Raw genomic sequence first — 72,089 nt, forward strand, 5'->3', positions numbered from 1 at the left:
TTGGCATAGCCTGTGAGCACAAGACGGCATGCCAGGGTAAGATACAAGCGCAATTAAGGCTTTAACTGCCTCACTGTTGTGAGAGGCCTCTAAACAAATCATAGCCAACCCCCACCGGATCAGAGCTAGGGGCCTAAGGTAAAACAAAATGTATTAGAATAATAATTCCAATTTCCCTCTTGGACCTCTGCCATGTAAAGGGGGGTACATTAATATTCCCTTTTGTTTGGGGCTGTGGGTAGTAGCAATAACCCCCCTGACACGTTTCGGTCCATAGAATGGGCGGTGACCTTTGGAGCAATATGCACTGTCCGCTCCAACAGGGTTGGAATGACTAATAATGCCCTTGGTCTGTCATTAGAATGCTTACACAGCTCCTTCTGCTGTGTTGGCTGCTGCTGAACCTGTGCTGCCACCCTGTGGACAAACATTACGCAGCGTCAGGTCTGTAGGCCTTTACACACGACACAAGGTTATATGAGAGATATACTTTTGTATATAGTGTGTGGACACCCCTTCAAATTAGTGGATTCGGCTATTTCAGCCACACCCGTTGCTAACAGGTGTATAAAATCGAGCACACAGCCATGCAATCTGCATAGACAAACATTGGCAGTATAATGACCTTACTGAAGAGCTCAGGGACTTTGAACGTGGCACCGTCGTACGATGGAATGAGATGTTGGACAAGCAGGTGTTCACATACTTTTGGACATGTAGTGCATTTGTTTACCTGGTACCTCGTTCAGTAAGGCTACTTAGCTGGCTTACAACCTGGTAACGTGACCAATAGGCTATGGTTTAAGACGATATTGGAAGAAAGGAAACGTGCTGGATAGCTACTCCAGGAGATGTGTTTCAAAAGGTAGGATAGGCATAACCTTTTATGGTGCGGGGAGCACCAGTGCTATAAGTTGGGAGTATCAGTGCTATAGCCTGAGTACCCCAGTCTGTTTTTCTGACATTCTAGTCATTCTTGCCACTCATTATCATGCCAACGTCACGTTTGGCGTCAAAAGGAGCTGGAATGATAGTGTAGCGGAGTTAAGAACGTGCTGTAAACTCACTCCACAGCTAGCAGTGTAGCGGAGTTAAGAACGTGCTGTAAACTCACTCCACAGCTAGCAGTGTAGCGGAGTTAAGAACGTGTTGTAAACTCACCCCACAGCTAGCAGTGTAGCGGAGTTAAGAACGTGCTGTAAACTCACCCCACAGCTAGCAGTGTAGCGGAGTTAAGAACGTGCTGTAAACTCACTCCACAGCTAGCAGTGTAGCGGAGTTAAGAACGTGTTGTAAACTCACTCCACAGCTAGCAGTGTAGCGGAGTTAAGAACGTGCTGTAAACTCACTCCACAGCTAGCAGTGTAGCGGAGTTAAGAACGTGCTGTAAACTCACTCCACAGCTAGCAGTGTAGCGGAGTTAAGAACGTGCTGTAAACTCACTCCACAGCTAGCAGTGTAGCGGAGTTAAGAACGTGCTGTAAACTCACTCCACAGCTAGCAGTGTAGCGGAGTTAAGAACGTGCTCTAAACTCACCCCACAGCTAGCAGTGTAGCGGAGTTAAGAACGTGCTCTAAACTCACCCCACAGCTAGCAGTGTAGCGGAGTTAAGAACGTGCTGTAAACTCACTCCACAGCTAGCAGTGTAGCGGAGTTAAGAACGTGCTCTAAACTCACCCCACAGCTAGCAGTGTAGCGGAGTTAAGAACGTGCTGTAAACTCACTCCACAGCTAGCTTGAAATGTAAACTTTTTTCTATAGTTCAACTGGTTTGTACGTTGTCAAGGAGGGCAGTCACGTGTGTTTGTGATCAGCCTTCCCTGTGGCTCAGTAAGTAGAGCATGGTGTTTGCAACGCCAGGGTTGTGGGTTTGATTCCCACGGGGGCCAGTATGAAAAAAAATGTATGAAATGTATGCATTCACTACTTACTGTAAGTTGCTCTGGATAAGAGTGTCTGCTAAATGACTAAAATGTAAAATGAAATTAGCCCAGTTATTGGCCAGGGACAGTGGATGAAGCTATACTATTAGCAACACACTGACGTGGGTTTCAAAAGCACAAACAGACCAGGCTACTAAAGAAAAAGTTCATTTAGAGCCCTGCTTGTACTAACACACAGGCACACTGGCAGCACTAAACAAAATCCTGTTACTTCAGTGAATCTGTTTCGAAGACAGGTTACGCTACTCATACAACAGTACATTCTGAACAGATTCTGTAACATTGTCATTTCTAACTATGTAGGCTACTGAATGTGCTTTACAATACACTGATCAATAATTGATTGGTGTTCATTATAATGCTATAAAGATAAAGCTGTAGTTGTATGCTAAATGTTTACTTGTGTGAGAGACAGGAAGAGGGCAAGGAGAGAACCAGTCAGTGTTAGAGGAGATAGAGAGCTGTGCATGCAGGCCATAACAGTCACCAATCTGCAGCTGGCCCTGGGGTTTATTTTAGTAACATAGCACATTTCAATGTCACCCCCAGCCAATGAAAACCCAGCAGAAAATGTTATAGCATTGCACAATGGCTAGTGTTATTGATCCCTTAAAATAAATGTAGAAGGCCCATTTAGCTTGAAATCAACCTGGTTGCCTTATGAGAATGAGGAACAGATATCCTCTACACTTTTGACTCCAAGGTCAGTATGGATAAATGGTATTGCAATGCAGGGACAGCTATATTAAATGTAGCTATTAGGCCTACTACGCTGAGATTCCAGACATTGTATCATTTCAATGGAACTGGTGCTTAAATATGTGATGAGCGTTTACTTATTTGTCAATGATGAATCACTACTAGGAAGTGCCATGCAATTTACCCAACCCACTAACCTAACTAGCTAGCTGTTTGAAGGCAGGTATAGATTGCTAGCTATTTGAATACATTGGTATTTGATCGGGTTGCTGAGCTTTGAATTGGTCGAATGCAGCCATTACAAAACAATATCACGTAAAGTATCGATTTATAAGAAGTTCAAGTTCAGACCTAAAACTGGATAGCTCACGAGCTAGCAACCCAGCTCGAGCTTGCCGTATCTTGTTCTACTAGTTTATGCTTGTTCTTAGCGTGATGGGGACATCCCCCTGGTTCAAGACATCCAAAAACACCACTTCTATTGCATACCTAAGAAGCGGACCCATGTGTCACGATAAATGTCGACCTCCTTGCTTGGTTTTTCTTGAATTTGATCCATGCTTCGTCTTTAACCCCATGTGTAGATAGTCCCAACTAGAAGCTGCGAGTCAAGTCTTGCAATGCGCCACACCGAGGGAGTGTCTAAGACTGTATGGTGCTATTCAGAAAGGGAAAAAAGCCTACTGTTTTTGTCTGACTTCACATTTGTTATTGGTAAATTATTAGGCCTATTATTTTGAGAATAAACCAGTATAAATTTACAAATGTAATCTTCCATAGAGGGATAAAGTCCGAGTCCCGTGACAAAAGTTAAGAATTTCTAGATAGTCCCTGATGATAATTTACATAATTCATACGCCGGAAGTCAGCGGATATAGGAAGAGAGAGGCTCAACTCGGTGGAAAATCTGTCTCCCTCCAACAGATGGCGTTTTTTCGTTGTTTCACCCACCAACTTTGAGAAAAAAACTGGTTATATTGGAGTTGTCTCGAGATGGCTATGCATTATCATTGCATGAGGCTAGTAGCATAGCTTCGGCAGTTGACGTCAACAACCCTCTGGCGCCATGCAGCCCGCTATGCCTCTTTGTGGACAACGACTCCCATTGTTAGGGCGGAGAGACATGTATCTTGTCAGTTTATCCCTAATCTTTGTTTAGGCATAAAAAGGGTTTTGTAGCACTATATTGGATAACTCCAATATGGTATCCTTCCGCTCTGTAGGATACTCGGTAGTGCTTTGGCTGACCCCCTTAAATAGCTGCTGCCACACTACTCCCTTCTCTTCCTTTTCTCAGTTGATTCCAGAGAGGATTCGCTTGGTAAGAGCTCTATGTTAGAATGTATAAGTGCAGAAATATACCCACAGCTATTCAATAGCTTGGAGCATCTAGCTAGCTAGCCTCTTCGCCTGGGTGCTCCGCTGTCCCCCCACTCGGTTTGGCTTGTGTCATCTCATTTGGGTTTTGTCCTGTATTTAATTAGTTATGACAGCCTAACCCCGCAAGATCAGAAGTCTGTGTATGTTTCACTCTGCGGGCTTGAAGTTCTCATCAGAGAGTGAGTCATGTGTTTCTATGTGCACCACGCTTATCTCTCACAGGGCACAGCCATTTTGCCTAGACTCTTCTGTGTTCCACAGGGAACGAGCTATGCAGTAGCTATCTTAACAAGAGCAGACCATCGCAGGACTAGGCACACTCCTTACATCCTGCCAACACCCCCACGTATAGTAGAATAAACTAAAACCTGGCGTGAGTTACAGCCGACCCACACGTATAAGCAAAGATTGAGCTAACCTGTGTGTGAGTTTGTGTGCTCTGCCCCTCCCTATGATTAGGCAGTTCACACCCAGTTGACGTCTTCTCTCCTTCAGATAGTGTATGACACTAAGGCTGGTACTGTAGGTCTGTAGTATCTATTACAGTATTGCACAGTGTATACTATAGACACAGTAATATCACACTGTTGGCTTTACTTTCACAGATAAATTACATAACTATTATGGTGTTTCATTGTGAGTGATGCGGCATAACCCTGTCTACGAGGGATGCACACTCTGCCTTAATGACCTGTCTTGGGTTAGATCACGCATGGAGAGCAGTTAGAGAACCCAATAGTTGTTTGGCCTGTGCCACCTTTGGAGAACGCAAGCACTTAGCACGCCCGGAGGGCCACAATACAGTCCTCCCCATCTGATGACTGTATTCCCCCCTCGGGGGTCGTCGCGGCAGCACCCCTTTGGACGCTTTGAGGGCCCCCCCTCCAAACTCAGTACGGCTGAGGAGTCGATCCGCCTTGAACATCAGGCAGAAAGCTTGCAGGAGGATGTGGACGCTTTACGGGGGGGTGATGACGGGACAACGCCCTCTCTCTCCAAGCACCCCCAGTGGTGACGGAAGCAACACAGGAGCTTTTAGCAAGAGTGGTTACCGCCCTTGATATCAAGCTGTAAGAAGCACCATCTCAGCAGCTCCTTATCTCCATCTGCCCCAAGTTCGCTTTGGCTCTCCGTGAATACTGGAGCAACATGGGAGGGCGTTTCCATTGCGACAGCCAGACCAGGCTCTATACTCTCCTAATGGATGTAGAGTCCTTGGGGCGAAACCACTATCCGGTGATGGATGACATGGTGGCTGCCATGATCCTCCCTAACAAGGAGATCTTGGCAAGGTGCCTCGCCTCACACCAGGACCTTGAAGAGTAAGCAATGCAAAGCGATGCAAAGCACTTTCAGGACCCTCCTTAAGAAACTCGTCACCACCTCCTTGGAGGCAAGGGTTCAGTAAGGTGAAGTAGGATTTCAGCATCGTATTCGCGTTTACGAGGCGCGTTTACGAGTTTCTTAAGGAGGCCACAGAGGTGTCAAGGCTGCTCACTATGCTCCAGACTGCCATGGCATGTGCTCAAACGACTAAGTGGGTTCTACTCCACGAAAAAGGACGGCAGCTTTCGGCTGATCCTGGACCTGCGCGGCCTCAACAAATGTTTGAAGGAGCTCAAGTTCAAGATGCTCTCGCCAGCGTGGGTGTTTCAGGCAGTCTCAAGCAGCCAATGGTTCACCACCTTCGACCTGAAGGATGCGTATTTCCACGTTCCTGTTCATCGAGATCACTGGAAGTAGCCCCGGTTTGCCTTCAAAGGAGTGGCTTACGAATTCAAAGGCCTCCCGTTTGGCCTCTCACTGGCACCGCATATATTCACAAAGTGCATGGACACAGTTCTAGCACCTATCATGCATCTATCATGTCCCAGGGAATTCTAGTACTGAACAACCTGCACGACTGGCTGGTGTGTACTCAAGAGAGAAAGCTACAGCAGACACACAGCAGACATCAGCTTGGAGCACATTCAAAACCCAGGCCTCACCCTAAACAGGGAGAAGAGCAACCTAACTCCCTCACAGCCAGTGGTCTTCCTTAGGATGTTGATCAACTCAACTCTTATGAGGGCACGTCTCCCTCAGGTGAGATCGGAGAAGATACAGGCCTACCTTGACCATTTCCGGCTTAGACGAGCCATGTCCGTATTAGAGTGCCAGAAGTTACTCAGCCTACTCACGTCACCTTCTCTGTTGATTCCGCTGGGCCTTCTTCACCTCAGGCCACTCCAGCGATGGTTCAACTCTCACCATCTGGGACGGCCTTGTTGGGTGTTGCCTCAACTTCCCTGGAGGGGGATGGAGGGACACAGCAACCATGACTGCCCTGAGTTCTGTCCTACGGGATTTTGCATTCGGAAAGTATTCAGACCCCTTGGCTTTTTCCACATTTTGTTACGTTACATCATTATTCGAAAATTGATTAAATGAAACATTCTCCTCATCAATCTACACACAATACCCCATAATGACAAAGCCAAAACAGGTTTTTAGATTAAAAAATGAAATACCTTATTTACATAAATACTCAGACCGTTTGCTATGAGACTCGAAATTGAGCTCAGGTGCATCCTGTTTCCAACTTGATTGGAGTCCACCTGTGGTAAATTCAATTGTTTGGACATGATTTGGAAATGCACACACTGCCTATATAAGGTCCCACTGTTGACAGTGCATATCAGAGCAAAAACCAAGCCATGAGGTCAAAGGAATTGTCTGTAGAGCTCCGAGACAGGATTGTGTTGAGGCTCAGATCTGCGGAAGGGTACCAAAATATGTCTGCAGCATTGAAGGTCCCCAAGAACACAGTGGCCTCCATCATTCTTAAATGGAAAAAGTTTGGAACCACCAAGACTCTTCCTAGGGCCGCCCAGCCAAATTGAGCAATCGTGGGAGAAGGGCCTTGGTCAAGGTGGTGACCAAGAACCCGATGGTCACTCTGACAGAGCTCCAGAGTTCCTCTGTGAAGATGGGAGAACCTTCCAGAAGGACAACCATCTCTGCAGCACTCCACCAATCAGGCCTTTATGGTAGAGTGGCTAGACTGAAGACACTCCTCCAGTAAAAAGCACATGACAGCTCACTTGGAGTTTGCCAAAAGGCACCTAAAGGACTCTCAGACCATGAGAAACAAGATTCTTTGGTCTGATGAACTCTTTGGCCTGAATGCTAAGCGTCATATCTGGAGGAAACCTACACCATCCCTACAGTGAAACATGGTGGTGGTAGCATCATGCTGTGGGGATGTTTTTCAGCGGCAGGGACTGGTAGACTAGTCAGGATCAAGGGAAAGATGAAGGAAGCAAAGTACAGAAATATCCTTGATAAAAACCTGCTCCAGATCCTCAGACTGGGATGAAGGTTCAGATTAGTCATGCTGATTGCAGCCTCTCACTTTTTGTTGTTTGAAAATGAAATAATCTCCAAAATATCACAATTTTTAAAACAATCAATAGAAAGCAGGTTGCAATTTCAGTTTAATCCACCAGAAACGACAGAACAAATATTATGGTTAAACTGAAATATACTAATTGATAAAAAATGTACCGGTATAACCTTTGGAAATGGTTGCTCTAGCCAAAATTACAACCAACAGATTGCAGCATTACTGCAAAGATGGAGGAGGTAAGTGGAAAGAGGAGAACGTAAGGTACTGGTCTGTTGGCCCTGCATTAATTAAAGATCAAAATTGTGATAATTAAAAAAGTATACCAGTTTCATTTAAGGACCAAAAAAATTATAACGCACCATACAGGTTGCAAAATAGTTGGGGGGAGATTGTCGATGTACCAATTCCATGACACATGGTTAACTGATACACAAAATTACGCTGGATTCAAAACCTCGTTTTTCTATTTAAATTATTATACCGAATTCTTACAACCAAAAGAATGTTATATATACAGTTGAAGTCAGAAGTTTACATACACATTAGCCAAATACATTTAAACTCAGTTTTTCACAATTCCTGACATTTAATCCTAATAAGAATTCCTTGTCTTAGGTCAGTTAGGATCACCACTTTATTTTAAGAATGTGAAATATCAGAATAATAGTAGAGAGAATGATTTATTTCAGCTTTTATTTCTTTTATCACATTCCCAGTGGGTCAGAAGTTTACATATACTCAATTAGTATTTGGTAGCATTGCCTTTAAATTGTTTAACTTGGGTCAAATGTTTTGGGTAGCCTTCCACAAGCTTCCCACAGTAAGTTGGGTGAATTTTGACCCATTGCTCCTGACAGAGCTGGTGTAACTGAGTCAGGTCTGTAAGGCCTCCTTGCTCGCACACGCTTTTTCAGTTCTGCCCACACATTTTCTATGGGATTGAGGTCAGGGCTTTGTGATGGCTATTCCAGTACCTTGACTTTGTTGTCCTTAAGCCATTTTGCCACAACTTTGGAAGTATGCTTGGGGTCATTGTTCATTTGGAAGACCCATTTGCAACCAAGCTTTAACTTCCTGACTGATGTCTTGAGATGTTGCTTCAATATAGTCACATAATTTTCCTGCCTCATGATGCCATCTATTTTGTGAAGTGCACCAGACCCTCCTGCAGCAAAGCACCCCACAACATGATGCTGCCAGCCCCGGGCTTCACAGTTGGGTGGTGTTCTTCGGCTTGCAAGCCTCCCCCTTTTTCCTCCAAACATAATGATGGTTATTATGGCCAAACAGTTCTATTTTTGTTTCATCAGACCAGAGGACATTTCTCCAAAAAGTATGATCTTTGTCCCCATGTGCAGTTGCAAACCATAGTCTGTCTTTTTTATGGCGGTTTTGGAGCAGTGGTTTCTTTCTTGCTGAGAGGCCTTTCAGGCTATATCGATATATGATTTGTTTTACTGTGGATATAGATACTTTTGTACCTGTTTTCTCCAGCATCTTCTCAAGGTCCTTTGCTGTTGTTCTGGGATTGATTTGCACTTTTCGCACCAAAGTACGTTCATCTCTAGGAGACAGAACACGTCTCCTTCCTGAGCAGTATGACAGCTGCGTGGTCCCATGGTGTTAATACTTGTGTACTATTGTTTGTACAGATGAACGTGGTTCCTTCAGGCGTTTGGAAATTGCTCCCAAGGATGAACCAGACTTGTGGAGGTCTACAATTCTTTTTCTGAGGTCTTGGCTGATTTCTTTTGATTTTCCCATGTCAAGCAAAGAGGCACTGAGTTTGAAGGTAGGCCTTGAAATACATCCACGGGGAACACCTCCAATTGACTCAAATGAGGTCAATTAGCCTGTCAGAAGCTTCTAAAGCCATGACTTCATTTTCTGGAATTTGTGGAGTGGTTGAAAAACCAGTTTTAATGACTCCAACCTAAGTGTATGTAAACTTCCCACTTCAACTGTAGCTTGTTTTTTGTCGCAGTTTCAGGAATGGCTGAAACAATTAAACATTTACTTGGAGCTAACTCTGCAAATAGCACTGCTGGATGATTTAATAACTCATAGTCAATTGAGCAATAATATAATACTCTTAGCAAAGTTGTTTATCTTTCATCTACAATCTGTAGAAACTATGAGAATAGAAAGGTTCAGAACTTTTGTGAAACAGCACAGTGGAAAAAATATATATGGCAGCTAGAAATCAAAACTGGATGGTCTTCAGAGATAGATGGGAGTGGTTGAAAGTAGCTGAAGGCTGGGACTAAAAACAAACAAAAGATAACTAATGTGAAATATACTGTCTGTGAAATGTATGTTGTATGTATAAACTGTAAGTGGAAGCCTAAGAATTGTTGTCCATTAGTTTACTCCAATTAGGGGAGGGGTGGTAGGGTTAGGGGGAAAATAATAAAGATGGAAAATGTATTTAATTCGTTTTCTCCAATTAGGAAAGGGGTGGAATATATAATTTCATTTTAATATTAAATTGAAATTGAATTTAAAAACGGAATGCAATATTCACTCAATTCAGTATGAAATCATGAAATACCAGTTCAATTTATGAATTCAATGATTCAATTTGTGCATAAAAAAAATAAAATGACATTCAAAGTCAAAATACAAATTCTAAATTATGGAATTCAAATACAATTCTGTTGGCACTGAAATCGCTCTATAGACATGACATTATGTTGCGATGCAAAACCTTTCCAGTGGTTTTAGTTAATGTAGTTGATGCAAACTAGCCACTTCTGAAATGCACTCATTACAAATAACCACAGTGATCTCCATATTGCTAGCTACTATTATCTATTTTTTTATTAAAGAGGATAAAGTGGGCAGCAGGCATGTGCACAGGTTGGGCTCAACCAGAGAGAAAGAGGTGAAGCAAGAGATTTGACCTGCCCAAAATATGTCCACAAAACAAAGACAACAAAGTAAAGTCAATGAGAAAGTGTTGAATTTGGTCAACAAAACATTACATTTCTAATTTGCTATGTGAGTCTTATTTGATTGAATAGACGTTTCGTAATGGTTAGGTTGTTATAAATGCACTGATATAAGTGGAGCACCTGGCATTTCGGCAACTTTGTGGAAAAAACGACTTTATATCAGCCTTGTGCCTGTTGACGTAGAGATAGAAGACTCATCATGGATATAACCCGGTTTAACATGAACATTGCCATTGAGGGTTTCAACCATTTTAAAGGTGTCAACTGGGTGGGGATTCCTATGAGTTGGGAGCAATCAGCCAATGAAGAAGAGGAAAATGTACTACTTTAAAATGGAGATAGCTTCAATGACGCTGACCATGCTGTCACAGATGCTATATGGCACAGCTACAAATAAGAGTCCTCTATCTATTGCTATGGCCTGTTATTCACACGCGTATCTGCCCTCTCATTGGCTAGAATGGTCCCACCTGATCCCGCCTCCTGCCTACCTTACATCTTTGAGGACATGTATTTCCATTTTTAGTGGTCACTCAAATATCTTGTCAATATAATAGACAATATTTGACTACTTTGAGTTGACTATGCCTGTGTCTCTCACTGGGCAGGTTTCCATTGACCCAGGTTTATTCGACAAAAGCAATGTCACAAACAGATCATTGTGACCATGGCTCAAATCTCAAAGAAGTCTAAGAAACTGGACATTAATGTGGCTGCGGAAGAAACATTTTTGGGGCTTAAAGATTTTACATCTTATTTATTTATTTTTAACAAACAAACACTTGTTCTCAGTTGAGGCTGATGTTTATCTCAACAAGTAGCATCTCAAAATACAACGGAAATAGAACCACCAAATCACCTAGTCATTTTCGATAAAAACATATCAACAAAATAAACTGTCCAATCAATGATATGAACCATGGGTGCTATACTAAACAATCAGTGCTGAACACAACACAATCTTTCCCCCTCCTCTTTTAAACTAGGTATAAAAGAAGGTAATAAAGTCATGAAGATGAGCAGGGCGGGAGCACACCCTTACAGGCCGCAAGATGGGTGCTGCAGCGACAGCAACAGGTGCCTGTGGGGCTGGCACTTGTACTTTAGTTGGGTCCAAGGGAGTGTGTGCCACCGGTAGTGAACAACTCAAGGTGGCATCAATGGCAGAGTGGGGACATGCAGGATATGGCACCTTCCTCAGTTGGCTGGCATGCCAGCGAGAGCTGTCAGTCAGTTGAAATGTTGCTGGGTCCAGCTGATGTTGAACTTGACACAGTGTTGACAAGAAGGTGCGGAGCTTGTCTGCACGGTGTGGTCATTGTACCCTGACCCAATCCCTCACTTGGATTCACAGGAGGTTGGTGGCACCTTAATTGGGGAGAACGGGCTCGTGGTAATGACTGGAGCAGCTCTGTAGTGCAGCAGAGTTTGCGACAATGACTCAGTGAAGGAGCAACCCTGAGCTAGGTGAGCACTCAGTGCATTTTTCAGGGTTTGATTGAACCACCCCACCCCCATTAGCACTGGAGCTGGTAGTAGGCTGTTCTGATGTGCTTGATCCCCTTGCATTGGATGTAAGAGCTGAACTTGGCTGAGACCAGCTGAGGGCTAGAGTTGCAGGCAGTCCCCAGCAAGAAAAGAGCATATCCAGGAAATGTATGATGGCCGCTGATGTGACTGATGTGAACACATTGGTGTGACCTCAATGTAGGTCAAACGCAACCACCAGGAAGCATTGGTGATGTGGCACATTGTAGAGTTCACCGCAAATGTTCAGTTGAATATGTTCCAATGGATGGGAGTGCCAGGCCAGTGGCTGCAGTGTTGGTGGCAGCCTATCGTTCCACTGACAAGACATGGAGCACAGTCACGTACTAGCCCTTCAATATCATGATCGATGCCAGGCCACCACACCAAGTCCCGGCAGCACTGCTTCAGCTTCAAAATGCCAAGGTGGCCAACACTCGTACTCTGAGGCTGCTTGGTATGGCAGTGCAGTTTCCGCGAGCCAGCTGTGTCGTAGCAGCATGACAGCTCATGTTTGAACCTGGCATATGGTTGGAGTTCCGACGGGAGCTGTGCTGGCCAGCCATTGGCTACGTATTCCCCCACCGTCATGAAGATGAGGTCATTGGCTGATTCTTGGGTCAGCTCCTTGAGCGACACTGTCTTGGAGAGGTGAGTGTAGGAGCTGGATGAGGTCCTCCTCTGAGTCAACCTGGGCACAGGTGGAGTCTGGGAGAACAGAGCGAAGGAGGTCGGCCACCACATTGTCCCTGCCCGTCGTAAACTTCAGCTTAAAGTTATACTGCTGGAAGCGGTCTGACCAGGATGAAAGAATGTCTGTAGAGGTAAATGTGCCACCGCTCGAAGGCCCAGACACATGCTAGTGCCTCCCTCTCTCTAACGGAGTACTTCTGTTCCACATGAGGTTGGTGGCACCTTAATTGGGGAGGATGGGCTCGTGGTAATGGCTGGAGCGGAATTTGTGGAATGGTATTAAATACATCAAACACTTGGTTTCCATGTGTTTCATGCCATTCCATTTGCTCAGTTCCAGCCATTATTATGTGCCGTTCTCCCCTCAGCAGCCTCCACTGTTTTGTTCGGTGGGGCTACGATGTGCGAGGCATGAAAGTCACCGGGTTCTCAACACCGTCCTGAAGCTGAGAGAGGACCACTCAAACTGCAGTGGCTGACGCGTCACAGGTGACCAGAGTTAGGCTGGTCAGGTTAATGTGGGCCAGGACAGGTGAAGTGGTCAGCAGTTCTTTGAGAGAGTGGACAGCCTGTGCACAGTCGGATGTCCAGGCCTAGTACACCTCCTTCTTCAACAGCTGACACAGAGCGGAATGGCGGAGTACTGGGGCAGGAAGCGCATGTAGTAACTGGTCATTCCCAGAAATGAGGCAAGTTGTGTAGCAGATGTTGGTTCTGGGACACAATGTATGGCTTCCATGTTTGACTGCAGCGGCGAGAGCCCTCAGGCTGATACGCGGTACCTGACAAAGTCGATCTCTGGCACTAACAAGCACTTCTCAGTGTTGAGTGTGAGGATGTGTTGACTGAGAACTGCGGAAGCTGCTTGCAGACGTTGGTCATGGATGATGTCGTCCAAGTAGACAGGCACTCCAGAGACCCTGGCAAGGATTGTGGGCATTATCTTCTGGAAACAGCTGGGGGCCAAACTTTTTTTTTACCCCGATATGAGTGACGAAGGCTGTCAGGTTCCTACTCTCTGGGTCAACATAACTGATTGGCAGCTCTCAGATCCAAGCAGACCCACAGCTCTCCAGACTTCTTTTTAGTGATGACCAAGTTGGACACCCATGGGAGGCATCCACCGGCTTCATGAATCCATCCTCCAGCTGCTTGTGTAGATCCTTAGTGACCTCCTCGCGTAAAGCCAGCGGAATACGACGTAGAGGTTGAATGATTGGAGTCACCGTAGGGTCGAGGAGGGGCTTAGGTGTAAACGTGGTCAGGGCACCTATGCCGTTGAAGACGGTGGGCCATCGCTTTTGCCATGGGGAGGCGATGTGCAGGATTGTTGAGCCACTATTGTCCAACAGAGAACCCCAGGCTGGTTGAGACTATTAATGCTGAGGGACTATGGATGCTGTAGGGACTATGATGCTATAGGGACCATAGATACTATGGGTGCTATAGGGACTAATGATACTCAGGGACTATAGATACTGTAGAGTCTATGGCGACTAGAGACTATAGAGGAACTGCAGAAGATGCATATGTATGCATAGGAGGTAATGACAAGGGAATCGTTGAAGATGCATAAGGAGTAGTAAGGGAGATTACTGAGTGTGTTTGGGAATAGAACTAAATTAATGTGGATGTGAGAGTTGTGTGAGTGTGGAAAAGACGTGTTAAGCTGATTTGAATTTTTGATAATAAGAGTTTGAAAGGGTAACAGCTTATATGGTAAGGGCTGTTCATTGATGCCCCCGGACACTACCTCTCGGGCTGGCTGCGCTGTGATCGTTGCTGGTGGTGTGGAAGTTCATTTATAACCTTATCTAGAGGTAGGCAAATTGTATGTGTGAATGGAACCCTAGTGTGTGTGTGGGAAGATATGAAAAGAGAGATTAAATTGTATGTGTATATAATCAGTTACTAGAGATTTGATGAAGTAACAATGGAAAAAATCATAATAATATACAACTTGCACACCCACATAGGTAAGTGGTGTAAAACGTATTAAGAGAAATGAATAGTATAATACGTTACTAGGTTTGATAAAGTAATAGAATAGAATAAAACTTTCTTGTCCATCCAGGATGGACATTTTTCTTTGGCATCACCTTCCATTAAAATAATCACATACACATACATTCTCACATCATACACATTTAAACCAGTCAGTCCATCATATTGTATACACTAACAACATAGAGGACATAAATACAACGACCACTGTCCCAACTGCACTAGATAGATAAGTACATATACCGATACAATTTACTTTGCATTTAGTATTCCAACAGCACAGGGAACGAATGAATGTTTGAACACGTTCTTCTTGGCCATGGGCATTCTGCAGTGCCAGCCAGAGGGAAGCCTTTCGAACTGAGGGTGCAGAGGCTGGGAGGGGTTGCCAACAACAGCCAGTGCCTTCTTTTTGGTTGCCTTATGGAACAGAATGCTCAAATGTGCCTGTGGTCAACCAATTACTTTGCTGGCTGTGTTTACTATTCTGGTCAGTTTGCTTTTGTTCCTCACACTCAGATTACCATACCAGACTGCATGAACAATGTATGAATGTATAATGGGTTACTAAAGTTTAACTTGCTAGGTAGAGGCTTATTATGGCCATCTACAGGGGACTGATAGACATTGCCAGCCCAGTTTTAAAACATGTTGATCGCAGAAAGTTTATCGCTTCCCTTCTGAAATGGCCAATGTATTTTATAATTTTGGCACATTACATATGAATCTCAAAATAATAGACATGTAATAAGTGTAAAGCATAGAGTGAATATCCAACAGAAATTGGTAATAAATATATAGAGTAACATTGTTGGGATAGACTAAAATGAAAACAACGCCTTCCAATACAGAGAAAGTTATCATGTTTGTTTTGTTTTAAACCTTACAATAGGTGTGAAGGCAGAACATTGTTTGAGAGTGAGACGTGTGTATTAGCAGTAGTGATTGAGATGGTCTTCCTATTGGGAAGAAGGGAGTCCTAGTTGAAGGAAACAGATATGGAGACTAGTGAAAGTAACAAAGTGAATGGTAATATTAGTGGCTTTCAGAAAGCACTCTAATAATGCAATGTCTTAGCATTTTGAAGAGGTAAATGTTTCAATGCAAGATCACATGACGAACAGAGTGATTGAGCATTGGGACTGATATTAAATTAGAGGCCGCCATATGTGGTTTGGGTTAGAAATAAGCTTCCTGTGGATAAATAGATAGCTGCCAGTACTCACTGAACTCAAACAGTCTGTAAGGGACACAGTGGGAATATTTGGGACAGAGGTAAGAATAATTGAATAAGAGACGTTTTTGACAATTTCCAATTATTATTACTCAATTCTATAGTTTGGATAGTACCAGTGATTTAAGTAAGAAGGTAATGTCATCTAAAACAATAATCTGTTTCCATTACGTGGAACTGTGTCCAGAATTGAAGTAGATCAAAGTAAATGTTTTTAGTACTGAATATTGAACTGATAAGCCAGCACCAACATTTTTGAAGGTTCTAGCAGATTTGTTGAACAACAGGTTTCATATTTTGTCACAGGGACATATGTCAATGCAACAAGTCAAAATTATAAGGTTACAAAACAGGGGCTCTGGGATTGTTTACTTTACTTTGCCTATTCCGCTTAACGGGACACTGTATCATCTGATGTGTCTGAAGTATAATTCTGGATACGCATGGTTTTATCAAGACTTCCTGCCCAAGATGCAGTAAACTCGATTAAGATTAAGAATTTTTAGGACTGATTAAGATGTGCAAACTAAGTACATGTTTATTTTCTTTCTTCCAGGATGGATGGAATGTCCGCTACCATGTTTACCAATGATTCTGTATCTCTCCCTTTGAATGGCTTCCTGAGGAAAGGATACACCTTAATTGGGGCTAGGGGGCAGTATTGAGAATTTAGAAAAAAATATGTGCCCATTTTTAACTGCCTCCTACACCAACTCAGAAGCTAGGATATGCATATTATTAACGGATTTGGATAGAAAACAGTCTGAATTTTCTAAAACTGTTTGAATGGTGTCTGTAAGTATAACAGAACTCATATGGCAGTCAAAACCCTGAGACAAATTCTGACAGGAAGTGGATACCTGATGTGTTGAATTACTTTTAAGCCTATGCCATTGAAACACACAAGGACTTATTAATCATTGAGCACTTCCTACGCCATCCACTAGATGTCAGTCTTTACAAAGTGGTTTGAGTCTTCTACTGTGAAAACTGACCGAACAAGAGACTTGGAACGTTGGTCATAAGCGGATGGCTAATACTACGAGTCACGTAGAGTGCATGTTTGGGTACTCTCATTCCAATACGTTTTAAAAAGAGAATGCAATCGTCCGCCTTGAATATTATTGAAGTTCTGATTGAAAAAGGCCGTAATGATTTATGCTATACAACGTTTGACATATTTGAACGAACGTAAATATTTTTTTTTCCCTCTTTGGTGAAGACAAGTCCGGCGGGCGTCGTTCATGTTTTTGAGTAGCCTACAGGACGCGCTAACAACACGGAGCTTTTTGGACATAAATTATGAGCTTTTTTTAACAAAACCACATTTGTTATGGACCTGGGATCCCTGGAAGTGCCTTCTGATGAAGATAATCAAAGGTAAGGGATTATTTACATAGTATTTTAGATCTCTCCAATATGGCGCCTAGTCTGTATCGCAAAGCCTATTTTTCTGGGCGCAGTACTCAGATTATTGCACAGTGTGATTTCCCAGTAAAGTTATTTTTAAATCTGGCAATGCGGTTGCGTTCACGAGATGTTAATCTATAATTCTTTGAATGACAATATAATATTTTACCAATGTTTTCGAATGGTAATTATTTAATTTGTTGTGCTGATTGACTGGCGGTATTGGAGGGAAAATATTTCCTCAACATCAACGCCATAGTAAAACGCTGTTTTTGGATATAAATATGAACTTGATAGAACACAAAATGCATGTATTGTCTAACATAATGTCCTAGGAGTGTCATCTGATCAAGATTGTCAAAGGTTAGTGCATAATTTTTGCTGGTTTTCTGCTTTTGGTGACGCCCGTCTTTGCATTGACAAAACATTACACACAGCTATTTTCAATGTACTGTCCTAACATAATCTAACTTTATGCTTTCGCCGTAAATGTCACGGTAGTCGTCGGTGAAGGAGGACCAAAACGCAGCAGGTACGTGTATGCTCATCTTGATTTTTTATTACTCTCAAAAATGAACATACAAAAATAACAAAGAAACGAACGAACGAACAACTACAAACAGTCTGGCCAAGCAAAGCTCAACACAGAACAATCACCCCCGAATCACAAACACAAACACACCCCAATATATGGGACTCTCAATCAAAGGCAGATAGACAACACCTGCCTTCAACTGAGAGTCCCAACCCCAATCAACACAACATAGAAACACACTCACCAGACTACACATAGAAATACATAAACATAGACTATAAACCAAAACCCCGGAAATACTACATCAAACACCCTTTTTACAAAAACACACCACCCTGAACCACATAACACAAATACCCTCTGCCACGCCCTGACCAAACTACAAAATAATTAACCTTATATACTGGCCAGGACGTGACAGTACCCCCCCCCCTTAAAGGTGCTACCCCGGAAGCACCTTAACAAAAAATAACCCCAAACAACACAAAAATAAAAATTCCCCTTTTCTAAAGGGAGGGAAGGGAGGGTGGCTGCCGTCAACGACGGCACTGTGCTACACCCCCCCTCCCCAACCCACCTATTTCTGGAGGTGGCTCCGGCTCAGGCCGTTCCAGGCTGTCTGGGCAGTCTGGCAGCTCGGAACAGTCTGGGCAGTCTGGCAGCTCGGGACAGTCTGGGCAGTCTGGCAGCTCGGGACAGTCTGGCAGCTCGGGACAGTCTGGGCAGTCTGGGCAGTCTGGCAGCTCGGGACAGTCTGGGCAGTCTGGCAGCTCGGGACAGTCTGGGCAGTCTGGCAGCTCGGGACAGTCTGGGCAGTCTGGCAGCTCGGGACAGTCTGGGCAGTCTGGCAGCTCGGGACAGTCTGGGCAGTCTGGCAGCTCGGGACAGTCTGGGCAGTCTGGCAGCTCGGGACAGTCTGGGCAGTCTGGCAGCTCGGGACAGTCTGGGCAGTCTGGCAGCTCGGGACAGTCTGGGCAGTCTGGCAGCTCGGGACAGTCTGGGCAGTCTGGCAGCTCGGGACAGTCTGGGCAGTCTGGCAGCTCGGGACAGTCTGGGCAGTCTGGCAGCTCGGGACAGTCTGGGCAGTCTGGCAGCTCTGGGCAGTCTGGCAGCTCGGGACAGTCTGGGCAGTCTGGCAGCTCGGGACAGTCTGGGCAGTCTGGCAGCTCGGGGACAGTCTGGGCAGTCTGGCAACTCGGGACAGTCTGGGCAGTCTGGCAACTCGGGACAGTCTGGGCAGTCTGGCAACTCGGGACAGTCTGGGCAGTCTGGCAACTCGGGACAGTCTGGGCAGTCTGGCAACTCGGGACAGTCTGGGCAGTCTGGCAACTCGGGACAGACTGGGCAGTCTGGCAACTCGGGACAGTCTGGGCAGTCTGGCAACTCGGGACAGTCTGGGCAGTCTGGCAACTCGGGACAGTCTGGGCAGTCTGGCAACTCGGGACAGTCTGGGCAGTCTGGCAACTCGGGACAGTCTGGGCAGTCTGGCAACTCGGGACAGTCTGGGCAGTCTGGCAACTCGGGACAGTCTGGGCAGTCTGGCAACTCGGGACAGTCTGGGCAGTCTGGCAACTCGGGACAGTCTGGGCAGTCTGGCAACTCGGGACAGTCTGGGCAGTCTGGCAACTCGGGACAGTCTGGGCAGTCTGGCAACTCGGGACAGTCTGGGCAGTCTGGCCACTCGGGCAGTCAGGGCAGTCTGGCCACTCGGGCAGTTCAGGGCAGTCTGGCCACTCGGGCAGTTCAGGGCAGTCTGGCCACTCGGGCAGTTCAGGGCAGTCTGGCCACTCGGGCAGTTCAGGGCAGTCTGGCCACTCGGGCAGTTCAGGGCAGTCTGGCCACTCGGGCAGTTCAGGGCAGTCTGGCCACTCGGGCAGTTCAGGGCAGTCTGGCCACTCGGGCAGTTCAGGGCAGTCTGGCCACTCGGGCAGTTCAGGGCAGTTCAGGGCAGTCTGGCCACTCGGGCAGTTCAGGGCAGTTCAGGGCAGTCTGGCCACTCGGGCAGTTCAGGGCAGTTCAGGGCAGTCTGGCCACTCGGGCAGTTCAGGGCATTTCAGGGCAGTCTGGCCACTCCGGCATTTCAGGGCAGTCTGGCCACTCCGGCAGTTCAGGGCAGTCTGGCCACTCCTGCAGTTCAGGGCAGTCTGGCCACTCCGGCAGTTCAGGGCAGTCTGACCACTCCGGCGACTGTTGACTGGCGGGCAGCTCTGACGACTGTTGACTGGCGAGGCTGGGTTTACGCACTTGCAGGCTAGTGCGGGGAGCGGGAACAGGACGAGTCGGACTGGGTTGACGCACTTCCGGGTCCGCACGAGAGACAGGAGCTGGAAACCCAGGGCTATGGAGGCGCACAGCCGGTCTAGATCTTACCTCCTGCACAACCCGCCTTGGCTGGATGGAACTAGTAGCCCTGTACGAGCGGAGTGCTCGTACAGGGCAGACTGGGCTGTGCAGGGGCCTGATGGTAGCCGTGCGTAGAGCGGGAGTTGGGTAGCCTGGTCCTCGGAGGCGTACCGGCGACCAGATGTGCTGCGCAGGCATCCTCCTACCAGGCTGGATGCCCGCTCTAGCACGGCACCTGCGAGGGGCTGGAATAACTCGCACCGGGCTGTGCGTGCGTATGGGTGAGAGTGCGCTTCTCAGCGAAACATGGTGCTCCCCACCTCATACGCTCCTCCATATAACCACGGGTAGCTGGCCTCCGGCTCTTCCTAGGCCTAGCCAAACTACCCGTGTGGCCCCCCCCCCAAAATTTCTTGGGGGTGCCTCTCGTGCTTCAACGCCAGTCTTGTCCCTCGGAAACGTTCCCGGTCCATACCAGCCTTACTCCTTTCCTCTCTCTCGCGTACCACCTGTTTCCAAGGAAGGCGATCTTTCCCTGCTTGGATCTCCTCCCAAGTGTAGGAGCCTTCTCCCTCCAAGATCTCCTCCCAAGTCCATCTCTCTCGTTTGTCCACTTCGAATTTCCTCCGCTCCTTCCTCTGCTGCTTGGTCCTTGAGTGGTGGGTGATTCTGTCACGGGTATCTTCGTCTTCTGACGATATAACGAAATCATCGTCGGAAAAGGATGACCAATACGCAGCAGAGTCGATATATTCCATCTTGAACATTTAATTAAATCAACACGAATACAAAAACAATAAACAAGAAAACGAACGATAAACTGACAGTCTGCAAAGCATAGGCTCAACACAGAACAATCACCCCCGAATCACAAACACACCCCAATATATGGGACTCTCAATCAAAGGCAGATAGACAACACCTGCCTTCAACTGAGAGTCCCAACCCCAATCAACACAACATAGAAACACACTCACCAGACTACACATAGAAATACATAAACATAGACTATAAACCAAAACCCCGGAAATACTACATCAAACACCCTTTTTACAAAAACACACCACCCTGAACCACATAACACAAATACCCTCTGCCACGCCCTGACCAAACTACAAAATAATTAACCTTATATACTGGCCAGGACGTGACAGTAAAGCCCTTTTGAAATCGGACAACGTGTTTAGATTAAGGAGATGTTTATCTTTCAAAGGGTGTAAGATAGTTGTATGTTTGAGAAATTTGAATTATAACATTTAATTGTTTTCAAATTTGGCGCCCTTGATATTTCACCTGCTGTTGATAGGGTGTACCAGGGGTGGGACGCTTTAACCTCTAGCCCATAGAGGTTAAAGGGCACACAAATGACATTTTCTGAAGTGTTGTTTATGGCTGTCTTCTCTCGAGGTTATGGTGAAGGTGATATGGTGGAAATTACAAGATTATGTTTTAATGCTGTTATTCCATCAAATGGTTGTTTTATGCAACAGAATAAAGGGTTGTTAGAACGCTCATCTGTGTGTGTTTTACTGAGGATGGGCCTCTGGAAGATTTACAATGTCTTTGGGTGATACCGCATTCCAGAGCATGAGTTAATGTTTCTGTTCTATAGGGTACCAGGGAGAGATGACCCCAGGGCCAGACCTTGGTCTCTACACAAAGAGAACTGTTTTTACAGCAGATACTGTCTGCTGTGAATTGTAAGTATCTTTCATACAAATCTTAACCATGTGACCAATTCCATACATATGTTGATCGTCATGTAGACTGAAGGGGGTGTATCTTGGCTATAAAATACCTTTGTCTCGGGGCTCTCAACGAATCATCTGAGGGTGATTCATCGACCAGCCTTCATTAACGTAGAGCACTCAATCGATTCACTTTATAAGTGTGTGTTGTATTGACCTGGTCCCTTATTAACTTCTTTGGGATGGGGGCGGTATTTTGATGTCCGGATGAAAAGCGTGCCCAAAGTAAACTGCCTGCTACTCAGGCCCAGAAGCTAGGAATGCATATACATTTGGATAGAACACACTCTAAAGTTTCTAAAACTGTTAAAATAATGTCTGTGAGTATAGCAGAACTGAAATGGCAGGTGGAACCCCGAGGACAAACCATCCCCCCCAAAACAATTCACCCTACCACAGATTTCAATGGCTGGCACTTTTATAATAGGGCGAAATCCTGCCCGATTGCAGTTCCTAGGGCTTCCACTAGATGTCAACAGTCTTTAGAAAGAGTTTCAGGCTGGTTTTTGGGAAAATGACAGATGGTATCTAGATGCATGAAAGGGATAATTCATCCAAGAACAGTGTGAGCCCCACCCCCTCTAACCGGCTGAAGTAATGGCGACAATGGCGATCACTATGGTTCTTCAACACTTCTACCGTGAGACCTGAGTCCGAGCCAGCAACGTGTACACAGCATCCAGTCAAAGCTATCAACTGCCTTTTCTCTCATGCCGTTTCTCTCAGGAGTGTGACATGAGTCCATGTGGAGTGAGCATGGAGAGAGATCCCGTCCAAACTTCTTACATGCTGCTGGTGTACTGGTAGTAAAATGGACAAGACAAAATGGACCGTAAAGGACAGTGGTGGCTCAGGTGAGAGATTTGTCTGCTTGGGAAAATCTGATTATTCCCCAGATATTATAATCAGGACATTATCAAGGGCCATCCACTTTGAACATGTGTGCTATTGGGAGGACGAACTGAAAAACATCTGATGAAGAAACGTCAGAAGAATGAGTGCCATGAAGGAGGGGGATGGTCAACCGTGCCCGTAATTGATTTAGGCTTGTCCAAAACTGTTTATTTGGGGTATCAGATTGATTGTGGAGGTCTGCACACTGCAAAGGTTATAGTAATTTAGACTAGAAATGCATTGAGATACCGATCTGCCATTAACATGTCACTCGTGACAAAAGCTCCAGCTGAAATGTCATTGCCAGAATCCATAAATTAAATTATGTAATGAAGCATATGTGGAACTGTATGAAGCCAAGGTCAAACCTCTTACAGATCGGACACTTTTTTTCAATTGTCACCTAAAATGACATACCCAAATCTTAACTACCTTTAGCTCAGGACCTGAAGCAAGGATATGGATATTCTTGGTACCATTTGAAAGGAAACACTTTGAAATGTGTGGAAATGTGAAATTAATGTAGGATAATATAACACATTAGATCTGGTAAAAGATAATACATGCGTTTTTCCCCCCGTTTTTTTCCCCCATCTTTGAAATGCAAGAGAAAGGCCAAAATGTAATATCACAGATTAGATGCAATTTAGATTTTGGTCACTAGATGGCAGCAATGTATGTGCAAAGTTTTAGACTGATTCAACAAACCATTGCATTTCTGTTCAAAATGTTGTATCAAGACTGCCCAAATGTGTCTAATTGGTTTATTAATACACTTTCAAGTTCATAACTGTGCACTCTCCTCAAACAATAGTGTGGTATTTTTTCACTATAATTTCTACTGTAAATTGGACAGTGCTGTTAGATTAACAAAAATGAAAGATTTCTGCCCATATCAGATATGTCTATGTCCTGGGAAAATGTCTTGTTACTTACAACCTCATGCTAATCACATTAGGCTAAGTTAGCTCCACCGTCGCGCAGGGGGGACTTAAGTTAAAACATTTGACTGCAATGGTTTTACAAGTTGGATTGTACAACCCAGAATGAAGGGTTAGAAAGGATGAAGTGTTTGGTTTTATGTGTTGATTTTGTTTACAACCCAGAATGAAGGGTTTGAAAGTGTCTGTAGTTTTATGCGTTGATTTTGTTTACTTACTCCTTTGTTAAGTAATAACCAAATTAATAAATTGTAATGATAATTATCACAGAGTGAGTGATAAGAGGAGGGAATGTGATGGACAATTTTATGTTTGTGCTTTTCTAATAACCAATTTCTGTGCTCATGCAAGTGACTGATTGAACGTGCCTGGGAGGAATCCTCACTATCAGTATCTGCAATTTGTCAGTACGCCAAGAACTTTGTTTTGAGAATGAAAGGGATATCTCAGTTTCAAGGTCTCAGCTTGGAGAGAAGAAGCCTCATGAGGTATTGGTCTGTCACATGCATGAACCAATATTGGTCGGTCACATGCATTAACCAAATGTTAATGATTAATTAATTATGAATAATAAATAAGCTAAATCATGCAGATATAACTTGTCTGTGTAAGCAGTATATAAGAGAACTAATGGGACTGCCGTGGTGGTTCTCACTTCAGATCGGTACTTTATGCATTTAAGTTTGATTGTTACCTCTCCAGCTTGCTGTTAATAAACAATGATTCATTTAAGATTGACTTTGAGTGTCCCATGTGTAGAATTTCCACAACATTCCGTTTTTGGGGGGAATCCTGTTTCCATCCTGCACTGTAGGTGGCGAGATGCACATTAAATTGTGCAATTGCCAATATACCGAAGAAGAAGAAGAAGAACTCATTGTGATGTGTAATGGAAAGAGAAGAGGAGAAATGATCTAAAGATCAACAAACTTTGTATGCATTCGACAGGGGTGGATTTTTGTTTTGTCTAACTTTCTTTATTGCAACAAATGATGATGGAAACTGTGTTTTCCAAATGAATTATGATTGACGAAGGTACACAGGGCACATGTCATCACATAACTATAAAGCTCCAGTCCACATTTAATTCTAAATGCCCACTGTTTTAAAAAATACATTTCTCAACTATAAAAATGTTTCTTTGCAGGATCCTTGTCCTGACTTTCAAGAATGGGGGAATTGCCTATGAGGATTTCATTTTTTTTTGTAGGGTTTTTTGGTAAATGCCGGAAAATAAGGTCTGTGGTAAACACAGTCTTAGGAGATGAGATAATGAGATAATCTTCATCAGCTAACGTCACCTTTTGTGAATTTTGAAACTTTTATGTAATGAAAAAAACATAAAGGTTTCATCATTACTAAAGTTCATGTTAACTGACTGATATTATCTCATAGAACAAAATGTTTAAGATATCCCAAGCCTGTTTTAACCTCAGACCTTATTTTCGGCATTTATCCCAAAACCCCATAGGAATGACTGAACGAACCAGAGGTAACTAATTTCTGTTTTTTAGGACTACAAGCTGGCAAACTACTGAAACCAGATCCTAGTCACTAGTCACGCGTTTGATTGGTAAGGCAAAAGCAACCGACTGTAGACAAGTCAGAGTGAAGTCGGGGGAGGTGCATCTGCAACAGCTGAAAGTTTGACACTATAATGTGGTTTTCCAACAGCAAGGCTCAGATCAACATGGCAGTGTTACAATTGTTTATAAAAGTTTTTCTTTATAATGTTGAAAAATAAACATGGCTCCAACCCCCAAACTGAAATTGTATGTGTGTAGGCCTACATCAGTGAAATAGAGACTCAAATAGTGCAGTTATTTGTACTTGTATACCAATGTATTAGCGACAAAGTTGGTTCCTGTTTCAGTCATGCCTTTGGTCACTTTCATATGGTCAAATAAAAACAGCATAACGATTGGTTGATAACAGATCCTCCCACAATGTAGGCAGGCGATGGCTGCAGGATGAAGTTGGCAAAAAGCAACTGCAGAAACTTGCAGTCAAAACTTCATGACCTTTCATCACATTATTTTTGCAAAGTTCATGCAGCTGACATGTAAGTCGGATAATTTTTATCGCCATAATGCAACACGCTTTGAAAGGCAGTGACCATCGACTTAACAAAAGTGATCCGCTCAAACAGTTTCAGTACTACTTACAGACATCCACCAACAATTTTTGAACTTTTACTGTTGAAAAGTGATATCCCAATTATAAATGCAGTAAAGTGCACAGACTAAAAACTATACGTTTTACGCAAAATAGTGTTTTTTAGAAACAACTGCAAACTTCAAGAAGTAGGTCATTCAAGGAATTGGTCTGATGGGAATCCATGATATCATCTGCCTCCCCCTTGCATGAGGAACAATAGAGGAGCGATAGAGAACAGATATCATGACATACCTGAATCTATTGAGATGTGCCTTTTGTTGAGTAAGTAGGTAAGGTGAAAAGGAGTCTGGAGTGCAACTTTAAAGAGTGTCTTTCCAAAAAACACCAATGCCATAGCAGCTAGGTCTGGTCTGCTTAATTCACTGACTGTATGTCAACCATAAAAAATGAGGGAGTGGGATGTCTCGCTTCCTCTTACGTCTCTGCCAGAGATAATGGATCACCTCTTCCTCTCTGACCGTAGCATCATACATAGGCCTAGATATTGACCTGATTTAACAACCTCTGCATGTTTCTATTGATTATGTCAGTATTGACTTGATATTGATCAACATCACAATGTCACCTCTTCAAAGACAGAATTATAATAGAACACTGACCGTAAATGAAGATGAAATCTGATAATCTTATTTTGGTCTTTTTTTTTACTTATAAATGAACAGTATGTACCCATTGCTTCTTGATGAATATAATGTATAAATGCCTCAGGAGCTTAGTTAAAATGTCATACCACATCATAACTCAAAATAATCACTTATTTTACTTCAATGTTTTTAAACAATGTAAAGGGAAACAAACACTGTATAGCCTCAACGTGGTTAAAACTATCATTTTGATATCATGGATAGTCAGTCCCTCTGTCTGTTACATTATTCTTTTTGGGAAGAAATACACAAATCACATAATTTTTCTCATGCATAAGGGAAATCCACCTCTCAAATGTCAGATCATATCAAATGGAAAGTGTGTAATTTGACTGATAGACTTGTGAGCAAATAACCAGATGCCATGCAACTCTACAAACCAATCACAATCCACAGGATGTTGTATGATTGAATGGGGAGATTGGCAGCCAGTGTGGCCATGAGGTAGGAGTAAGAGTGGAAAAGTGGAACATAAGTAAATGTGGAATGGGGGATTGCACAATCCTTTTGAAAGATCTGATAAAGGAGAAGATGGCGAACAGGAAACGGTTTTGAGTGAATATGGAGTGGTTGATCACACAGAACTTTTGGAAGAGCTCCAGAAGGAAATTGAACTTGACGATGAATTAACTGCGGTGGCAGGTGCTGTGAAGACAGTCGGGTTTGAGCCTCGTCCTGATGATGACAAAGATTATTCTGGCCAAGTGAGAGTGAGATTTTTGGAAAGAATGGATCCTTGCCTTCTGGCAGATCCATATGTGGTGTCAGGTTGGTTGGAGAAAGCGACTCGGAAGTGGAATTGTGTAGATTTTTTGTGTTTCTGTCGTCCAGAAGGAGAGTGTGCTCCTCCTCACGCAACTGCGGACAAGAACTGTGACTAGCTTTCCTTTCCGTTGTTGAAAGGAGTGATAACTGGGGTGGCGTTGTGTTGAGGATCAACTGAAGTTGAAGATTCCCTGTGAATGTGACGCCCACCGTTTGGTGCGACACAGACCTGATGGAACTCGTGGTGAAAAAGAGAAGACACTGTCTGTACTACTGAGTTTTGATGCCAGAGAAAGTCAAGTTAGGATGTCAGTTATCCTGTGAGAACTTTTGTCCCGAATCCATTGCAGTGATTTAGGTGTCAAGCTTATTGTAATGTGGCAGCAGTGTGTAAGTGGGAAATTACTAGATGTGAGAAGTGTGCAGGAGGACATGAGACAAAGGAATATGTAGTATCGGTGGAAAAAGTTTTTCACCCATGGGGCTGGAGATCAGAGGTGTCCGGTAAGAGAAAGGCAGGTTGAGGTTGCCTGGATCAGAGTAGTGCAGAAGGTGTTGTATAATGAGGCAGTGAAGAGAGTGGTAGAGGAAGATGACCCCCTATAGACCCCTTTCTGTGTTTGCAAACATTGCCGCACAAGGGCAATGTGCGCACGTTGGTGGCAGAACAAGGGGGAGTTCTTATGGAACGGGTGAGGGATCCTAAGAGGATCCCTGTGAGTAGGCTGAGGCCAATAAAGAGTGATGGAAATGGCATGTGCTTCAGTAAAAACAATTGTGTGGGGAGGGGTTATGGCCATGATTGTCAATTGTACTGTAGGAATGGAATGTAAATCACAGAGGATAGATGTTGTGTTGGCAGCTGCAGAAAAGAACTTGGGTGTACGAGATTTTATTGCAGAATAGTTACAAGGTGTTTTGAACGATAGTGTCCCGTCCTCCCAGGCTACTGGCCTGGAGTAGGATCAGATAGGGCCAAAGTAGTGGAATAGTTGTGAGGTTTCAATGGGTGCAGGGTTAAATGGTAGGGCAATTTTTTCACAGTGTAATGAATTCATACTACAGAACACTAGGCTGATACACAGCCATACAGTAGTTGGCGGCATGCACCTATAATATTTGTTTGGGGACCGCCATAATGCCAAAGAAGAGTAATAATATGGTTGGTCTCCTCATAGACGGATCTGCTATTGGGGAAGCGCATGAAGCGAGACGGTGGATGGTGGTTGGAAGAGCGTGCTTGTTTGAAATGGAAAGTCGTTGCGGTAGCTTTTGATAAAGAAGAACATCAAGACAAAGCAGTTGCTTTATAGCTGGGATGAACTGTTGAGCGCTACATCCCGAGGGGTCCGTGCTGATTGTACGGAGATTGTGACAGCCGGTTAAATGGCGTCCCTTGAGAAGGCAAGAACAAGATGTATGTCAGCAGAAGTGCAGTATTATCATAAGGAGAGGTATACTTGGAATACGGAGGAAGAATGGAGGGGAAAAGAGAGGCAGAGGAGGTCTAAGAGAGAGAGGGAGGAAGAGGGTGATCTTGAGTCGGTTAAAAATGATGGAAAAAAGGGAGATGGTTTGTAAAAGAAGAATGGTAGAAAGTGTAAGCAGAGGGTGCTGAAGACAGGAGGAGAAATGGAAGTGAATGAGGGTGAAGTATTGGAGGTGGTAGGTGTGGTGAAGTTATCGGAGCCCGAGGCTTGCACCGAGGGTCAGGATGAAGATGAGTCTATGACAGTAGGAGTGAAGTTTTTGGAAAAAGTGGACCCTTGCCTTTTGGCTGATCCATTTGGGGTTTCAGGGTGGGTGAAAACAGAGTTGGGTGCTGTGGAATCGGTGAGGTTAACCAGAAATGGTCTTGTGATAATTGTTTGTGTTTCTGCTGGTCAGAGGGAGAAGGCGCGCAGCGTTAAACGACTGGGGGCAAGAAATGTGAATTGTTTTGCTCTCAAGAAAAGGGCGCCATTGAAAGGAGTGATTACTGGGGTAGCAGTAAATGTATAAGTTGACCAACTGAAGGGGAAGATTCCCGATGTTTGTGACGCTCATCGTTTGGGGCGACGCAGACAGGGTGGCGTGAGTGGTGAAACAGAAGAGTCATTGTCTGTTCTTTTGAGGTTTTATGTTGATTCTTTGCCTGACAAAGTGATGTAGCAGGATTCAAACGCTTTAGCAGGACTCTTCACAACTGGCTACGCGATTATTGCAGCTCAATGGATGTAACTTTTGTTAACAATTTCGATACCTTTTGGAAACAAAACACGTTTTATAAGGAGGACGGGATTCACCCAAATCATATGGGATCCTGGATCCTTTCACAGCACTATAAGACTGCGTTGAGACAATGACTTATCAATGACTCAAGCCCAGCTCAGCTAATCCCTACCATTGTGAAGCAGAGTTGTCATAATGCTTCAGCAATTGTTCATTTCACCAGTGGTGTCAGTAGACACAATATAAGTAACCTAATGTATGTCCCTTTAACTGCCCTGAATGCCTCTACTGATCATACAGCTATTGTATGCAGTAATCATGTGCATATGAACCAGATTTATACTGTTAGCACTGAGCCGGTGTGCCCAAGGAGGAAGTCCACTGTGAGCAGCTCACCCTGCACTAACATAAAGAACATGAGCACATCTACTGCTACTTAGCTTCCCAGTAAAGCAATGAAAGCAAGTAAGCATCCCAGAAGAAAAGTGCTCAAAATAGCCCACGTTAATATATATAGCTTAAGAAACAAGGTTCATGAAATCAATAATTTGCTAGTAACAGATGACATTCATCTGAAACTCACTTAGATAATACCTTTGACGATACAGTGGTAGCAATACAAGGTTATAACGTTTATAGAAAAGATAGAAATGCCAATGGTGGAGGTGTTGCTATTTATATTCAGAACCACATTCCTGTAAAGATTAGAGAGGATCTCATGTCAAATACTGTTGAAGTAATATGGCTACAGGTTCATCTGCCTCACCTAAAGCCCATTCTGGTGGGAAGCTGCTATAGACCACCAAGTGCGAACAGTCAGTATCTGGATAACGTGTGAAATGCTTGATAATGTATGTGATATCAACAGAGAGGTATATTTTCTGGGTGATTTAAACATTGACTGGCTTTCATCAAGCTGCCCACTCAAGAAAAAGCTTCAAACTGTAACCAGTGCCTGCAGCCTGGTTCAGGTTGTCAGTCAACCTACCAGGGTAGTTACAAACAGCACAGGAATGAAATCAACATGTAGTGATCACATCTTTACTAATGCTGCAGAAATTAGCTTGAAAAGCAGTATTCAGATCCCTCGGATGTAGTGATCACAATATAGTATCCATATCTAGGAAAACCAATGTTCCAAAAGCTGGGCCTAATAAGTCATACAATAAGTTTTGTAGTGATTCCTATGTTATTGATGTAAAGAATATTTTGTTGGTCCGTGGTGTGTAATGAGGAGCAAACAGACACGGCACTTGACACATTTATGAAATTGCTTATTCCAGTTGCTAATTAGCATGCACCCATTAAGAAAATGACTGTAAAAACTGTTAAATCCCTGTGGATTGATGAGGAATTGAAAAATTGAATGCTTGAGAGGGATGAGACAAAAGGAATGGCAAATAAGTCTGACTGCACAACTGATTGTCAAACTTATTGCAAATTGAGAAATCATGTGACTAATCTGAATAAAAAGAAGAAGAAACTACACTATGAAACCAAGATAAATGAAATTAAGAATAATAGTTAAAAGCTTTGGAGCAACTTAAATGAAATTCAGAGAAAAAAGGCAAACTCAGCTCCATCATTCATTGAAACAGATGGCTCATTCATCACAAAACCAACTGATATTGCCAACTACTTTAATGATTTTTTCCATTGGCAAGATTAGCAAATTTAGGCATAACATGCCAGCAACAAATGCTGACACTACACATCCAAGTATATCTGACCAAATTATGAAAGACAAGCATTGCAATTTTAAATTCCTTAAATGTAGTGTGGATGAGGTGAACAAATTATTGTTGTCTATCAACAATGACAACTTGGATGGAAAATTACTGAGGATAATAGCGGACGATGTTGCCACTCCCATTTGCCACATCTTCAATTTAAGCCTACTAGAAAGTGTGTGCCCTCAGGCTTGGAGGGAAGCTAAAGTCATTCCGCTACCTAAATAATAGTAAAGCCCCCTTAACTGGCTCAAATAGCCGACCAATCAGCCTGTTACCAACCCTGAGTAAACTTTTGTAAAAAATGGTGTTTGACCAGATACAATGTTATTTTACAGTAAACAAATTGACAACAAACATTCAGCATGCTTATAAAGAAGTACATTCAACAAGCACAGCCCTTACACAAATGACTGATGATTGGCTGAGAGAAATTGATGATAAAAAGATTGTGGGGGCTGTTTTGCTAGACTCCAGTGTGGATTTTGACATTATCGATCATCGTCTGCTGCTGGCAAAACGTATGTGCTATGGCTTTACACCCCCTGCTGTATTGGATAATGAGTTATCTATCTAACAGAACACAGAGGGTGTTCTTTAATGGAAGCCTCTCCAACATAACCCAGGTAGAATCAGGAATTCCCTTAGGCAGCTGTCGAGGCCCATTACTTTTTTCAATCTTTACTAATGAATTGTCACTGGCTTTGAGGAAAGCCAGAGTGTCTATGTATGCGAATGACTCAACACTATATATATCAGCTATTACAGCGACTGAAATTACTGCAACACTTAACAAAGAGTTGCAGTTAGTTTCAGAGTGGGTGGCAAGGAATAAGTTAGTCCTAAATATTTCTAAAACTAAAAGCATTGTATTTGGGATAAATCATTCACTAAACCCTAAACCTCAACTAAATCCTAGAATAAATCATGTGGAAATTGAGCAAGTTGAGGTGACTAAACTGCTTGGAGTTACCCTGGATTGTAAACGTTCATGGTCTAAACATACTGATACAACAGTAGCTAAGATGGGGAGAAGTACGTCCATGATAAAGCTCTGCCCTGCCTTCTTAACAGCACTATCAACAAGGCAGGTCCTACAGGCCCTAGTTTGGTCGCACCTGGACTACTGTTCAGTCGTGTGGTCAGGTGCCACAAAAAAAGGACTTAGGAAAATTTCAATTGGCTCAGAACAGGGCAGTACGGCTGGTCCTTGGATGTACACAAAGAGCTAATATTAATAATATGCATGTCAATCTTTCCTGGCTCAAAGTGGAGGAGAGATTGACTCCATCACTACTTGTATTTATGAGAGGTATTGACATGTTGAATGCACCGAGCTGTCTGTTTGAACTACTGGCACACAGGTCAGACACCCATGCATACCCCACAAGACATGCCACCAGAGGTCTCTTCACAGTCCCCAAGTCCAGAACAGACTATGGAAGGCACACAGTACTAAATAGAGCCATGACTACATGGAACTCTATTCCACATCAAGTAACTCATGCAAGCAATAAAATTTGATTTAAAAAACAAATTAAAAAACACCTTATGGAACAGTGGGGACTAGGAAGCAACACAAACATAGGCACAGACACATGCATACACACACACACATGATAGCATACGCACTATACACACACGTACACATGGATTTTGTACTGTATGTACAGTTGAAGTCGGATGTTTACATACACCTAGGTTGGAGTCATTAAAACTCGTTTTTCAACCACTCCACAAATTTCTTGTTAACTATAGTTTTGGCAAGTCGGTTAGGACATCTACTTTGTGCATGACACAAGTCATTTTTCCAACAATTGTTTACAATTCACTGTATTGTTCCCGTGTGGCTCAGTTGGTAGAGCATGGTGTTTGCAACGCCAGGGTTGTGGGTTCGATTCCCACGGGGGACCAGTATGGTGAAAAAAATGTATGAAATGTATGCATTCACTACTGTAAGTCGCTCTGGATAAGAGCGTCTGCTAAATGACTAAAATGTAAAAAAAAATGTATCACAATTCCAGTGGGTCAGAAGTTTACATACACTAAGTTGACTGTGCCTTTCAACAGCTCAGAAAATGATGTCATGGCTTTAGAAGCTTCTGATAGGCTAATTGACATAATTTGAGTCAATTGGAGGTGTACCTGTGGATGTATTTAAAGGCCTACCTTCAAACTCAGAAAGACCTCAGAAAAATAATTGTAGACCTCCGCAAGTCTGATTCATCCTTGGGAGGAATTTCCAAATGCCTGAAGGTACCACGTTCATCTGTACAAACAATAATACGCAAGTATAAACACCATGGGACCACGGAGCCGTCATACCGCTCAGGAAGGAGACGTGTTCTGTCTCCTAGAGATGAACGTGCTTTGGTGCGAAAAGTGCAAATCAATCCCAGAACAACAGCAAAGGACCTTGTGAAGATGCTGGAGGAAACAGGTACAAAAGTATCTATATCCACAGTAAAACGAGTCCTATATCAACATAACCTGAAAGGCTGCTAAGCAAGGAGGAAGCCACTGCTCCAAAACCGACATAAAAAAGCCAGACTATGGTTTGCAACTGCACATGGGGACAAAGATCGTACTTTTTGGAGAAATGTCCTCTGGTCTGATGAAACAAAAATAGAACTGTTTGGCCATAATGACCATCGTTATGTTTGGAGGAAAAAGGGGGAGGCTTGCAAGCTGAAGAACATGAAGCACGGGGGTGGAAGCATAATGTTGTGGGGGTGCTTTGCTGCAGGAGGGACTGGTGCACTTCACAAAATAGATGGCATCTCGAGGAAGGAAAATTACGTGAATATATTGAAGCAACATCTCAAGACATCAGTCAGGAAGTTAAAGCTTGGTCTCAAATTGGTCTTCCAAATGGACAATGACCCCAAGCATACTTCCAAAGTTGTGGCAAAATGGCTTAAGGACAACAAAGTCAAGGTATTGGAATGGCCATCACAAAGCCCTGACCTCAAATCTTATAGAAAATTTGTAGGAGGAACTGAAAACGTGTGTGCGAGCAAGGAGCCCTACAAACCTGACTCAGTTACATCAGCTCTGTCAGGAGGAATGGTCCAAAATTCACCCATTTTTTTGCGGGAAGCTTGTGGAAGGCTATCTGAAACGTTTGGCCCAAGTTAAACAATTTAAAGGCAATGCTACCATATACTAATTGTGTGATTAATTGATTGATGTATGTAAACTTCTGACCCACTGGGAATTTGATGAAAGAAATAGAAGCTGAAATAAATCTCTCTACTATTATTCTGACATTTCACATTCTTAAAATAAAGTGGTGATCCTAACTGACCTAAGACAGGGAATTTTTACTAGGATTAAATGTCAGGAATTGGGAAAAACTGCGTTTAAATGTATTTGACTAAGGTGTATGTAAACTTCCGACTTCAACTGTATGTGGTAGTGGTGGAGTAGGTGCCTGAGGGTACACAGTCTGTGAATGTATTGTGATGTTTTTAAAATTGTATGTACTGCCTTAATTCCTCTGGACCTCAGGAAGAGTAGCTGCTGCCTTGGCAGCAGCTAATGGGGATCCATAATAAATACAAATACAAAAATGTTATCGGTATATAAGTTATCCTGTACGAGCTTTTGTGCCGAATACATTATGTTGTTACAGGTGTCAAGCTTATGGGCATGTGGCAGCAGTGTGTAGGAGGGAAGTTCCTAGGTGTGAGAAGTGTGTAGAAGGGCATGAGACAAAGGAATGTGTAGCGTTAAGGAAAGTAGTGGTGTGTGTTAATTGTAGGGCTGGGGCTGGGGGTCAGAAATGTCCCGTGCGAGAGAGGCAGGTTGAGGTTTCCAGGGTTAGAGTAGTGCAGAAGTAGTCATATGCTGAGGCAGTGAAGAAAGTAGAGGAAGATGGGTCAAGGGCGAGGGATCCTGAGAGGAGTGGTGTGAGTAGTAGATCTGTACAGTATAGAGGGATAGGCCAAGAAGTGATATATGTTTCAGTAAGATTGGATTTCTTGCATTTATAGCAATGGTTATCACCTGTACAGCAGGGATGGAATGTAAGTCTCAGAAAATTGAGGTTGTGGTGGCAGCTGCAGCGAGCTATTTGGGTGTGCGAGATTTGACATCAGAAGAGGTACAGGGTGTGTTAAGTGGTGGTGTCACATCCTTTCAGGTTGTTGACTTGAGGTAGGACTAAATAGATTTAAATAGAGGTTTAGGGTGGTGTTATTTTTTGTGTGATTGTAGTGTTAGATGGTAGAGTATTTGTTTATTTATACATTTTTTCAATAAAAGTATGAGGGAGTTGTACTCCAGTCTAGTAGGTGGCGGTAATGAAACATTTATTGGATGCCAACCGGGGTTAAACCTCGTCGAAGAAGAATGACGTGGTTGTAGTCGAACATCTTTGGTTGAATGGCAAACGACGATGACCGCCATGACAAACAAGACCTGCCAGATACTTTTATTCGTCAGACTATGGCTCTAAAAACATATTGGACTTTTGTGTTTCATCTTATAGCAACAGGTCGATCTTTTGCTGAAGATGGGCATTATGAAATGGAGGAGTTTCTAAAAAGGGAGCATTCATTGTCAAAGCCCTATCAAGGTAGCTAAATTGTGCAGGATCACCGGTTATTATAGACCCCTTTCTGTGTTCGCAAAAATTGCCGCACGACTGGAGGGCAAGTTGGTGGCAAAACAAGGTGGAGTTGTTATTGCGCGCCAGCAAAAAAAAGCGCCTTTACATATTGATTATACGTGAATTTCACACTACTTTGGGGTTATAGTTGGTTTGTAAGCCTTGATTGAATTTCCTGCTTAATATAATGTTCATGTCATCATCGCAAATCAACTGAATTAACGTTGTACTTAAACACTTCAACCAGTAAAATTGCTCTTTGACTAGCTTATGCTACAGCCTATGTCAATGAGCATTAGCAGTGTAGTTAACATCTGCTGCTTCCAAAATAGTGAATTTGCAAAGATCACAACCAAATATGCAAGCAATAATCAAAATATAATTGTACATGCGACATTGCAACAATGTTATACTGACTGTTAAATGGTGGTCATAAAATTAATACTTTCCTCCTACTCCATCAAAAGTATCTTTATCTATAGTGAATAGGCTTATGTTATATAAACTCAGCAAAAAAAGAAACGTCCTCAATGTCAACTATTTTTAGCAAACTTAACATGTGTAAATATTTGTATGAACATAACAAGATTCAACAACTGAGACACAAACTGAACAAGTTCCACAGACGTGTGTCTAACAGAAATGGAATAATGTCTCCCTGAACAAAATCAAAAGTAACAGTCAGTATCTGGTGTGGCCACCAGCTGCATTAAGTGCTGCAGTGCATCTTCTCTTCATGGACTGTTCTTTCTGTGAGATGTTACCCCACTCTTCCACTAAGGCACCTGCAAGTTCCCGGACATTTCTGGGGGGGAATGGCCCTAGCCCTCACCCTCCGATCCAACAGGTCCCAGACGTGCTCAATGAGATTGAGATCCGGGCTCTTCGCTGGCCATGGCAGAACACTGACAATCCTGTCTTGCAGGAAATCACGCACAGAACGAGCAGTATGGCTGGTGGTATTGTCATGCTAGAGGGTCATGTCAGGATGAGCCTGCAGGAAGGGTACCACATGAGGGAGGAGGATGTCTTCCCTGTAATGCACAGCGTTGAGATTGCCTACATTGACAACAAGCTCAGTCCAATGATGCTGTGACACACCGCCCCAGACCATGACGGACCCTCCACCTCCAAATCGATCCCGCTCCAGAGTACAGGCCTTGGTGTAACGCTCATTCCTTAGACGATAAACACGAATCCGACAATCACCCCTGGTGAGACAAAACCCAGACTCGTCAGTGAAGAGCACTTTTTGCCAGTCCTGTCTGGTCCAGCGACGATGGGTTTGTGCCCATAGGCGACGTTGTTGCCGGGGTTGTCTGGTGAGGACCTGCCTTACAACAGGCCTACAAGTCCTCAGTCCAGCTTCTCTCAGCCTATTGCGGGCAGTCTGAGCACTGATGGAGGGATTGTGTGTTCCTGGTGAAACTCGGGCAGTTGTTGCTATCTTGTACCTGTCCCGCAGGTGTGATGTTTGGATGTACCGATCCTGTGCAGGTGTTACACGTGGGCTGCCACTGCGAGGACGATCAGCTGTCCGTCCTGTCTCCCTGTAGCGCTGTCTTAGGTGTCTCACAGTACGGACATTGCAATTTATTGCCCTGGCCACATCTGCAGTCCTCATGCCTCCTTGCAGCATGCCTAAGGCACGGTCACGCAGATGAGCAGGGACCCTGGGCATCTTTCTTTTGGTGTTTTTCAGAGTCAGTAGAAAGGCCTCTTTAGTGTCCTAAGTTTTCATAACTCTGACCTTAATTGCCTACCGTCTGTAAGCTGTTAGTGTCTTAACGACTGTTCCACAGGTGCATGTTCATTAATTGTTTATTGTTCATTGAACAAGCATGGGAAACAATGTTTAAACCCTTTACAATGAAGATCTGTGAAGTTATTTGGATTCATACTAATTATCTTCGAAAGACAGGGTCCTGAAAAAGGGACGTTTTTATTTTTTCTGAGTTTGTGTGTTACGCCATGGTAACCACAGAGCAGGTGCACCTCACATCTGACATGCAGAGCAAGCAGGGGGCAGTGTGGAGCCGCATTGTGAGTAGCCTACAGAACACTGCACACTGTTATTATGTCTACATAACTGATACTTATTCTCTCTATGCATATCATATGTTACATGGCTTTGTCTAAATGGTCATATGTTTGTGTGTCCAGCCCTGTCACCTAAGGGCCTCGGAGTTACAAGTGCACTTTAAGATTCATAGCCAAGTAATGAAGAATCTTAATGGGGATGTACTGGCAATTTGGTACACCAAGGAGCGCATGCAGGAAGGTACTGTCCCAACGATGTAGTTCCAACAGAAATATCATCGCGTGTAATGCAACTGTATAAATGCATTTCTGTTGTTGTGTAGGTCCTGTGTTTGGAAACCAGGACCTCTTCACAGGGCTGGGTGTGTTGGTGGACACGTACCCCAATGAGGAAAAACACTTAGAGGTATGTGCATATATCCGCCGGCCTCTTCTATGTGTTTCTGTGGAGGGTAGGAGTAGCTAGAGTACTGTTCCATGTTATGTCACATTATATAATAGGACTTTTATCAACGACTTCCTGTTTTTTTCCCACTCATTGTACTGTCTGGCAGGGGTGTTTTATTTATGTCATATGCTGTCAAATCTGGATTAACATGTCCTTATCTTCCTGTGCTCCGAGAGGGGCTTTAGACAACTGACACCCAACACCTCCCACCTCAATACAGACTTGCGTCATACAAGCAAGCCAATACAGTGGAATATTTATGAGGTTTTGTTGGAACGCTTGCTTGGGCAGGGCTCACAGATCTGTGTAAAGGGCCTTGTCTTGTGTTGTGCTCCTCTGTTTTGTGCATCCCTATGGAGACAGGCGCAGAAGATGAGGTACACCACACGCACACAGGTACCCAATGTTTGGACCACCCAACTCTCATACCAAAAGCCCCCCATACCCCTCTCCTTAGCCACTCCCATCAACCCCTAAATGAGCTTGCTGCCCCATGTTGTTGTTGTTGTTTATTACCCAGTAACAATTCTTTGCACCTTGAGTATAATTAGCATTTGAATGACTAGAGGATCAGGAAAAGGATAAGGTGACTCTCCAACAGGTAAATTGAACCAGCAGTATTATATTGTTGTGACTGCTGTATCTTTTACCTGTTCTCCTTCTCTCTCACTGTTTTCTGTGTCTCATTCCTTTATTTTTTCACACCTTTCAACAGAGGATCTACCCCTTTGTGTTGGCGATGGTGTCTGCACCGCCATGCTGCGCAACCACAATCACAACACTTTCATCTTCATCAGATACGTCAGGCTCACGGTGAGAATACACACACACTCATTTTAAAGGTAATAATAATGATGTAATCCGAGATGCATATTGGGTCATTCTGGAGTCTGAGAAACAGTTATGTTGAAGTGAATTGTTTCAACACACGTCAGGTATATGAAGCCTTGACTGTACTAGGTAGTGCCTTGGCATACCCTATTGAGCATACTCCCAATTTCTGTCTCCACTAGATTATGATTGACATTGATGGGCACAATGAATGGAGGGACTGCCTGCCCTGGACATACCGGAGGTGCGGCTGCCTCAGGGCTACTACTTTGGATCCTCTGCCATCACAGGAGTAGTCTCCTCTAATGTGATTGGCATAGTAGTGTTAATGAAATGGCATTTACATGAACTGTTTTATTGCCTATGAATTATCGCCTAGTTTAAATGTATTGCCTACTTGATGGTGTTTCATTGAGGTGTCTAATTTCCAGTGAGATGTGGCCATCCCAGATTATTATCTTTATAAAAAACTGTATTAACTCATTATGACTACACTTCCCAGAATTAAATTCATGTGATGCATAAGTGAAATTCAGAGGGCATGTAGTCTAATAGGAAACGAAGATATGGGCAAAGAATAATAATATAGTAATTTCGTAGGATTTCTGTGGATATTTTATAGTATTTATTTTTCATTGAAGGTGTTTTTGCCGCAGTTTGCCTTGAATGACAGAAACATTCTGTTCCTCACAGACAATCACGATGTGATCTCCCTGAAACTGTAGCAGCTGACGGTGTTACGTAGTGAGACATAACACCGTCAGATGAGATCCCTCTACCCAGTGTAGATAACATGGACCTACTAAGGAGTAAGGATCGCTACCCCTCTCACACAAACAGAAGAACATACACATTCATTGGTGTTACTCTATTTGGGTAACATAGTTATTCTTGATGAAAAGCTGAACTACAAATACGTACAATCAAATTATTAGGTTAAACTATTAGGGCTCCTTAGCCAACTCAGTGGCCTTATGGTTTGTGTCTGCCCTGAGATTGGAAGGTTGAGGGTTCGATCCCCGATCATACCAAAAAATGCCTTTCTGCTTGTCACTCAGCAATAAGGAATGGATTGAAGGTTAGGCCCTGGCCTGCGATAGACTAGCGTCCTGTCCAGGGGGTGTAATTGTACATCAAAATGTCCAGGGGGTGTAATTGTACATCAAGCTGTCCAGGGGGTGTAATTGTACATCAAGCTGTCCAGGGGGTGTAATTGTACATCAAGCTGTCCAGGGGGTGTAATTGTACATCAAGCTGTCCAGGGGGTGTAATTGTACATCAAGCTGTCCAGGGGGTGTAATTGTACATCAAGCTGTCCAGGGGGTGTAATTGAACGTCAAGCTGTCCAGGTGGTGTAATTGTACGTCAAGCTGTCCAGGGGGTGTAATTGTACGTCAAGCTGTCCAGGGGGTGTAATTGTACGTCAAGCTGTCCAGGGGGTGTAATTGTACGTCAAGCTGTCCAGGGGGTGTAATTGTACGTCAAGCTGTCCAGGGGGTGTAATTGTACGTCAAGCTGTCCAGGGGGTGTAATTGTACGTCAAGCTGTCCAGGGGGTGTAATTGTACATCAAGCTGTCCAGGGGGTGTAATTGTACATCAAGCTGTCCAGGGGGTGTAATTGTACATCAAGCTGTCCAGGGGGTGTAATTGTACATCAAGCTGTCCAGGGGGTGTAATTGAACGTCAAGCTGTCCAGGTGGTGTAATTGTACGTCAAGCTGTCCAGGGGGTGTAATTGTACGTCAAGCTGTCCAGGGGGTGTAATTGTACGTCAAGCTGTCCAGGGGGTGTAATTGTACGTCAAGCTGTCCAGGGGGTGTAATTGTACGTCAAGCTGTCCAGGGGGTGTAATGGAACGTCAAGCTGTCCAGGGGGTGTAATGGAACGTCAAGCTGTCCAGGGGGTGTAATGGAACGTCAAGCTGTCCAGGGGGTGTAATGGAACGTCAAACTGAACAGGGGGTGTAATTGTACGTTAAACCAGAACGGCCACCTATGGGCCACTCTGGTTCCAAGGCTTAGGCCTACTTAGGGCTCCTTGTCACTCTTGTCACCTCAATTGTTTGTTTACCTTTTCTATCCATCCTAACATATTTCTTTCGCTCTGTCAGTGGGTGAGAATGAAGAGGGGTGGAGTAATATTGCCATGTTCTTCACCATCCTCTTCTCCATGCTGGGCTGTTTGCTGCTCATCGTGGTCGGCCTCATCGTCTACAGCCACTGGAACGAGAACAGACAAACGTTTCTACTGAGAGTGAGAGGGAGGGAGGTCTGTCATCATAACCTCCATTACTGCAGTCTAAGGACAAAACTGCACTAAGACACTGAAATGACTGACGAGACTGAAATTAGAGACTTAAGACACTGGGACACTGAAATGAATGACGAGACTGAAATGAGACTCCTATGACACTGGGACACTGAAATGACTGACAAGACTGAAATGAGAACAAGACAGACACTGACCTCTCAATGTAAACAAATATGCTGACAGACAGCGGTACCTCTGGGACAACACTAGTGAATCCTGGGAAAGACTGAGCAGTAGATGGATGCATTTAAACACTACAGCAACAAACCACGCTGACCCCTGCAATAAGAGATAGACTGATACCTTTTTACTCCCTGTCCCTAACCCCATCCTCACCAACCAGGCCTTACTCTACACACAAATGTACTGACAACATGAAAATTACCTGTGTTGTCATAGTCCAGCGGGTAATTGTCCGCCAGGGGGGGTAATGGACAAAATCTGCGATGACACTATAGCCAAAAATACTTATTTAGACATGCCCTAGCTGCGTGTGAAATTTGGTGTCTTATCACAAAATACACAATTTTCCCCCCGCTGGCTACACTGGACTCTGCCATTGCTGGCAGATTTTTTTGTTTTTCTGAGGGTCTGGAGAGATTGATTTATACTGACAGATGAGTTGTCTTAGAATGTCAAAGGGACAAAGTATCCGATGTGTTTTTACTCGAACAGCCCACATGACCAGCTCCCATTAGCAGAACACTGGCAATTGATGTTACTTTTCTGCTTCGCTCTAGAAACAGCATTAGGATAGTTATGTCATATTTGACTCTATGGCGCTTGCAATCAATGTAAGTCTTTGTGCATTTCAATTGGTTCAGACGGTCTCATACTCTATTGGGGGCTGCAGGTAGCCTAGTGGTTAGAGCGTTTTGCCAGTAACCAAAAGGTTGCTGAATCGAATCCCCGAGCTGACAAGGTAAAAATCTGTCGTTCTGCCCCTCAGCAAGGCAGTTAACCCACTGTTCCCCGGGCGCCGAAGACATGGATGTTGATTAAGGCAGCCCCCCCCCGCACCTCTCTGATTCAGAGGGGTTGGGTTAAATGCTGAAGACACATTTCAGTTGAAGGCATTGTTGGCTTTCCCTTATTTCGTTAGCTTGAAATATGTATGGTTGTAAATGTGTTTTATCGTGTCTTGTCAAACAATGTACAATAGTTACTGAAGGTAATTGAGGTCATTTTAACTGTCATGATTGATTAGGTAGTTTGTTATTGTGTATATGACTGTATGAAATGGAAAGGTGAGCGATATCTCTCCCTTCAGGTTGCATGTTATTAAGGGAATTTATTTAAATTAGTTGCTTGTTACATTTGATTGTTCTTACTACCATTTTAACTTAACCTACATTGTCTGTGTCTTCTAATTTTTATGTGTGGTATACTCAAATATGTAACTTATATGACATGCTACGTTCTTGCACATGCTATCTGTAGTTATATTGGGACTTTCCACAGAAAGTATAGGGTTGGTTGATACTGCGGAAGAGAGCACAAGTGAGGCTTTGCTGCATCTGTCTTTCTGTGGTCGAAAAAAACGTATTTTCAAGCAACAGACACTTTGTTTCACTGTAAGTGTTAGGCTGTGCTCCCTTTGCTTTTCTGTACCGTTTTTTGTTTTGTGTCATATTACCAAATAGCCCTAGCCAGTAGTATGGATTCCAGAACAATGTGTACATTGCAGTTTCTCCCAGATCTGACCTCAAAATGCAACCAATAACATTTCAGTAATTTTAAGGAATTATATAATCCTTGCTCTGAAAGGGATAGTTTGGAAATGGGATACTGTAGATGCAATCCATTATAATTCCACATGTTCTGAGATATAAACTACCAACTGTGTCTGCACACTGTGATTTGTCTCCTAATGAACAATGTTTGAAGACCTTGGTGCACTGCTATCAATTGGCAATGCAGCCTTTTATCCCTCTTGTTAAACCACCTTGTCTCAGTGTGGGGCAGCAGGTAGCCTAGCAGTTAGAGCATTGGGCCAATAACTGAAAAGGTGTTAGTTAGAATCCCTGAGCTGACTAGGTAAAACAAAATGTCCTTGAGCAAGGCACTTAAACTTAATTGCTCCCGGGTTTCTGTCAATAGGTGTCTCAGGAGTGGGCTATTCAACAAAATAAAAAACATTTTACATGTGTAAAACAGGACAAATATAAGCACCCCCTATTTGACATCTTTCCACTGAGGAACGTAAAATACGGGAGATTCTTCACTATGCTGATGGTACACTTTTGTTGCCATTAAAGAACGACCTTTAGTGATGTCATTGTTTCCTTACTTGTTGGACTTCTGCTCTGGAGATGATACAGTAGGTTAATTACATGGAAGTGACCATTCAGAAATGTAATGTGTAGATACGTGTATTTTCTGGATAGATTGGCATAATTTCAACCAAATGGCAGGTAATGTTTTACCCTACAAGTCTAGTAATGCTGCAGTGGAAATACCAGTATTTAACTTCAAGTCATGTGATTGTATATCATGATAAAACACATGGTTAGTTTACTTATCACAAGGTCCGCTTGTTCTGCACTCATTTTTAACTTGAAGCTTTGCCCCAGGCCTTTCTGGCAAAGTGGGACTATTATATTTGTGACGGTCTTTGTCCTTAAAGAAGGGCATGTTAAGAGGCCATGCCTTGGGGTACTCATCAATAATGACAGCCATATGCTTCAGGCACCATCTCACACTGCCCTTCTGTGCTCCTCCTCCAGATCAATATCTCAACTTCTTCAGATGCCTGGGTGGGGCACCTCCGGCTGAGTGGAGTAGGTTGTGCCCTCAGCTAGTCCATCAATGTCAACACTATAGGCTTGAGAAACAGTACAGCATTCAACAAAGGTAAGTCAGAGCCAAACGACAGTGCCAATGTTTGTTTTATTATACAAAAATAAAATCCAAATGACCCAACAGTACACAGCAGACCCCCTACTAAACCAAAGCATTCAAATGTACCACAAATTTTAGAGCTTTTTTTTTCTCCACTTTTTTGGGGGCTTGATCTAGATAGGAAAAATAACACGAAAGTATCTGATTGGTCGACCGTTTCCTTCTCTAGCGTGGGTATTTGTTTTTGCAAAGTCTTTCTACATACGCATCAGCCACAACATCGACATCCGCTTGACATTATCTATGGTTGAGGGAGAAATGAAACAAACATCTGGGTTACATGTTGGTTAAACAGCATCCTTAGATTATGGTGCGAGTACATTGTTGCCTTGGTGATGTATGATTACAAGTGAGAGATCAGTGAGAGATCATCTAAAACAAACTCCTGGGCTAGCGAAGGTGTACCCTCAACAACCCATTTAAGAGACCTGATCATTTTCTTCACTCGGTTATCTAGCACTGGGTTTAGATTGGCTTTCATACTTGATAAAGGTCACATTCACCATCTTCTATATCAAAAAGGTTGGGCAATCAAGGAGAGAAGGCAACCGTTAAGTAGTCACTGAAAATTTCTCAAATACAATAAAAACCAGCCATGTCACTGTTTACAAATACACCATGACAGCGCAACACAAGGGGTGGAACAGTGGCAAAGGTACCCACAGGACAAACAGAATAATATTAGTCTGAGGAGAGATTAAATACAAAAATAATTCAAACACTCCTTTAGTTTACACAAGTTAAACAGATGTATTTTTTCTTCATAATAATAAGCAGGAGTAATATTCTTAGCAGATTAGAATGACAGCAGACTGTACTTCTATCCATGTCACTAAAGACTAACAGAAACAAGACAAAATTAACTAGAATGGCTTTTTATCTTTACTCCCCAACCCACCAAGAGGTAACATGTAGATATACACATTTACTTTCAAAGCATACACACGAAACACACTATAGTAGCAATAAAAACTAAAAATAAACAGAGGTACACTTGCGACATGTACTGAGAGTAATATTGCTTGTACTGGCAACCACACAGAAGAGAGTTATTGCAGCATATATCAGTGGGTTTGTTTTTTTTGCATAGGCTAGTCAGTTACAGTACATTAGAGGCGCGTGGAGCAGAAAAGAGGGGAACAACTTAGGGTGAAAAGAGGCATTTGGTGCAGTGAGCAAGGTAAATGAAACTGACGGCACTGGTGCTAATGGTAGATTCTGAAAGATGCCAAATACCGATGCCCATTTTTTTACGTTTTCTATTCATGACAATAGGATCGTATGTATGAGACAACACGTGTGGGTTGAGTACAGTAATTGTTTAGGTACAGGCAAACAATCTCAAAAGATAATTGTGCCTGCATGATCTTAAGGGTGATATATGCAGAGGCAAAACCCCACCTCAAAGACAAACATTGGTGTGGGTTGCCACGCAGTTTCTGTTACCATGCTCGGTATGGTCGGGCCCCCGGGGGGGAAGTGGTGTCTCATGGTCCAGAGGGATGCAATGAGCCATGGCTAAAGCCCCCATCACTATCACACCTGGGGCTAGTTACCTCATCAGGGACCACATACCCAACCTGACACTGATCCTAGCTTGTGTCCTCTGTGCTGGTATATGGTGAGAGGCCATAGGGGACTGGGGGGGGGGGGGGTGAGAGAAAGAAGAGACCGAGCGAGGGATAAGAGCTTCACGCGCCTCTGTGAACATTGAAACAAAAGCGAACAAGGAACAAAAAGGCAAAATATGCTTGAAAATATACAAATCGACCATTATTCACAGGAGTACTACAGATGTCCAAAGAATTACGTTCACATATCGCCGGTGTCTGCAACTGTAGGTAAGAGGAAAATTACAGAGCAGATAAATGAAATGGATGGGTGTTTGTCCATGACTGACTGATAGCCCTTTATCTAGGTAAACATGTGAAAGCCAAACAAGAGTTTGCCCAGTAAGTAGTGAGCAATGGGACTGAAAAACTATGGGTCCCCATTTTCTTATTCAGAAACATAAAAACACCCTCAACTTCATAATTTATCTATATTGCATAAAAATAAATGCACTTTAGCATCTACATTTGTCATTTTCCCCCCGCAACCATTCAAAAAAACAAACATCTCATATGAGCACAAAAAAAACAAAAAGGATTTCTTAACATTTATTTTGGTACTAATTCAACATCCTTTCAGGTCAGTTCAAATATCAAACTTATCTAGATCATATCCTCGAAATAAAAACACAATAATAAAGAAAAATGGGGGTGGGGAAGAAGAAAAGTGATCAATATAAACAGAACCAGGGAGAAGCTGATGGCATTTTAAAATGTCATACACAAGTTTTGACTAAATAAATGTTGCCTATTCTACAACATATGATCTCGTCTTGTGGTTTCACTCTGATACATTTCCTGCAACTCATAACCACATTCTAGAATAAGTTGAGCCGATCGATACGTCAGACTCTGATACTTTTACACTTCGGACTCCATCTGTATAAAGGACTCCTAGAAGAAACTATGCACACCATGCTTCAAACATGGGGGTCTCAAACATTTTAGCCTTCTTCCAAAGCACAAGTCTGGAATATAACCACCTACTCTTCAAACAGACACCAAAACACATTTAGTCTACCTGTCCCCAACTACATTTTACCACCATGCCACAGTAAGGCATTTATTTCCTTATGCCTCAGAAGGAGCACTTAAAATGAGTCTGTTCATAAGCCTTCTGAGGGGTATCCGACAAAGCAAGCTAGATCTACTCAGGGTTTTCTAAAGCTAACCAGCTTCAGTTAGCTTCACATTACAGCACAGGCTTCCTCTGTACTACGACCATGGATAATATTTAAAATCAGTCATCTCCCTCAAATGAAGGGGATGATGACAATCTTTGCAAGTGGGAGGGAATCTGATTTCATTGGTCCTCAACTCGCAGCCCAGTCATTTCATTCATGATAAGTGGAGTTAGCCTACCCCAGAGCAGGTTAGTGCTGAAGGATTTGTTGCCCTAGAAATGTACCTGGCTCAAAGTTGAGTCACCATAGAAATCAGAATACTAGGATCTCTATGTGAGCCACTTTTGTATGAACTCAGGGTTCAGCAAAGTTACCTCGCCAACTCCTCAAACCTGCTTCGTAGGATACTCTTCTGTTGTGGTGCACCTTGAGCCTCATGTCATGTCTGTTCCCTAGCAACCTACCAAGGCAATTTATGGTGTCTTATCAAAAACATGTTAGTGTCCTAATGTGAGCGGGTGAATCTTTGAGTGCATGACTATCCTCTGACTTTCCAGCGTTACTTTTATAGTGTCAAGACTTAACACTTGAAGACAGACAACTTATTGATTGATAGTTGAAATTAAATGTCTTTGAGTCTATTTCCTTTTTCATTAGCAGTGAAATAATAAACAGTGCATCAGTCCATAACCTACTTGATCAATAAGTGCTGCATGAAAGCAAATCAATACCCTAAATAAAACTATCATACATCTTCACTGCCATTTAAAAACACACCCAAGGCAGCTGAACTTTTGTGCTTCTTATTTTAGGTGGAACGGCAGAATAAAACTCACACTCCCGATTCTACGGCTACACTTCGACACATGCTGGGCAAGCAACGCACGTCACTGGTTTATCATAACAGTGTGCAGCTGCACTAACACTGCACACACAGCAAAGCCACCCCATCCCACTGAATGGAAAATACCAACACAAGTCTGTCACATTGCTTCTACAATGTTCACACCACTGCAAGCCAAGGGAGTATGCAACAGCACATTGCAGGCCCAGTGCAAAGTCATAACATGATGAAACTAGATCCATGGTGTCTATACTTAAACCTCGGTTCACTCCGTCCGAGTCCCACACGGCCAGGGGACTCGTGGCGGAAAAGGACTGCCACTATCAGACTCCGGCTGCCGCAGGGTAAAAACAGCGATTCATCATTGTCAGCTCGGGGCCAATGGCCTGGGAGTAGTAGACTATATGAAATACCTGCCCGAAAACACACGGTTGCTGACAGGACGAATCAGAACACACTTCTACCTACACACAGACACACAAATTAATTACTCATGCCCTCTATACAAGAACCCAGTGCATTTTTTTAAATAAAAGTGGTCTAAAGCCTGGTGAGTTGAGTGCACTAACTTACACCAGGGGCCAGGACACTGAGGAGACGCTAAATAAGACTACACTACTCCACACTCACAGCATCCCCTGGAGAAGAGATTCTTTGCCATTGATGTGGGTTATAGAGGCCTCAGCTAAAGCAGGTTTTTAGAGAAGTAATAAAAAGACAAGAAAATGATACAGGACAAAGTACTACACTGCTGAAACTTCAGTCTTCCCACCCTCTGGTTTGTACTTTTATTCCCAACAACATACCCCTTACCGCTCGGTGAGACTGTCATTCCTTCAAAATGCTGCTGACCCCACCACGTTATTTCACCGCCAGTCTGGGGAAATACATACACGGTCGATCACCGCGATGCTTTTTATAGATACCAAGTTGCAGGCACAGCGATGGGATATTGTCACGTCTTCAGTTCACTTGGCCAGTCAGACCAGAGATCACACATGAAAACGTCCGTTCCAGTCCATTCAATACCTTTCAGTCTGGCCAAGTGTTGACCAGAGTACTGGTGGCGACATGAGGGATGGGTAGAGGGGGGTGGAGTCTGATGTTATCAGGACACAGTTCAGAGAGAGACAGGCACATCTTCACTTCCCAGCCTTTTGTCTGGATGCAAATAGCCCTGCTGTCACTCCACAAGGAAACCAGATGCAGGCTAAGATTACCTCAGGGGTGACATCACTTTGCAGCTGTGTCCTAGATTACACAGTACACACACACACAAACCCCTGCAAAAACAAAACGAGTTATATCCGTAACACTTTGTATCCCCTGGTCAGAACTGTGTCTGGTAGCATTATCTTATGTTTTGGCCCCTATGTGCTGGGGCCTAGGGATTGGTGACCATGGTGGTATGCCATCTTACCCTGTCCCCACAGAGGTGAAATGTTAGAAGGACCAAAGGAAAAATGTCCAGGCCAGACAGTTGGGTGGGAGAATGAGGGACAAGTGGGTGGGTAGATGTAGTCAATTCTGTGCCAGCATCAGCACCTCTTCTTGCCACTTGGTAGATCTCTAGAAGTTGGCATTTTCTCATCATCACCATTGAAAGAACTAAACAAAGCAGACGAGGGACCATCCATGGGTATTAAAGAATTTAACCGTTAGCCAAACAAAACATCTTTCAAATAAACTGTCGTCATCATCGGCGTCATTTTATGGATCATAACTGACAAGCATGTCAAAGAGCAGGACAACCTGGTTCATTTGGTGAGTCGTTGTGGGGCATTTCGTTTGCTGGTGGTGTCTGGGTTATTGTTATGATGACAAGGGCTCTCCCTCCCTAAAGCGCAGATCCGGCAGCAGCAGCAGCCTCTGGGTGGTTGGTGGTGGAGCTCAGACCAGGCGGTCTCCGGTGCTGGCGGTCTGGCCCTTGGGCTGAGGCCCTGGGGTTCTCTCTTTGTGTCTGATGATGTGGTGGTGCTCCGAGGCAGAGCAGCAGTCCCCCCTAGCCCCCTGACACACCTGCTCCTCGTCCTCTTCCGGCCCAGAGCCCTCGTCCAGTTGGCACACACACACCTCGATCCCCGAGTCGCCAGTCACATGCCTGCGCCGGGTCAGCAGCTCTTCTTCCACCGGTCGTTCTGATTGGCTGGGAGAAGATGCGGATTCCTGGTCTGCTGAGGAACTAGCGGCCTGCTCCTCTCTTGGAGTGTCCTCTGTTGGGGGCTCCAGCACCACAGCAGCTTCTGATTGGATGGGGGGCAGTAGGATGGGAGGGGTGGTCTCTGGGGGGATCTCAGAGTAAGGTGGAGGGGGAGTCGGGGGATGACCCACCACCTCTTCATAGTCAGGAAGCTTGCAGTCTGTCCAGAACCCTGGGAGTAAATACAAAACAAAAAAACATAGGAGTCAACCATCTTATCAGTCTAGATAGGGTTAGCTGGTGTTGAACTAATTAACTAACTGTCAGATGTGGTTCTGAATCTGCTAAGAACCATCTCCAACTACCAGGCCTAGTTACTGTAAACAGTTAACTCAGAGGGAGAGGTGGTGAAGTCATTTCAGGGCTGTAGGGTCTGGAGGCATCCAGCCCAGTGCAGGTGGGGGCAATAAGTGTCCCGCAGGGTTTAAAAGACTCACTCAAGTTGAGGGGTGGAGGGGAGATGAAAGAACTGGAAGCTCCCTGATAGGCCATAAGGCTGATTTCGCGCTGGCGCTGCTCCTGCTGCAGCCGCATCTTGACCCGACGGTGACGGTAGGCACAGCAGCAACTCAGCATTATGATGAGGGTCCACACCAGCCAGAACCCTACACAAAACAATCACATAGTTACATTCTCCATCAAATCATTTCAGCTTATGTTAATTAGGTTCAACATTATTGATTTCGGCACCAAAACATGTCAAATTAGTGACTAGATGAAACAAAGTGACACATTCTGAGATTACCATCATGAAGAATAAGTCATGGAAATATCGTCAGAAAATAAATATGGAACAGGGAAGAGGGACTGAGTGGTGCCAGACAAAGAGAGGAGAGAATAAAGTACACTGAACCTACACCACAGCTCATAGTAGTAAGTGCAGCACTCTGTCTCCCCGCAGCAGTAGCCCATCTCACACCGGTATTGCTCATTGTTCACTCCAAAACAGAATTCCTTTCCCTAAACAAACACAGGCATGTTATTCAGTGACATCCTACACAACACAAATATGAGAAAAGCTATGTATTATGCATACACGCACACACAACTGTTTGACATAACTTCACATTGGCATTTACTGCACAAAACCCTATAGAAAGCATGCCAGCAAAGGCACAGACCTACTTTCACTGGGGATGAAAATTGTAAGCGCATTCAATGTTTCGAAATTCAAAATAGGTGTTGCATTGATAGCTAGCTAAGTGACATTTCATGATTATACAACCATGTCACGGTAGAAGCTGCCAAATGACCTCAATAATTAGTTTTAAAGGTTAGCTAACTTCCTTTTTAACTAGGTACTAACGTTACAGAGGTAAGCTAGCTAAACATGTTTGGCCAGTAACGTTAGTTACCGACGATAACGGCAAGCTATGCATCACTGCCAACAAATAAATAACAGGAAAACCGCAGTTAGCCAGCTAACGTTAACTGGTAATTTAGCATGTTAGCTAGCTATGTTTGTTTACGGGTTTTAGTTAACAGCCAGCTATTGATGTTATTTGTTTTATATACTTCAATTGTGGCCACTTACTGTATAACAAAATATGTCGCCGTATTGTCTACAAATGTTTGAAAGCGTTAGCTAACGAGATATTTAGCTGTGGCTAGTTTATCAGCTAGTCTTGAAAGATGTTGAGCTGCAGCTAAATTGGTAGATGGTAAGATTTCGTATAATATCGTATAAGTATTTCAAGCTATAAACATTGTGTAAATATATCAAGAAACACTCGATTTGGCCAAACTGACGTCACGCAAAGTTGGAGTTGCTAGCGAGCCATGCCCAAGTTCCTTTGTGGGGAAACAAAACGCACAATAGAAGGCCTACTTCCAGCTGCGATCCACGGTCTTGGTCGAAAGCGCCTACAGCGCTATGAAAGCAAACTGCAGCTTACCTGTACCAACCAGGTCCCGGTGCAAAGCAGACCTACAATGGATCCCAGTGTTTTCTGTGGCATCTTTCCCCGTTGTTGGCCGAGAACACGACGGGAATCATATAGCAGTTGATCCAGAACTTGTGAAATGAACAGCTTATTCAAACCGTTACGTGCGCGACATAATTTGTCCCTGTCGAAAGGCGTTTGAATTCTCAACCAGAAAATAAGTTATATTTTGCACCAGCCACTTGAGGGCGGTGTTGTGTCCATACAACACCAACTGGAGAAGCATTACTTTTGTGCAACTGGTGCGATTTAAACTAGTACCAGAGATAGAACAATGAGCCAGATGTTTCAACCTGAAGCATCCGGTTGGCGTTTCCACTCACCACCAAATATGGTCATGAAAGGAAGCCCAGTGGCCGGCAGTGGGAGAAGTTTGAGCGATATGGATTTTGGCCGACATTCTGCTCATTTTCTCATCGATTAAATATTTGATCTCAATACAGTTTTCTGCTCCCAAGAACTAAAATATGTTACTAACAGAGTGGACTAAGTTTTGTAGACTTTACCATTTGCCAAAGTATTTAAAAACGTAGTTATTGACCACGGGCACTTCACAGAGTAGGCGTTCCCTAACGGAAATATGCAAATAATGCTAGAACGCGCCAATAGGATCTCGCTAGCTCGTGATTGGCGCTGCCACCTCGTTACTTGTTCTGCCCACTATGATTCATTTGCGCCTATTGGAAACGATAGGCTATGGTCTATCTTGGGTTCTTTATATATATACAAAAATTGCTAGTACTGTAGTAAAGTTCATGATTTTCAAACAAGCAAAATAATAGGTATTAGTAAATACTTACTATGTAAAAAATACCAAATTATAGCTAAGAGCACGTTAGCTCTAGACCTTTTGTCTGAGTGAGATAAGCCACAGGAAATGATGATCATTTATTAAGATTCATAGTATTTCCATAGATCTTAATTAGAAAACTGAAATAATCACAAATGTAAATGTCTTGCACAAAATCGATCATTCATTGTGGGGATCTGATGTTTATTTTTATTTTTATTTTTTTGAAACACCGGTATACATACAATAAGTATACAAACAGACAATGATAACATATGCTAGGGTAATGGCTGCTCAGTGAAACGACCTGTCCTGATTTGTCATAGATGCTTCCTAAAAAACTTCTTCATGAACTGGCCTCTGTAAAATGGTATAGAATCAGCTTGATCCCCTCTATCGAAGATACTTGGACCTTCTTTTTTGATATTTTCAGTGGTATTGTTAACAAACACACCCCCATAAAGAAAATGAGAATTAAAAACAGGTTCAGCCCCTGGTTCGACCGTGATCTTGCAGAATTACTCGGCACACGCATACTCAGGCTGACTGGCTCTCGTTCAGGCAAATGAGAAATAAGTGCACTCAGGCTATCCGGAAGGCCAAAGTTAGTTACTTTAAGGAGCAGTTCTCTCTCTGTGGGTCTAACCCAAAGCAGTTCTGGAAAACGGTTAAAGAGCTGGAGAATAAACCCTCCTCCTCACAGCTGCCATGTCCCTAAATGTTGATGATGTGGTTGTTACTGACAAGAAGCCCATGGCTGAGCTCTTTAATTACCACTTCAATAAGTCAGGATTCCTATTTGACCTAGCTTTGCCCATCCAACATTTCCTCATCTCCCACCCCTTCTAATGTGACTATCCCCAATGCTTCTCCCTCTTTTTCCCCTGCCCCGCTACAAAGTTTCTCCCTGCAGGCAGTCACTAAGTCCGAGGGGCTAAAGGAGCTCCTTAAACTTGACCCCAAAAAAACATCTGGGTCACACGGTTTAGACCCTTTCTTCTTTAAGGTTGCTGCCCCTATCATCGCAGGGCCTATCTCCAACCTTTTTAACCTGTCTCTCCTTTCTTGGGAGGTTCCCATTGCTTGGAAGGCAGCCACGGTTCATCCTTTATTTAAAGGGGGAGATCAAACTGATCCTAACTGTTATAGGCCTATTTCTATTTTGCCCTGTTTATCAAAAGTGTTGGAAAAACTTGTCAATAATCAACTGACAGGCTTTTTTGATGTCTATAGTATTCTCTCAGGTATGCAATCTGGTTTCCGCTCAGGTTATGGATGTGTCACTGTAACCTTAAAGGTCCTCAATGATGTCACCATTGCCCTTGATTCTAAGCAATATTGTGCTGCTATTTTTATTGACTTGGCCAAAGCTTTTGATACGGTAGACCATTCCATTCTTGTGGGCCGGCTAAGGAGGATTGGTCTCTCTGAGGTGTCTTTGGCCTGGCTGGCTAACTACCTCTCTCAAAGAGTCAGAAAATCTGCTGTCTCAGCCACTGCCTGTCACCAAGGGAGTACCCCAAGGCTCGATCCTAGGCCCCACACTCTTCTCAATTTACATCAACAACATAGCTCAGGCAGTAGGAAGCTCTCTCATCCATTAATATGCAGATGATACAATCTTATACTCAGCTGGCCCCTCCCCGGATTTTGAGCTATATGCTCTAAAACAAAGCTTTCTTAGTGTCCAACAAGCTTTCTCTACCCTTAACCTTGTTCTGAACACCTCCAAAACAAAGGTCATGTGGTTTGGTAAGAAGAATGCCCCTCTCCCCACATGTGTGATTACTATCTCTGAGGGTTTAGAGCTTGAGGTAGTGACCTCACACAAGTACTTGGGAGTATGGCTAGACAGTACACTGTCCTTCTCTCAGCACATATCAAAAGTTACATCTAGACTGAGTTTCCTCTATCATAATCGCTCCTCTTTCACCCCAGCTGCCAAACTAACCCTGATTCAGATGACCATCCTTAAGGGTGCTCTCGAGCGGCTAGATGTCCTTTACCATTCGGCCATCAGATTTGCCACCAATGCTCCTCATAGGAGACATCACTGCACTCTACACTCCTCTGTAAACTGGTCATCTCTGTACACCCGTCGCAAGACCCACTAGTTGACATTTATTTATAAAACCCTCTTAGGCCTCACTCCCCCTATCTGAACACCTCCAAAACAAAGGTAATGTGGTTTGGTAAGAACATATCAAAGCTGTAGGCAAAAGTTACATCTAGACTGAATTTCCTCTATCATAATCGCTCCTCTTTCACCCTAGCTGCCAAACTAACCCTGATTCAGATGACCATCCTTCTCATGCTAGATTACGGAGACGTAATTTATAGATCGGCAGGTAAGGGTGCTCTCGAGCGGCTAGATGTTCTTTACCATTCGGCCATCAGATTTGCCACCAATGCTCTTTATAGGACACATCACTGCACTCTATACTCCTCTGTAAACTGGTCATCTCTGTTTACCCATCGCAAGACCCACTGGTTGATGCTTATTATAAAACCCTCTTAGGCCTCACTCTCCCCTATCTGAGATATCTACTGCAGCCCTCATCCTCCACATACAACACCCGTTCTGCCAGTCACATTTTGTTAAAGGTCCCCAAAGCACACACATCCCTGGGTCGCTCCTCTTTTCAGTTCGCTGCAGCTAGCGACTGGAATGAGTTGCAACAAACACTCAAACTGGATAGTTTTATCTCAATCTCTTCATTCAAAGACTCAATCATGGACGCTCTTACTGACAGTTGTGGCTGCTTGTGTGATGTATTATTATCTCTACCTTCTTGCCCTTTGTGCTGTTGTCTGTGCCCAATAAAGTTTGTACCATGTTTTGTACTATTACCATGTTGTGTTGCTATCATGTTGTGTTGCTACCATGCTGTGTTGTCATGTGTTGCTGCCTTGCTATGTTGTTGTCTTAGGTCTCTCTTTATGTAGTGTTGTCTCTCTTGTCGTGATGTGTTTTGTCCTATATTTATATTTTATTTTTCTGTTTTAATCCCAGCCCCTGATTGTAAATAGTAATTTGTTCTTAAATGACTTGCCTAGTTAAATTAAGGTTAAATAAATAAAATAAATTGGGGGGGGGCGCTGTTGGAAGCCAAGGATGTAGAACGTGTTTCCCTATCACTCCTGAGTTAGTAACCAAATTTATATATTTAACCTTGCGAAATTGTATATATTTCTGTTTAGCCAGGCATCTGAAGAGACCTCTAAACAATTCAGATCAAGTTTGAGAAATGTAAGTTTGTAATGTCGTCTACCCGGCCAAAAATAGAGTCTGCAAGAGCAGGCCGCAGCAAGCCCGAGCCCTCTCCTGATTCACCCCCACCACCGGATGCTGCTAATGCCGGCCCCACGGAAACACTGACTGTGAAGATGCTACAATCCATGAGAGGCACCCTCAAAACCGATATTTTCGGCATAATTGACTCTCTCTCTACCAATCTCAGGTCAGAGATATCAATGGTCAAAGTCGAGCTTTAAAAATCTATTGAGAGTATACAGAAAAAGCTCGACGCACATGGAGTAGCCTTATCGGAGTTGGAGCGAGGTGCTACAGACCACAGCACTCGCATTTGCGAGCTAGAGGATAACGTTGGCTCATTAACAACTAAGGTGGCATACCTCGACAATAGATGCGAAGATATGGAAAGTAGAATGCGGAGGAACAACATTCGTCTACTGGGAATACCGGAGGGAGTGGAGGGCCCAAGACCCATGGAGTTCATGGCCCAGCTGCTTCAGGAGCTGCTCGGTCTGGAGGAGAAGCCACTGCTAGACCGGGCCCATAAGGTTAAAAGAGTCTCGATATTTGCGGACTACACCACAGCTGTGGCTAAGAAGCGGGCTCGCTTTGGAGCTGTGAAGCTCCAGCTACGCGCCTGCCCGAGCGTGAAGTTCGGCCTCATTTACCCTGTGGTTCTGAGACTGACTTTACCGGACGGCTCCACGCACAGATTCGAGGACCCGGCTTTAGCGGCAGATTTCATCAACAAGAACGTGAAAGCGGCTGTTGTACCATGGTGTGGAACAAATGGTTGGTTAGCTGGTCTTCTTAGCAGGCTAGTTAGCAGGCCGAATGGTTTGCTAGCGAAGCCAACTTTGCTGGGTTCATCGACATTTGAATGTCCTTCTCTTTTTTATTTTTCATTTCCAACCAAGGTTTCCGCCTGTAATGCCAATATCCGTCTGTTTTCATGGTTCAGTCATAGTTTTACCATCTGTATTGCTGTTAAAACTCTCTTAACCGAGGTTAATTTTCCTTAGACTCTGCTGGGGATCAATCTATGTATGTTTGGCTTACTCTAGTTAAATGGTCACAAATATCAGGTAGCACAGAGTAAGAGTTATCATTCTTTGCTCTAAACTTTTTTGTATTCAGGGTTTTGCTTGCATCTCAGTTGGGGAGATGCTTCGGCAAGGGAGGTTGTGAGGGAAGGGGTTTTTCCCTCTTTATTTGTATATGGTTTTTATATGTTTTTTGTGCCTCGTCGCTTGTCTTTGTTTTTTAAATTTAATTTTCTTACTTGGAACTGCAGGGGAATAAATAACCCAGTTAAACATAGTAAGGTGCTACACCACCTTCATCAATTGAAAGCTCACATCATCTTTCTCCAAGAAACTAATCTGAAGGTATCACAACACTCAAGTCTTAGTTGCAGATGGGTGGGTCAGGTGTTCCATTCCTCCTTTCAGAGTAAGGCAAGAGGGGTGGCTATTTTACTTCACAGATCGGTACCTTTTACATGTTCTAATGTGATCGCAGATCCCCATGGTAGATACATAACTGTCAGTGGTAGGCTGCTCAATACAAAGGTACTTCTTGTTAATATTTATGCTCCTAATTGGGACAATGGTGATTTTTTTTAAATCGGTTTTCTCTACACTCCCAGATATGTCTTCCCATATGTTGATCTTAGGTGGTGACTTTAACTGTTGGTTAGACCCACATTTGGATCGATCCTCCACTAAACCTACCACCTTATCAACCTCAGCTAGAGTTGTTCGAACTGTTACGGAGTCTAGTTGATAGGTAATCGACTAGCCGGACTGTTCCCCGGACTCAGCGTGTAGGGATTTGTACAATGCTTGAACAAGGCTATTGAACTTGACATTGGTGTCTGTCTTTATTCCTTTATCCAACATATCATTTTGAAACATGGTATCATGTAGCTAAGTACAGTATAGGCTCAGTTACGTTCCATATGCGAACACACGCCGTTTTCCTACTCCTAGTCACAACACTGATCAACTCGTTGTTAGCTGGCTAGCTAGCATCACTACCTACCTCGATGACTGAAGGCAAAGAAATCTCCTATTCCATCGCTATGGCAGCGAACATTCCGCCACCAAATCCCATGGTTCTCACAGGGGACTGGAATACTAATTGGGACAACTTCAGGGATGAATTCGAGGACTATGCGCTGGCGACCGGTCTACATGAGAAACCCAACGAGGTACAAGCGGCAACTCTGAGGAGTTTAATGGGCAGCGAATGCAGGCATATGTACCGGCACAATCTCAGCCTTACAGCACAACAACAGTGTGATGCAAAGGCTATATTGGATGCATTGGAGAATTACTTCAAACCCGCCAGAAACGTAATTTACGAGCGGTTCATTTTCGGAAGCTGCAAACAGGAAGAGAGTGAGTCAGTACACAACTTTGTAACCCGTTTGAGAGAAAAAAAACGGCACTTGTGAATACGGGGGATTGAAAGACGAATTGATTCGTGACAAAATAGTACTGGGAATTGCAAATGAGGATACGCGCCGGCGTCTACGGAGAGAGAGAGGCTTAACATTAGTAACTGCAATTGAAATTTGCCGCACTGCTGAGTCACTGACATGAGAATGAGAGCAATGGAAATCGAAACCCCATGCTCCGACATTTATACTGTTCACGCTGTTGCTAGGCAGACATTCAGACAAAACCAATCGAGGCAGAGTAATTCACCATGAACGGTGAACACAGAGAGCCCCATAGCATGTAAATACTGTGGGAATACACACACACGTGGCAAAGAGCACTGCCCTGCCTACGGAAAACCATGCAGAGCTTGTGGAACTAATAATCACTTTGTAAAAGTGTGTTTCAAAAGCAAAAGAAGGATGAGTGAGGGCAAGATTTACTGTGTTGATGATGTCACTCAATATTCAAAGCTGAACAGTGAAAGTGACATTTACATGCATGAATCCATTGGGGCTGAACACTCAAGAGGGAAGAAATGGTTTGTGACACTACGATTACACAACAAGCAACAACAATGTCAACTGGATTCTGGTGCTACGTGAAACATAATGAGCTACAAAGACAAAATCAATCTGGCACCTAACACACATCTATTGCCCAGAGACACTAGACGAAAGCTGTACTCAGGAGAGCTAATGAGCTCTATGGGCACCTTTGAGACCGAATGTGTTATTCGGGGACGCAAACACAAGCCTGAGTTTAAGATTGTGAAAACCAGTCAACATCCTCTCCTCTCAGGCTCTACATGCGAACGCCTGAGACTGATGCAGTTCACTGTACCAAATGACCTGCACGTTGTGGATCATGTCCAGCATGGACCCCTGTCCAAAGAACAACTACTCAGCAGATATGACGATGTATTCAACAGGCCCTTGAATCAATGCCTGGGAAGGTACACTTTGAAGTGGATGAGAGCATCACTCCAGTCCAGTGTGCTTCTCGCAATGTGCCCATTGCAATGAAAGTGGCTGTGAAGGCCCAGCTGGACAAGTATGATGCCGATGGCCACATGACATCTGTGACTGAACCAACTGACTGGATCAGCACTATGGTCATAGTGAAAAAAACAGAGAAGCTGAGGGTCTGCATCGACCCAAAGCATCTGAACCAAGCACTGAAACGATCCCACTACATCATGCCGACACTAGAGGATGTCCTCTACAAGCTTCCGAAGGCCAGGACTTTCACCTTGGTGGATGTCCAAGATGCATCTTTCAATGCAAGCTGGACGAAGAAAGCAGCTTCCCCCCTGGGGTTGGAAACGCTGGCTCAAGCTCCCGTTTGGTGTCTCAGTGGCGCCAGAGGTATACCAATGCAAGCAGCACGAGTTACTGGCTGGGCTCAAGGGCATTGAACCCATTGCCAATGATGTCCTGATCGTAGACTGTGGTGACACAGACGAAGAAGCAGAACGCGACCACGATGTGAAGCAACTGGCACTGATGGAGCGCTGCTGATCAGTTAAGCTTCGTCTTGGCCTGAAGAAGCTGCAATTCAAGGTGAAAGACGTCCACTTCCATGGCCACATTCTCCCGGCAAAAGGTCTGAAGCCGGACCCAGACAAGGTCAGGTTGATCCTCGACATGCCAAACCCGTCTGATGCAAAAGGAGTACAGCGTCTCATCGGCTTTGCAAAGTTCATGCCACACCTATCAGCAGTCTGTGAGCCTCGGCGCCGGTTGCTGGACAAAGACACACCATGGCACTGGTTACCCAAGCACGAGGCCGCAGTGCAGGAGATTAAATCTCTGGCTTCATCCATGCCAGTGTTGCACTATTACGACGTCACGAAGCCTGTCACAATCCAGAGCGACTCCAACCAAAGGGGACTTGGATGCTACCTTATGCAGGAAGGCCAGCCCGTTGCATTTGCCTCAAGAGCGTTCACCCCCACCGAACAAAACTATGCACAAATTGAGAAAGAGTGCCTCAGCATCGTCTTCTCCTGCCAGCGCTTCCATCACTACTTATATGGTTGAGAGCTGGTCACCGCTGAAACTGACCACAAACCACTCATTGCCATCAGTAAACCTCTCAACGCGCCCAAGAGGCTTCAAAGCATGCTCCTGACTCTGCAAAACTACAGTCTGAAGGTCATTTACAAGCCAGGACCAGAGATGTACATCAGCGACACACTGAGCAGATCAACAGCACAATGTACAGGCAGAGGCACTGCCTATCAGCGGCATGCCATCTGTTCGCTACAGCAGGAACAACAAGATGTTCAACAGATCAATCAGGCAGACTACTTAAACATCACAGATCACCGCCTAGCCCAGATCAGGCAACACACTGACAAGGACGAACATCTACAGTCACTGAAGTTCATGGCTCGCGCAGGTTGGCCATACCTGAAAGAGGAGACACCTTTCACAGAGAGAGAATACTGGACCTTTCGAGATGAGATCAGCGTGCAAAATGGCGTCTTGTTCAGAGGTCAGAAGGTCATTATACCCAAATCACTAGGTCCAGAGATGCTTACCCGCATACACTCCAGTCACGTTGGAGGTGACGCATGCTACCGCCAGGCTTGTGAAACATTATACTGGCCAAACATGCAAGCAGAAATGAAAGACTTTGTCAGCAGCTGTACCATGTGCAACGAGTAAACTCATGAACAGCAAAAGGAAACCATGATGTCACAAGAACTGCCCACAAGGGCAAATCATCAGCATGGACTTATTCAGCCACAGACAAAAGGACTATCTTATCATTGTTGATCACTACTCTGACTTTTGGGAAATTGAACTGCTCCCTGACTTGTCTGCAGAGACGGTCATAAAGCGCTGCAAGGCCAAGTTTGCAAGGCAAGGTCAGCCTGACAAGGTAATCCCGGACAATGGCCCACAATTCACTGCACAGTTTAAGCGTTTCGCGGGTTTGACCACGTGAACTCCTCTCCGAGACACCCAAAAGCAAATGGCAAGGCAGAGTCAGCTGTCAAGATTGCAAAAAACCTGTATGACAGCAACGACCCATGGAAAGCGATCTTACAGTGGAGGAACACACCCACCGAAAACATGGACAGCAGCCCAGCACAACACCTTCTGTCCAGACGTCTGAAGACTACCATCCACGTAGCTAACAAGCTACTTGAGCCCTGCGTCATGGTTGGCATCACGGACAAACTGCGTCACAGAAAGCATCTCGCTAAGTGCTTCTATGACCGGACTGCTCGAGACCTGCCAACCTGAGTTGGAGGTGGGTGAAACGATAAGGATGAAACCGCTGCCAGGAGACCACACAGGACTTTGTAGGCTGGGCACGTGTCTACAGAGAATTGCGCCACGTTCTTACCTGGTGGATGTTGGTGGCTCCCTCTATCGTCGCAATTGGGTGGATCTGCACGTAGCAGAGCAGACAACAAACCAGAACACGCCATACACTCACCTAGATGAGCAGGATCACAGTCCAGGCCTAAGAGTAACGGCGCAGAATTGAGACATGAGCCAACTGAAGGTGAGGCTTCTACGCCACCAAGCTCTCCAGCTCATGGCCCTAATCCTACCTCTGTCAGAGTCAATACTTACTCACGGGTGGGTCGGCTGTGCAAGCCACCGGACAGGCTTACTCTGTAAGCAAGAGACTGCGTTAACTTGTCCTCTGTTTATAAAAAAGAGGAAGATGACAACTGAAGTAAAAAGAAAATGTCATGCTTTTTCAATTGTTATGACTTGACTGTTAAAAACGTAATGTTATGCCGTTATGTTTGCACTTTCTATTGAAAAGGATGATGTTACGGGGTCTAGTTGATAGGTAATCGACTAGCCGGACTGTTCCCCGGACTCAGCGTGTAGGGATTTGTACAATGCATGAACAAGGCTATTGAACTTGACATTGGTGTCTGTCTTTATTCCTTTATCCAACATATCATACTGAAACACAAACCTTTATGTCTGAATTTACAGTCTCAGATCCATGGAGAATGTTTAATCCAGCTGGAAAAGCATACTCTTTTTTCTCATCGGTTCACCACACTTTTACGCGTATAGACTACTTCCTTGTAGATGACAGGCTCCTCCATTCCATATCGTCATGTTCATATAATCCAATTGTTGTATCTGACCATGCCCCTGTTGCTATGGATCTGACCACGCCCCTGTTGCTATGGAAGTAGCCTTTCAAAATGTTGACAATCTGCGACCTCCTTGGTGGCTAAATACTCAACTGCTCAGTAATGAACACTTTGTCAATTTTGTTTTGAGTCAAATCGACTTTTTCATGATTACAAATAGAACCCCAAACATCTCTGCATCTACTCTCTGGGAAACTTTGAAAGCTTATATCAGAGGTGAAATTATTTCCTACACCGCACATGAGAACAAACTGAAAAGGTATAGGCTATCTATGTTAACACACTGTATTGCCCAATTAGATGACATTTATGCCGTTTCACCATCCCCAGAGATTTATAAGAGCAGCCGATCACTGTTGAAGAATTGTCTAATGCTGTCAAATCCCAATCTGGGAGTTTTATAAAAAGTTTATCTCCAAAATATCCCCTATTCTAATTGAAATGTACAATGAAGCATTTGTAAATGGTGTTCTCCCACAGACTCTCACTCATGCAACCATTTGTCTTATTCTTAAAAAAAACAAAGACCCTCTTGACTGTGTATCATACCGTCCAATTAGCCTGCTAAATGTTGACTATAAAATTCTACCCAAACTTCTGGCAACGCGTCTGGAAACAGTCCTCCCATCAATTATCTCTCCGGATCAAACAGGTTTTATTAAAAATAGACACTCTGTCACGTCCTGACCAGTAAATGGGTCTTTTGTCATTGTAGTATGGTCAGGGCGTGGCAGGGGGTGTTTGTTTTGGGGTTTTTGGTCTAGGGGATTTTGGTACTAGTTTTCATTTTCTATGTTCTGTTTTCCAGGTTTGGCCGAGTGTGGTTTCCAATCACAGGCAGGTGTCTTTCGTTGTCTCTGATTGGAAGCCATACTTAGGCAGCCTGTTTTCCTTTGGGTTTTGTGGGTGGTTATTTTCTGTATAGCCTGGATGCCTTATGGAACTGTTTTTCGTTGTTTGTTTATTTTGTTTAAGTGGTTTCATCGAATAAATTAAGTATGAGCACTTTACCCGCTGCGCCTTGGTCCTATCCTTACGATGCCCATGACAGAACCACCCACCAAAGAAGGACCAAGCAGCGGAAGGAGGAGAAGTATTTAGAGTCATGGACGTGGGAGGAGATCTTAGACGGGAAAGGACCCTGGAGGCAGGCTGGGGAGTACCGGCAACCGAAGGCGGAACTGGAGGCAGCGAAGGCAGAGCGGCGCTATTATGAGGCGCTGTATAGGCCCAAAGGAAAGTGCGAGAGGCAGCCCCCCCCCAAAAGAATTGGGGGGGCACACGGGGAGTTGGGCAGAGTCAGGATGGAGTCCTGAGCCAACTCCCCGTGCTTACCGTGTGGAGCGGCTGACGAAGGGAGCACCGAGCTATGCAGAAATGCGCACAGTGTCGCCCATATGCACGCACAGTCCGGTGCGGTCAGTACGGGCTCCGCAGCGTTGCCGGGCGAGAGTTAGCCGGCAGCCAGGAAGTGCGCCGGCACATCGCATCTGGCCACCAGTGCGTCTCCTCGGTCCAGCTTACCCTGCGCCTGCTCTACACACGGCAGCCCTCACTCTCCAGCACAGCCCAGTTCGCCCTGTGCCAGCGCTCTGCCCGTGCCGGGCTACAGTGACCACTCAGCCAGGACGGGGTGTGCCAGCCCTGAGTTCCAGACCGACGGTGCGCCTCCACGGCCCAGTGTGCCCCGTGCCTGCTCTGCGCACCCAGTCTCCTGTAAGTCTCCCCAGTCCGGGGAGACCGGTCCCAGCTCCACGCAGGAGGCCTCCAGCGACGCTCCCCAGTCAGGAGCCTCCAGCGACGCTCCTCAGCCTCCAGTGACGCTTCTCAGCCCGGAGCCTCCAGCAACGCTCCACAGCCAGGAGCCTCCAGCGATGCTCCTCAGCCCGGAGCCTCCAGCAACGCCTCTCAGCTAGGGCCTCCAGCGATGCCTCTCAGCCCGGGGCCTCCAGCGACGCCTTTCAGCCCGGGGCCTCCAGCGACGCCTTTCAGCCGGGGGCCTCCAGCGAGGAGGCCCCCGCCTCCAGCGCCCATGACACACTCATTCTTCAATCTTCAACGATTATTTAATATTATATATAATCCTTCTGTCATTAATACCTCTGAAGCCATTATATCCCTGGATGTAGAGAAAGGGTTTGATCGGGTGGAATGGAAATACCTTTTTTACACTCTAAATAAATTCGCTTTTGGCTCCAAATTCATGACTTGGATAAGACTTCTGTACTCATCCCTCAAGCCTCTGTCAGGACTAATAACACTCAATCAGATTGCTTCCCTTTGCAACGATCGACATGCCAGGGTTGCCCTTTAAGTCCCTTACTGTTTGCCCTCGCCATAGAACCCCTTGCAATAGCACTTCGCTCCAACCCCCTCATCAAAGGTATAGTCAGATACGGACACGAACACAAACTGTCTTTACATGCAGATGATTTATTACTATACACATCCAACCTTTCTGTCTTTGTTCCTGCGGCCCTTGCCACTTTTGCGTCCTTCAGTCACTTATCAGGGTATAAACTGAACCTTAGTAAAAGCGAATTGATGCCGCTTAATATGGCCACAATAAATTCCCCTTTACATAACTTGCCATTTAAATTTGCTCACAGAAGTTTTATTTATCTCAGGGTACATGTCACAATCAGATTTGAAAACCTTTTTCAAGCCAGCTTTGCTCTTCTTTTAACAATTTGGAACGCAGGTCTTTGCTACAGCTCTCCTTAGTCACAAAAATTAATTCTATGAAAATGAATACTCTCCCTAAATTCTTATATTTATTTATTTTTTATTTATTTATTTCACCTTTATTTAACCAGGTAGGCAAGTTGAGAACAAGTTCTCATTTACAATTGCGACCTGGCCAAGATAAAGCAAAGCAGTTCGACAACATACAACAACACAGAGTTACACATGGAGTAAAACAAATATACAGTCAATAATACAGTAGAAAAATACGTCTATGTACAATGTGAGCAAATGAGGTGAGATAAGGGAGGTAAAGGCAAAAAAAAGTCCATGGTGGCCAAGTAAATACAATATAGCAAGTAAAACACTGGAATGGTAGATTTGTAGTAGAAGAAAGTGCAAAGTAGAAATAGAGTTAATGATGTGCAAAGAAGCAAAATAAAATAAATAAAATAAATAAATACAGTAGGGGAAGAGGTAGTTGTTTGGGTGATTGCAGTGATCTGTGAGCGGATCTGACAGCTGGTGCTTAAAGCTAGTGAGGGAGATAAGTGTTTCCAGTTTCAGAGATTTTTGTAGTTCATTCTAGTCATTGGCAGCAGAGAACTGGAAAGAGAGACGGCCAAAGGAGGAATTGGCTTTGGGGGTGACCAGAGAGATATACCTGCTGGAGCGCGTGCTACAGGTGGGTGCTGCTATGGTGACCAGTGAGCGGAGATAAGGGGGGACTTTACCTAGCAGGGTCTTGTAGATGACCTGGAGCCAGTGGGTTTGGCGACGATTATGAAGCGAAGGCCAGCCAACGAGAGCGTACAGGTCGCAGTGGTGGGTAGTATATGGGGCTTTGGTGACAAAATGGATGGCGCTGTGATAGACTACATCCAGTTTGTTGAGTAGGGTATTGGAGGCTATTTTGTAAATGACATCGCCAAAGTCGAGGATCGGTAGGATGGTCAGTTTTACAAGGGTATGTTTGGCAGCATGAGTGAAGGATGCGTTGTTGCGAAATAGGAAGCCAATTCTTGATTTAACTTTGGATTGGAGATGTTTGATGTGAGTCTGGAAGGAGAGTTTACAGTCTAACCAGGCACCTAGGTATTTGTAGTTGTCCACATATTCTAAGTCAGAACCATCCAGAGTAGTGATGCAGGACAGGCGGGCAGGTGCAGGCAGCGATCGGTTGAAGAGCATGCATTTAGTTTTACTTGTATTTAGGAGCAGTTGGAGGCCACGGAAGGAGAGTTGTATGGCATTGAAGCTCGTCTGGAGGGTTGTTAACACAGTGTCCAAAGAAGGGCCAGAAGTATACAGAATGGTGTCGTCTGCGTAGAGGAGGATCAGAGACTCACCAGCTGCAAGAGCGACATCATTGATGTATACAGAGGAAAGAGTTGGCCCAAGAATTTAACCCTATGGCACCCCCATAGAGACTGCCAGAGGTCCGGATATCTCTATCAGTGCCTTCCGATTTTTCTTCCCAATACATTTATCAAAAAGACCGCCTAATACTACACTTTATATGGGACAAAAAGCCCCCCAGGATGTGAAAACAGTTTTTGCAGAGGCCCAAACCAGACAGCGGTCTAGCTCTACTGGATTTTAGATTATATTATTGGGCCTTAGGATCATTCAGTAGTGGTTGCAGAGCAGAGAGTTATTCCCACCCCCCATTTGGCTAGAGATGGAGGCTGCCTCGTCTATACCGGCATCATTGTCTTCCCTCGCTCACTCCTCCGTTACAGGCCCTTACTCTTCACCAAAAATGTATGTGTCAAAACAACATTGAAGATCTGGAATCAATTTAGGCGCCACTTTGTGTTTCAAACATCCTCTTCTTTGGCTCCGGTAGCCTCAAACCTAGCTTTTCCCCATCAATGGTTGATGGTGCTTTCTCAACATGGTCTAGTCTCGGTATTAAAAGATTCAGAGATCTGCATATTAACAATACATTTAGTACGTTAGAACAATTATCAGCTAAATTTGGTCTCCCCAGACATTTCTTTAGGTTCTTACAAGTCCAGAGTTACCTCCGCAGCATAGATCCAATATTCCACACCCTTCCTGGTGAAACACAGTTCGACACATTTCTTATCCCACTTCCTACTCTGAAAGGCACCTTGTCAATAATCTATAGTAAAATTTGCTCACTACAAACCATCTCATTAAACAATATTAAATCATCATGAGAGGAGGAACTGGGTGAGGAAATATCTGATGAACTATGGGAAGGGGCACTCAAAGGGGTACACACGGCCTCATTCAATGCAAACTCATTCATAGGGCCCACTGGACCAAAGCAAGATTATCCAAAATTAACAAGGATGTGAACCCTAATTGTGTACGATGTAATCAGTCTCCTGCTAATCATGCACACATGTTTTGGTGTTGCCCATCTCTTGTTGGTTTCTGGAAAGACATCTTTAACACACTCTCAGAATTAAGCGGCACACAGATCGAGCCAGACCCTTTTATTGCACTATTTGGGGTTTCCTTACCCACAATATAATTGACCAAAATGAAAAAGGATGTAATTGCCTTTGTCACTTTGTTAGCGAGACGATTAATTTTACTTAGATGGAAATCCTCTGCAGCCCCTTCTCATGCTCTTCGGATTAAATCCGTTTTGAATTGCATAAAGTTGGAAAAAATTAAACACACACTCAATGGGTCTGTAGACAAATTCTATGCAATGTGGGCTCCCTCCTTTTCTTATGTTAAACATTTTCCTGCAGTTCCAGAGTGATGTATATTTATATATTGGTGATGTAAGAGGCCTGGTATGTGCCTACACGACATCTCGGATGTTAAGGACGGTATTATCTGTTCTAGTTGACCTATAACTGTTTCAAAATATATATTTATCCTTTTAATTTTTTTAATTATTGTTTATTTTTTGTATTTAATTTTATTTATTTATTTTTTGTATTTTCTATGTCTGTCTCTCTATGTTTTGCTATATTGTTGTCTTTGATGTGTTGTTTTATATTACTACCAAATAACTTACAAGTGCAATTATTTTCTAAAGGCTGGTATTGAAAATTCAATAAACAAAGTATAAAAAAAAAAAATAATAATAAAATATATAAAAAAATAGGTGGTGCAACAAATGACAGATTATACAAATTTTTTTTTTTTAATATATATCCACTACCGTCCAAAAGTTTGGGGTTGCTTAGAAATGTCCTTGTTTTTGAAAGAAAAGCAAAAATGTTTGTCCATTAAAATAACATCAAATTGATCAGAAATACAGTGTAGACATTGTTAGTGTTGTAAATTACTATTGTAGCTGGAAACGGCTGATTTTTAATGGAATATCTACATAGGCATACAGAGGCTCATTATCAGCAACCATCACTCCTGTATTCCAATGGGCACTTTGTGTTAGCTAATCCAATTTTGCAATTATGTTAGCACAGCTAAAAACTGTTGTTCTGATTAAAGAAGCAATAAAACTGGCCTTCTTTAGACTAGTTGAGTATCTGGAGCGTCAGTATTTGTGGGTTCGATTACAGGCTCAAAATTGCTAGAAACAAAGCACTTTCTTCTGAAACTTGTCAGTCTATTCTTGTTCTGAGAAATGAAGGCTATTCCATGTGAGAAATTGACAAGAAACTGAAGATCTCGTACAACGCTGTGTACTACTCCCTTCACAGAACAGCGCAAACTGGCCCTAACCAGAATATAAACAGGAGTGGGAGGCCCCGGTGCACAACTGAGCAAGAGGACAAGTACATTAGAGTGTTTTGTTTGAGAAACAGATGCCTCACAAGTTCTCAACTGGCAGCTTCATTGAATAGTACCCGCAAAACACCAGTCTCAACATTAACAGTGAAGAGGCGACTCCGAGGATGCTGGCCTTCTAGGCAGAGTTGCAAAGAAAAAGCCATATCTCAGACTGGCCAATAAAAAGAAAAGATTATAATGGGCAAAAGAACACAGACACTGGACAGAGGAACTCTGCCTAGAAGGTCAGCATCCCGGAGTCGCCTCTTCACTGTTAACATTGAGACTGTCCTGAGTCCTATCCATGTGAGAGATGCAGACTCGGTCTCAACCTTTAAGTCTTTATTGAAGACTCATCTCTTCAGTAGGTCCTATGATTGAGTGTAGTCTGGCCCAGGGTTGTGAAGGTGAACGGAAAGGCACTAGAGTGACGAACCGCCTTTGCTGTCTCTGCCTGGACGGTTCCCCTCTCTCCACTGGGATTCTCTGCCTCTAACCCTATTACTGGGGCTGAGTCACTGGCTTACTGGTGCTCTTCCATGCCGTCCCTAGGAGGGGTGCGTCACTTGAGTGGGTTGAGTCACTGACGTGATCTTCCTGTCTGGGTTGGCGCGCCCCTCGGGTTTGTGACGTGGGGGAGATCTTCGTGGGCTATACTCAGCCTTGTCACAGGGTAGTAAGTTGGTGGTTGAAGATATCCCTCTAGTGGTGTGGGGGCTGTGCTTTGGCAAAGTAGATGAGGTTATATCCTGCCTGGTTGGCCTTGTCCGGGGGTATTGTTGGACAGGGCCACAGTGTCTCCCGACCCCTCTTGCCTCAGCCTCCAGTATTTATGCTGCAGGAGTTTGTGTTGGGGGGCTAGGGTCAGTCTGTTATATCTGGAGTATTTCTCCTGTTTTATCCGGTGTCCTGTGAATTGAAGTATGCTCTCTCTAATTCTCTCTCTCCTTGCTGTCCCCAATCCACCTGGTCGTGCTGCCGCTTCAGTTTCAACTGTTCTGCCTGCAGCTATGGAACCCTGACATGTTCACCGGATGTGCTACCTTGTTCCGGACCTGCTGTTTTCGACTTTCTCTCTACCGCACCTGCTGTCTCTAACTCTGAATGATCGGCTATGAAAAGCCAACTGACATTTACTCCTGAGGCGCTGACCTGTTGCGCCCTCGACAACCACTGTGATTATTATTATTTGACCCTGCTGGTCATTTATGAACGTTTGAACATCTTGGCATGTTCTGTTATAATCTCCACCCGGCACAGCCAGATGAGGACTGGCCACCCCTCAGAGCCTGGTTCCCAGCCACCTGTTTGGGGTTTTAGGCTGGGTTTCTGTATAGCACTTTGTGACATCGGCTGATGTAAAAAGGTCTTCATAAATACATTTGATTGAATTGGAACGCCGACTGTGAGCCAGGTCTAATCGCACAACGTCAGTACCCGACCTCGCTAATGCTCTTGTGGCTGAATGGAAGCAAGTCCCCAGCAATGTTCCAACATCTAGTTGCAAGCAAGCAATCACAGAAGAGTGGAGGCTGTTATAGCAGCAAAGGGGGGTCCAACTTCATATTAATGCCATTGATTTTATAATGAGATGTTCGACGAGCAGGTGTCCACATAATTTTGGTCAGGTAGTGTACAATATTGTATTTGTATGGGTGAGAGAGTAGTCAGTTATCCCGTTAAGATAGAACTGAAACATTATTTTGAAATTATCAGTAAATGTAAAAACAAAAAAGCAATACGTACCATAAACCTTTTTGAGAAATGTAACATTTATTTGACATGTAATACCCGTCTAGGTTAAGTGTATCTACATTTGTCTGTATATTTCTGTTTTTGTATTTGTGTTATTTTTCATAATAAAAAAAAGACATAAAAAGCAGTAAATTATCCCTAAGTAAGTGTGACGCAGCTAATGTTAAATAAAGGTTCAATAAAAAAATACAAAAACGTTATCTAGCTAGCGCAGTACTTAACTGGTAACGTTAGCCAACTACAGCTTATTGCACCTGCCAATAAGGTTTGTACCTGGCAGGATATGTTTGTTGCCATTCAAGCAAATCACTCATTACTGTGTTGTAACTGTCAGAACAAATCATATCAGTCGTGCTACTGTGGTGCATAGGCTTGCTATAGCTAGCTAGCTGAGAACAATGTTTCAAATGTTATGGACACAATTGTTTACCTTGTGATTGGCAATCAGCTCACTAAACCAATGAGTACTGCTTAATCTGATTCATGCAATAATAAGGTACCCTAAACCAACAGAGACCTGTGGTCTCTAAATTTACTTAGCTAGTCCTAATTATTGTTGCCTGCTCAGGTATCTAAGCTACAGAAATTTTGACATTAGCTATGTCACAAGGATGTGGCTAGATAATCTGCTGTCTGTTTAGTTGGCTGGCTCAAAAAGTACAGTGACATCAGTGTATAAGAAGACCTCATAAGCATCCCTCACTCTTACAGTCAGACCAAAGACCAATAGAACAACCAATAGAAGAGTCTTGTTGCTGTGCACTGACCCTAGCTGTCCAATCAAAGGCTGATGTGAAGGTAGGCCATGGCAAGAGGCTAACAGCTAAGTTTGTGCTCTTATTGCTTCTTGCCTTCTGCACTCGGAGCTCAGGCTCTTCTGGATTCGTCTGTGCCAATCCTAATCACACCAGGGCGTGTCGTGATTGGCCAAGGTTGCCTGCTGCACTGGCCCTGCATTGTTTCTGCTCTGGTGTGTTGGCTCTGTTATGCAATAACGTGCTTTCAGGTAACCCTGTTAACAAAACTGGAGTGATTTGGAGCTGGACCACTTGCTGTTAATTATGTTTGAACATAATGCCTCGTTGCCTAGGTTCTTATTATCTCATTACATAGCTGTAACCTAAGTATCAACTTGCGTTGTTTGTAATGATGTTGCCTGACCTCATGTGTGTTGGGCCTCAACCTGCACACCGTCAGTGACCGGGTATAGCAG

At 44.0% G+C, this 72,089-nt stretch overlaps 2 protein-coding genes, 2 long non-coding RNA genes and 1 pseudogene across 5 annotated transcripts in view; 3 read left to right on the plus strand and 2 right to left on the minus strand.

Annotated features, from left to right (window-relative positions):
• mtfp1 (mitochondrial fission process 1) overlaps nt 1–3,279 on the minus strand; it is an 8,148-nt gene extending 4,869 nt beyond the window's left edge. For both annotated transcript variants that reach the window (XR_003868905.1, XM_029709433.1), the window contains exons 1-2: nt 3,133–3,279; nt 1–10 (exon numbers count right to left, since the gene is read on the minus strand). The exon at nt 1–10 is cut by the window's left edge and continues 118 nt beyond it. Coding sequence is in view for 1 of the 2 variants with exons in the window: in XM_029709433.1 (XP_029565293.1) it covers nt 1–10; nt 3,133–3,202 (80 nt within the window). In the remaining variant the exon portion in view is untranslated. The remainder of the gene's footprint in view (nt 11–3,132) is intronic.
• An 18,476-nt stretch (nt 3,280–21,755) lies between these two features.
• LOC115159571 (uncharacterized) lies at nt 21,756–22,965 on the plus strand. Its single transcript, XR_003868906.1, has 2 exons — nt 21,756–21,811; nt 22,586–22,965. It is a non-coding gene; the product is annotated as an uncharacterized LOC115159571 (long non-coding RNA).
• Nucleotides 22,966–27,759: 4,794 nt separating this feature from the next.
• LOC115160278 (VIP36-like protein) lies at nt 27,760–39,406 on the plus strand (annotated as a pseudogene).
• Nucleotide 39,407: 1 nt separating this feature from the next.
• LOC115159573 (uncharacterized) lies at nt 39,408–41,928 on the plus strand. Its single transcript, XR_003868907.1, has 2 exons — nt 39,408–39,962; nt 41,264–41,928. It is a non-coding gene; the product is annotated as an uncharacterized LOC115159573 (long non-coding RNA).
• A 2,405-nt stretch (nt 41,929–44,333) lies between these two features.
• Nucleotides 44,334–52,308, minus strand: LOC115159574 (WW domain-binding protein 1). The gene is made up of 4 exons (XM_029709434.1): nt 52,038–52,308; nt 51,000–51,102; nt 50,580–50,747; nt 44,334–50,314 (listed from the first exon to the last, which is right to left on the minus strand). Exons 1-4 carry the CDS (start codon nt 52,098–52,100, stop codon nt 49,833–49,835), a joined length of 816 nt encoding a protein of 271 aa, XP_029565294.1. The 5' UTR covers nt 52,101–52,308; the 3' UTR covers nt 44,334–49,832.
• Nucleotides 52,309–72,089: the final 19,781 nt, after the last annotated feature.

This window comes from Salmo trutta, chromosome 23 (genome assembly GCF_901001165.1).
Source record: "Salmo trutta chromosome 23, fSalTru1.1, whole genome shotgun sequence".
In the NCBI taxonomy this organism is placed as follows: domain Eukaryota; kingdom Metazoa; phylum Chordata; class Actinopteri; order Salmoniformes; family Salmonidae; genus Salmo; species Salmo trutta.

Bases quoted from the DNA above. Each gene is read 5' to 3' on its own strand.
- LOC115159574 (XM_029709434.1), bottom strand. From the start codon at position 52,100: ATGCCACAGAAAACACTGGGATCCATTGTAGGTCTGCTTTGCACCGGG. The intron at 51,103-52,037 runs GTAAGCTGCAGT...GTGTTTGTTTAG, and splicing joins CCGGGACCTGGTTGGTACAG to GGAAAGGAATTCTGTTTTGG. The intron at 50,315-50,579 runs GTGAGTCTTTTA...ATTTACTCCCAG, and splicing joins CCCTCCACCCCTCAACTTGA to GGTTCTGGACAGACTGCAAG.